The sequence below is a fragment of the Nannobrachium achirus genome (assembly GCF_963921795.1).
Source record: "Nannobrachium achirus genome assembly, chromosome: 8".
Lineage (NCBI taxonomy): Eukaryota > Metazoa > Chordata > Actinopteri > Myctophiformes > Myctophidae > Nannobrachium > Nannobrachium achirus.
Genome location: NC_137817.1, coordinates 61,357,754 through 61,429,842, shown reverse-complemented (window position 1 = coordinate 61,429,842; position 72,089 = coordinate 61,357,754). Strand labels below are relative to the sequence as shown.

Genomic DNA, 72,089 nt, shown 5'->3' with positions numbered 1-72,089 from the left:
TTTACCTACAATGGAGAGCTGTACATATTTGGTGGCCACACATGGAAGCGGGACAAATCTGGTGGCTCCTCCCATAAATACTTCAATGATCTGTGGAAATTGAGTCCAGAGACCTTCTGCTGGAAGAAGGTTAAGGCCAAGGGGAAAGGACCGTCTCTGCCATCTAAGATGTGCTGTTGCATGGTGGGAGATCGTATCATCCTCTTTGGAGGAGTCAACACACCTGATGACCTGTATGTCTTAGACTTGAGTCCTAGCCTGAAGACGTTATGTAAGCTAGCAGTTATTCAGTACGGTCTGGAGCAGTCTGGACTCCCACACAACATCAGGTGGGAACTGACGACCATGAGTATCAACAGCAGCAAAAAAAGAAAGAAAAACAGCGAGCCCCTACTACAAACGAATAAAAGAAAAATGTGACCTGGCAGTAATGACTATACCTTCCACCAACAGCTGTACTGTTCAAGCATCGCCGCCATGGTAACAGCTGCATGCTGATAGAATGCCCATATTTGGAGATGTTTTCTCTAACATTACTCCTGAGACTCCTACATTCAATCCCTCATATACTGTGCACACCTGCCGGGCACAATTTAAACTTTAGGCATTTAGCAGACGCTCTTAATCCAGAGCGACTTACAACACGGCTTACAAATGGACAACTTCTGGACGGATTTTCACAATCCTTTTTTTTTTTTTTTTTTTAAGCGGTGAAAGCCGCTTCCAAGCAGTGGATTTTTGTGTCCCGTGCGTCCAGGATTGAGGATTGGTCATTAAGCTTCACATGACAATTTGGCCCTCCAGATAAAATCATTCATTCATTCAGAATTCATAAAAAATATTGAATTGAAGCACATAGAAGGTATAGAACTAGAACACAGAATGTATAGATCTAGAACACAGATTTCATAGCTCTAGAACACATAGAATAAAAGTTCACCGCTTCACTCAAACCAAGGTTTGATTTTTTTGTGTCGAAGCTGATGAAATACCCGCACATGCACGATTCATAGTCCATGTCCGATCGTGCAGCGATGGAAACTCTAGCGACCACGTTAAAAGGTAAGAGAAGCCAGGCAGTGAAAGACATAGCGAAATATTCGGGTTGCTCGGGTGGTCCAGTCAATGAGTTAAAGGCAATGGCTTCCTGCACAGTGATTGGTTGTGCCTCCAAATGCCAGGGATACAGCAAGTGTCCAAAAATAACAACGTTCACGCAGCAACGCTCCTTCCTAAATACTAAACCCCAACATTGAGGATTTAGGATCCTCTAAATCATCATTGACAAAACAGAGCCATTAGTCTTAGTCAGCAACATGAACACTGCATTTTATATACCACACCACAAGAACCAATCACTGCCCTGTTCTGGAGGACTGACCAATCACTGCTCTGTTCTGGAGGACTGGCCAATCACTGCTCTGTTCTGGAGGACTGACCAATCACTGCCCTGTTCTGGAGGACTGGCCAATCACTGCTCTGTTCTGGAGGACTGGCCAATCAGACTGTTCTGGAGGGACTGACCAATCACTGCTCTGTTCTGGAGGACTGACCAATCACTGCTCTGTTCTGGAGGACTGGCCAATCACTGCTCTGTTCTGGAGGACTGACCAATCACTGCTCTGTTCTGGAGGACTGGCCAATCACTGCTCTGTTCTGGAGGACTGACCAATCACTGCTCTGTTCTGGAGGACTGACCAATCACTGCTCTGTTCTGGAGGACTGACCAATCAGACTGTTCTGGAGGACTGACAGAAAGGAGAAAGTGACCACAGAGAGACGTGTTGTCCATATATGGACATGTTGTGTCAGTCTCAATACGGAGATCCCTGATGTCATCAATGTTAAGCCCATATCTAGGAACGCCAATATATGGACAAATGGTGGTAGTCTTGTGTGGTCTATGACGTCACATATTGAGTTGATTTACTTTTTTCCATTCATTATTTTCTCATTGAAGTCAATGGAGAAAAACTAATCACAAATACATAATAATGTATGAATTATAAACTATAAAACTAATCACAAATACATAATAATGTGTGAATTATAAATTAATAAAACGTATCTCTTGACAAAATGCACCCTGAAGCGTCCCGATGAAGCCGGTGGATTTGAGACATGGCCCAAGTGCAAGACAACAAAACTGTGGGAGCAAAATAAACGTATAGACGGATGGATGGAAGGAAATACAGTCCTAGTACTACGGTGTGGTTGTACAGTCAGGACAAAAGGAATAGCATATGCACATCCCCAAAACGTGTATACGGTGCTGGATCCAGGAAACAATGAATGAATAAAAAGATAATGTCCGCACACGATATAATGCTCTCCCGTCTTTTATTTTTTTTATTTTCAACCAACTTGGTTGAAAAGAAAAAAGAGGTTAGTTAACTCTAACCTCTAACCTAAGGTTAGTTAACTCTAACCTTCCCAATTACCGTCCAGCTCTGCAGGGGCGTCACAAGGGGGGGCGACCAATCAGGGTAGAGTATGGCCATGGTTATGTTATGATGTTTAGTTATGATGGTCAAAATAAAAGTTTTGAGAAGCACAGTCGCTCTGAATTAAGAACGTCTGCTAAATGCCTAGATTGTAAACTACTGAACTCATAAAATGCCACAGTCTTGTAGTAAATCAGTATCATATCCTGAAGCTGGAGACGTAGGCCTACCGATATTCAGTGATTGGGTCTAATGATCAAAACGAGAACATTATAATGGTGTAAAAAATCTCTAAAAAACTAAACATTTTCACGCTGTAAGGCCAGTAAGGCACAAGATGACCCCCAGCCACTTTCATTATCACTGAATACACCTTTAAGGATTTGAAATATTCAAAGACTTTCAAAAACAAAAATACTATTTTTTTTCAATAGTTAAAGCACAAAATAATGCGTAATGATGCGTTCCCAGTCTAAATGGGTTAAACCCCCTCCTCCCCCTATGAAGAACATTCTTGGGGGGCCCGCAGTGAATCCTTGTACCCAGGGCCCAAGATTTGGTGCGACACCCCTGCAGCTCTGTGAGCAGTAGCTAGAAGATGAAGCACGTTGCCCTCATCTCCTCTGTACATCCAGCCTCAACAACTCTACCACTGACTGCAGCTCACTGTGTAAAGGCTATTAAATAAAAATGCATTATATAGAGGCCAGGGGGACATTGTTCATTTCACCACTGTACTGTGTGTCTTTGTAATGGAGCTATAGACAAGGCTTGGATGACCACGATGGTGGATGTATTGCTATATAATGTAGAGCGATATAGTTATTTAACCGTAAATATGTGTGATGTATATCACAACCTTGAACCGTCTGTCTGCCATCGTTCTAATCGGTGGATTGCACCATTATTACGGGCAGTTTGATGGAGAAGAACACACAGCGGGGAAAGGCATTACAGACTACCGTGTGAGTGTAATTTAAATTTGTCATGTGGTAATTTTCCTGTGCAGTGAAGAGTAGAGGAAGAACAATGGGAATGAGAACGGGTCACGGGCGTCATTTAGCAAAGATCATTTGAATAAATTATACTCTCGTTCGTTATGAATAGCTTTTAACTAAACACTTATTATAGCCACTTGCATTTACTTTATTCTAATTATGGTGACATTTAGATATTTTTGTGTACTCTCGATGTCTGTTATCTGTCGTCCCCCACGTTTTGTTCAGTGTCTGTCAATCAGTCTGTCCGTCACGCCACACTTTTCCCCTACTCATATCTCCGCCACCGTTGCCCCGATCCATGCCAAACTTTGCACACACACTCCTTGGCTGCCAAACCACAACCTCATTTCTCACATGGCCCTCTTCTAGCACCACCATGAGGCCGATTCTTGCAAGACTTTTTTGGACACTGCTCCTACATATTTTGCCCTAAAATCACGCAAAGCGATACATAGTATCTCTACAGTCATGTCATCAACCAACATCAACATGCATCTGTCCTATCTAGCGCCACCATCAGGCCGACTTTTGCAAAACACATTTTTTGGACACTGCTCCTACAGATTTTGACCTAAAATCACGCAAAGCGGCGCACAGTATCTCTAAAGTCATGTCATCAACATGGATCTGTCCCATTTCCCATATTCCCTCCTGATTGGCTAGAATGGCTACCATTGCCTTCTAAAGTTTGTGTATGCGACCTGACGGTCGCTTAACTCCCGATTAGCAACAATTCAAGGCAACAATTAGGAAACAGTCATTAATCAGGCCAATTAAGGAATGAGTCCTCGTGCCGTGTGAAATCAAGAGAACATAGTAACTGATGTAAATGTTTTCATACAAGCCCACCACCCTACCCTGCTTCATGCAAGCTGGCTGCTTGAGAACAAACACTCCAACACAGTGTGAAGAACACACCATGCACACGGCCAGTCAATTATACACTTCAGAGACTGCAGCAATCAGAAAGAGCTGCTCGCAATGGAGCAGAGCATGACATAATATCGTTGCTGTTCAGACTTTGTTTAAAATGAATGCCCCCACTTCATCAAAAGCTAATTTTGAAACATAAATGTTTGGGTTTTGGACATTTCCACATGGCAGAGACGATAATGTTTGTGTTACCTTGATACCGTTGCCTACAGTACACTATTAGTCTAGTAATTCTAGGAAAAAAATCCACTCAGGTTGGAAAAAATTGTGTTATTTAGTTTCTCAACTGATTCTGACAGGAAATTAGGTCTACTAGCCAGGATAAAAAATCTACCATAATCTGCTCACTGCAAATACCCACAGTGGCCAAATCAAGTTGGGCTCCCATCGACTTTCTATACAGGAGGAAAATACCCAGAAAAAAAAATCTGCTTTAAGTAGGATGTGAGGGGTCTAACTAGGGGTTTGTCATGATGCTGAATCCATTGCAAGCATTTGTTTTGCACAAAAAACATTCATTGGGCTAAAAATGGCCCCAGAAAATGATGGTTTAGTGATGAAAAGTGATGAGTCATCACTTTTCATCAGTTTTGTGGGCGATACCAAAAAAAAAAAAAATTAAAAAACGCCACTTTGCCTCTGACTCACCTCAGGCTCTGACTCACGTCAGCCCACCTTTGTGTGTGTGCTGTGTGTGTGCCGTGCTTGTGCGCGTGTAGTAGTCACAGTTCTCTAGTCTTGCCAGGAGCGCTTGAGGCTCAGCGGGTAGTCTTGGAAAAGGGGATAGGTTAAATTGAACACGGTATGTTGACCTGCTGGCTCTCCACATCGTCCAATCGGAGCGGAGAGAATCCCTGCAGAGAGAAATAAGTGAGTGAAAAAAAATAGAGAGGGGGAGGGAGAGAGAGAGAGAGAGAGAGAGAGAGAGAGAGAGAGAGAGAGAGAGAGAGAGAGAGAGAGAGAGAGAGAGAGAGAGAGAGAGCGAGAGGGGCAGGGGATAGAGGGAGTTTATTAATGTATTATTCATGTAGATGTCATTAGATACATGTCATTTCATGCCTTTACTGTGATATACGCTGAACATGACAGCATCAGATTGAATTGCATATTATTATTATTTTTATATCATGTAGCCTACAGTATAGTGTTTATACACATTCCAACTGGACACGTCTAGTTTTTGTTATCTCACTCTTCTGCCGATGACTGACACTATAAAGCTGCAGCAGTTGTATTACGTTCCAGTGTTTCTCTGTGACATGCCTATACAGGGACGTGCTGGGCCCCTGATTCAGCCCGGGAAAAAGAGTTGGAGAGGACCTCATTGTGCCCTATAGAGAGAGATCTCTCTCTATTACTCAAAGATTTGTGACAAAGTGACAAGCCAGTGGGCCAATTACTGTACATGAGTTATTTCGTCGTTATCGGATGGGAACCTTTTATGTCCAAAACCTTTTGTTTTGTATTTATCATTTAAAAAAATATTTAAACGAGTGAAAACATCCGATCTACAAGCACACAACGCCTCGCACCGTGAGGAGTTGTGTGCGTTGTGTGCCAGCACGTCCCTGGTGGGCCTAGGTTTCTGCCGGTGGGCAGGGTTGTTGCACCAAACCTGAGCCCTGGGTACAAGGATTCACTGTGGGGCCCCCCATGAATGTTCTTCATAGGGGGAGGTTTAACCCATTTAGACTGGGAATTTAGTCTGGAGCTCGTATATCTGCTATTTTTTTTAAATCGTGAATATTTGTGAAAGTCTTCATATTTCAAAGCCTTCTAAGTTTTTTTGAAAAAAACTATTTTTCTAAGTCAGTGGTGCTCGAACTTTTTCATGTGAAGGACCCCCAACATTATATGTATTTGGCAACGGACCCCCATCTGAAAATATTTAGTTCCAGGGACCCCCCCAGAAGCGAAATTTGAGTTACAAATGTTCATTTAAAAAATACATTCAAAGATTTGCACACATTTTCACGACTTTTAAAATATAGCAGATCTACAAGCTTGCAGCGTGGCACTCGGTGCCACGCTGTGAGCATTTTCAGGAAGGTGCTCCTCGGATGCAAAGTCTTCAACGTTTTTCAGGCCAAGGACCCCTTAGCTGAGAGAGAGATGAGGCAGGGACCCCCTCTACATATTGTATAAAATTGTGCATAGATAGTTTTCTATCATAGTCTTGTTTGACAGCACTTTCATCAGTGTTGGATTGATGTTAAAGGTGATACACCATGCATTTTAAAAGTATTTATGTCATATTGTTTATGTCCCAAAAACGTTTTTCAAAAGGTTTGAGGCTAAATTACCACTCCTGAATAGAGAGCCTCTCTCATTTTTGAATGGCTCTCAGAGCATTTTCAGCTGCAGTACCACCTTTGGCCTGAACTGCGCCACCCCCCCAAAATCTTTTTTTCAAAAAAAAGATTGTTTCTTCAAAAACGGCCGTCGATGACGTCAGCGACGGCAGCAAATCTGGACAGCCTGTTTTGAGAACCCGTGGGAGGCTTTTAACCTCCGCCTTCCCAAAACCAGAGAAAGACACAACGGTCAGAAATGGGACTTTGTGAGGATAGTGGGACCCCAAAAAAGGTTTTAAAATAGGAAAAGTGAAATTTCATGGTGTATCACCTTTAATGTGCATTTCTTAGACATTTAAACCATGAATACTTAGTAAAGCTGAGCTTTCACTCTGTTCTTATAGTCTCTACGCCACACCTTTTGCCAAAAATAGTCGCTGCTGCGAGGCGTTGTGAGCTTGTAGATCTGCTATTTTTGGCTACAGTTCTCGTCAAAATAGGGATGCAGAGGATCGAGTGGTTAATGTTTAAAAAAAATCACACCCAGTTTGAAGTGAGCGGTGCTATTTATGAGTTAATTTCATTAAGCGTCCCACAAAGCTTGGCCAACAATGGGATGTGGTGGTGGGACATGTGCACAAAAAGACACATGGGGCGGGACATATACATGTAGGAGCAGTTAGCACCGCTTTAAGTATATCCTAACATGCAATGATTTGGTGTCCCCCCTGTTGAAGACCACTGGCCCTGACGTAAAGTGTGTAGACAGCAGACAGCAGCGCTGTCGCTAAAAAACACACAACCACCAGGTTGTATTTACTGACAGACGAGATCTAGGAATTTTGTAATCTCCCAAGACAGCACCACTGCCTTTAAACACGTAGTGTTGTTGTTAGCGGGAATTAACGCAGAAACAGAGAATCTCTCTCTCGACACCACGCTTTGAGAGTGTACATTTCAAGTTGTCATACAGTTTGAGTGGCTGGTGATAAAACTATAACTGGTGTTGATACTTTTACTCAAGTTTAAAAAAGTATCACACCCAATGTGAAGTCAGCGGTGGTCGTGCTTGCATAACGTCTTAAGACTAGGATATAGGTCTAGGATGTAATTGGTGATGTAATACAGGCTACACACACACACATTGCTATGGCAAAACGCTGAGGAGAAAGTGGCTACAGACACACGCACAGTGGTCGAGGATGTAATTGGTGATGTAATCCGGGAGAGTGTTTTCTGCTGGTGTTTCAGTCCGAGTGTATCAAAGGGTGCGTTCAGAAATGCGCACCGGGTGTGTGCTAGTGTAGTGAGTGCCTAAACCCAACCATAATCCTAACCCTAACCTCAGTAAAACTATGCCTAAACTCAACCCTAACCCTAACCTTAACCTCAGTAAAACTATGCCTAAACCTAACCCTAACCCCTAACCCTAACCACACCTGGTGCGCATTTCCGAACGCACCTTTTGATACACTCGGACTGAAACACCAGCAGAAAACACTCTCCCGATGTAATACAGGCTACACACACACACATTGCTATGGCAAAACGCTGAGGAAAAAGTGGCTACAGACACACGCACAGCCACTCTATGGAGCGGTTTACCACCGCTCAAAAAGAGAAATTAGTACTTCTTCCATCGCTGCCGTGATCCTCTCTCCACCACTCTGAGCCACTTGAAGCTAGAAAATTAGCAGGGTAGAAGATGTGTTCTGTGGGGGAGCTTAAGGATTGACCCTAACTCATTATTTTTCGCGAAGGTCTCTAACCTTTCTATTGGACAACTCTCAGGTATTAAAGATGGAGATTGAGGAAGACAGATAAGGTCACGCCAGGTGGGCCAGGGAGGAAAACACTGGCTGGGGGCTGTCTGGTTTCCCATTGGCTGGGGGCCGTCTGGTTTCCCATTGGCTGGGGAACCGCAGACAGTTTGACAGAAGGAGAGAAAGAGATGATGAAAAGCAGGTGTGTGTGTGTGTGTGTGTGTGTGTGTGTGTGTGTGTGTGTGTGTGTGTGTGTGTGTGTGTGTGTGTGTGTGTGTGTGTGTGTGTGTGTGTGTGTATGAAAAGTCTAAAATAGGTGTGTGCGTGTGTCTTGGCTGGGCTGGGTAGGATGGACATCTCCTGAAGGTTAATAGGGGTGTCACAACCCATTCCCTCTCCAATGGTTCTGTCATGGAGTCTGTGACAGCCAGACCTAACGCTGTCTGTCTGTCTGTCTGTCTGTCTGTCTGTCACTGTGGCCAATGCAGGGGTGTCGCACCAAATTCTGGGCCCTGGGTACAAGGATTCACTGCGGGCCCCCCATGAATGTTCTTCGTAGAGGGAGGAGGGGGTTTAACCCATTTAGACTGGGAACACATTATTACGCATTGTTTTGTGCTTTAACTATTGAAAAATAGCAGATATACAAGCTTCGCTGCCGCGCTGTGAGATTGTAGATCTTTTGAAAAATTGTGAACATTTATGGAAGACTTTGAATATTTCAAATCCTTCTAAAGTTTTTTTTTGGAAAACCTATGTTTCCCATCTCAAAATATTTAGTTCCAGGGACCCCCCCAGAAGCAAAATTTGAGTTACAAATGTTCACTTAAAAAATACATATATTCAAAGATTTGCACACATTTTCACGAATTTTCAAAAATAGCAGATCTACAAGCTAGTGCCGCCCTGTGAGCTTGTATATATCTGCTAAAGTATAAAATAATGAAGGCCCCTCCACCTTGGGCCCTAGTAACTCAGTCCCACTATGGGTTGGAGAGAATTGTGCGTAGAGCGGGGAGGGCTGGGTTGATGTCACAAGGGGGTTAAAAGGTAGCAGAGAGTGAGAGAGAGAGAGGAGGTAGTGGCAGGGGTGTCGCACCAAATCCTGGGCCCTGGGTACAAGGATTCACTGCGGGCCCCCCATGAATGTTCTTCATAGGGCGAGGGGGTTTAACCCATTTAGACTGGGAACGCATTATTACACATTATTTTGTGCTTTAACTATTGAAAAATTGCAGATATACAAGCTCGCAAGCTTGTAGATCTGCTATTTTTTTTAAATCTGGAACATCTTTGAATATTTCAAATCCTTCAAAGGTTTTTTGAAAAACCCACGTTTCTATGTCAGTGGTGCTCAAACTTTTTCATGTTTTATGTATTTGGCCATTGACCCCCCCATCTCAAAATATCCTGTTCCAGGGACCCCCCAGAAGTAAAATCTGAGTTACAAATGTTTGCTTAAAAAATACATATATTCAAAGATTTGCATACATTTTCACAACTTTTTTTTTCACGAGAAAATCTACATATATGCTCACAGCGTGGCACAGAGTGCCGCACTGTGAGCTTGTAGATTTGCTCGTATATCTGCTATTTTTCAATAGCTAAAGTATAAAATAATGAAGGCCCCTCCACCTTGGGCCCTAGTAACTCAGTCCCACTTTTCCCCTCCTTGTGACGCCCCTGGGTATAGTGGACAAGAAAGAGGTGGATGCTACAGAGGAGGAGAAGCTGTGGACAGAAAGGGAGAAACACAGTCAGATGACAGACAATCACACCGGGCAACAGGACAGGAGGAGGAGTGAAATAATTCCCCTGAGAGCCTGACCTTCCACAGAGAAGAACACCAAATCCCAGGACTTAACCTCGCTCAGCTCCTCTACTGCGGTACATCAAAGACCAAAGAACAAACACACAGTGCCATGTAAGGAGGTGAGAGGAGTCACATGGTATCACTCCACTGCTAGCCTCATTTCAGACTCAGCTCACGCTTTAGTCTGAAACTGTGCCCTATTCTGAGAGATTTACGGGGGAGGGACTTTTTGACTTTCTGCCGCGCACAAGCGATCGCGACGCACAGTCGCGGCATGTGTGTGTGATTGTGTGTGTGTCTCTGTCTGTGGCTGTGCCAGTGACTGCTTCCACACAGAACTGTGACCAGAAACATGTAATCAACATTAACAGCTTGGTGAAATCAGCGCGCGTGTGTGTGTGTGTGTGTGCCTGCCTCAGCCTGCCTGTGTGTGTGTGTGTGTGTGTGTGTGTGAACTTCGTTTGAATCGTTTCAACTGCTGCGCGGATTGGATATTCGTTAGACCCACCCCCACCCCCCGCGCTCATTGGATCAGCCGCAGTTTTGTGGGGCGGGGTCTATGGTCTGGAACCAGGCATTTGCATTTCTTTCACCATAGTAAAAACTGCATTTGTGGTCTGGAGAAGGCACTTTTTACAGACAGATACAAGGGCAGTGGCTCAAGCCCCCTTTGATGTCTATGTGTGCATGTGCCTGCACATGGAACACTGGAATCTTTCCACAAAATATTATAAAACGCTCCCTAGTGGACTTGATAAAAGCCTGGCTCAATAAGCAGGATCAATAAGGTGCTCATTATCAATAAAAAAGTAACGAGCTCCATCCCTAGTTACCATGGCGATACAGTGTTAGGATTTCTTTCTTTCTAATCCTCCACTCCGTTAGGCCTAATCCTCTTTATATCCTGTTTTTAAATGATATATTCTGGAAGTCATTAAAGGTCGGCTTTGGCTGAAGCTTTGTCCACATATGGAGATGACTGGTGTCATACAGTACATGAATGATGTCATAGACTGGTCACATGGAAGCCACAGCGCCTTGTTTAGTTCAGTGGTTCACACAACATGTGGATCAGGACCACTAGGGGGGTCGCAAAATTATTTTGGGGGGTCCCCAGATGATTAACTTAATGTGCAACGTTGTTTTCTCACTCAACAGCAAACAAACCAACATAAAGTTTAAGTGTATAGAGGGTATATGCAGATTTCTAAAGTGACAATTTAGGGACTTTTTAATACCTCTAAAATGACAAATTAAACATTGGCCAAATTGTCAAATATTAGAGGCAGAAACTTTGAAAATAGACGATCTACATGCTCACAACGCCTTGCAATGTGAGGCGTTGTGAGCATGGAAAAGTTTGAGAACCACTGGTTTAGTTGACTCAATGTTTTCTGTTTTTCCATCTTTTGGTGAGCTGGTTGGCAGTGAGCACACTCATGTTGTATGGTCTCGCTGAAAGGCGAGACCATGTTATACCAACGTTATAGGTCAAGTTTATTAAACAAAAAAATAACAAAAAGAAAAAAGAAAGAAGACCGACAGCACAAAGGCAGGGCCCTTAGCCAATGAGGAGCAGCATTCTTCTAGGTGACACCACAATGCGACCTGATATAATAACAACAACACGTGGGCTCGAGACCAGTATGTTATATTATGTTATACGAAAACTTTATTGACCAAGGTTATTCTCCTCAAAATAATTACCGACAGGAGCAGCCAAAAGGTAGATCTTTGTGCCCATACACTAGGGGTCGGCAACCCAAAATGTTGAAAGAGCCATATTGGACCAAAAAAAAATAATAATAATCTGCCTGGAGCCGCAAAAAATTATAAAAGGCTTATATATCGTCGTTGTCGGGTGGAAACCTTGTATGTCCAAAACTTCGTTTTGTATTTATCATTTAAAAAATGAACAAAACTAGTGAAAACAGCCGATCTACAAGCACACAACGCCTCGCACCGCGAGGCGTTGTGTGCTTGTAGATCTGCTGTTTTCACTACTTTTGTGCGTGAGTCATGTATGATGAAGCAGGGCTTTACTTTGTGAAAAAAAAAAAAAAAACATACAAATTTGAAACTTGGAGATACAAGGTTTCTGCCCGAAAGTGACGATAAAAAATCGTTAAAACAAAAAATACATTTTTTTCCCCTATCTTTTTCCATTTTCATACATTTTTGAAAAAGCTCCAGGAAGCCACTAGGGTGTCGCTAAAGAGCCGCATGCGGCTCTAGAGCCGCGGGTTGCTGACCCCCGGGCATACACGATGTTCCATGCGAGCCCACACTGTTTCGTAGGAACAGTATTTCTAGTTTATTCTGTTGTTGTTGGTTGTCATGGCTGCCAGTTCCCACCTGACGTCGTGTGGGAGTTCAGACTTCTCCAGACCGTACTGAATAACCGCCAGCTTACACAGCGTCTTAAGACTAGGACTCAAGTCTAAGATGTACAGCTCACCAGCGGTAGTTTTATGTCCTTTGTGTCCTCCAAAGAGGATGACACGATCTCCCATCATGAAACAGCACATACCATACATTGGACATGGTGCTTTTCCCTTGGGCTCAACCTTCTTCCAGGAGAAGGTCTCTGGACTAAACTTCCACAGATCATTGAAGGTCTTGTTACAGTCGAGGCCACCACATATGTACAGCTCTCCATTGTAGGCAAAGGCTGAATGAAACCAGCGTTCTTCTGGAAGAATCTGTGCAGAAGGCGTGTTCAGCCAGCAGTTGGTCTCTGTATCAAACACTCTGATGGTGTTGTAGGCACTTCCCCATGTGCCCCCAAATACAAACACCTTTGTCCCGATGATGGTGGCAGAGTGACTGTCTGAAACAGGTGGAGGAGTTCTTCTGGTGTTAATTACAGACCAGACCATTGTGCTGGTGTCCAACTTGTACATGTCATTAGTCCACCCAGTCAGGTGGACCCTTCCTCCATAGATAAACATGACCTTCTCCAACACACAGGCTGAGTGGCAGCTCCTCTCCTCTGGAACAGTCCCAGAAACCCTGGGTTTGAACCATCTGTGGGCGTCGACATCAAATGCATAAAGCACATTGTTGTACTCCCCTACCCATTGCCCTCCCCAGATGTAAACTGTATCTTCTACCAACACAGCTGTGTGTCCCCAGCACCTGGAGGGAACCTCAGGGTGACGTTCTCCTTTTCCAGGTGTCACTGGAGGCAACTTGTTCCAGCATAAAGACACCGTGTTGAAGACATGGACATCCATCTGACTCATGTCGTTGTAGTTCTCTCCATCACACCAGCCTCCAAAGGAATACAGTTTGTTCCTCACGGCTACAGAAGCATGATAGACTCGCTTTGGTCCTCCTGCGTTGTAAACGGTCCAACTCAACATCACAATGTATCTCTGTCTGTCTGTCCGTCTCTTTCTCTGTCTGACTGTTTCCGTTTCTCCCGATGTCTACAGTAATCTTCAACAGCCGCCTCATCTTATATCTTCTGGTGTGACATCACGCACCCAACACCAACTGTTACCGTGCATGCCTTAACGACACTCAAATGTTTTAAGCCCCAGGGGGGTCCAGGAGAAAAATCTGCCTAAAATGTATGCCCAAATTGGAACAGTTGTGGACACAAAACTACCATGATTGTGGCTACTACGACTCACCAAATGTCAGCTAACCTCTTCAAATTCACAAATGCAGTGTAAAACATCACATTTATCTTACCAAATTGTCCTGCTGTGATCATTTACCTAGGAAAAGATGATTGAAAAAGACCTCCGCTGGTATCCATTTAATTCCAATAAACGTACAAGCGTCAAATGTCATTGTCCAGATCCAGAAAGTAATTTAATTGAAACCAGTGAACCAGTCAGTGCTCTAGACTCTAGTCACAGACACACACAGAGTTATAATAAGGACACACAGCCATAACAAGTTCCAGACCCTGAATTGCTAGCCACACCCCTTTAAAATGTTGTTTTGGCGATTCAGGGGTCTAGAATTGCTCTCATTGAAGAGGCTTTCCTTGTTCGAAAATCCGTACGGCGAATCAGCGTTGTGAATCAGCGTCTTGTGATCAGCGTGGGTGGGGATTTCCCACAACTCATGTGCAATTCCCCGCCGTCGGACGGGACCGCACACATCGCGTCGCGGTAAAATGCGGTAAAATGCGATCGTATTGATCTCGCTATGAAACATCAGTAGCAGACATGTTATGTTGTGTTTGATTACTAATTCGTTGTGCTCCTATTCCTGCTGTTTCTTTGGTTAGCAAGTAGCACTAGCAAGCAACAGGCTAGCCACTAGCCAGCCACACATAACAACACTGCGTCATCTGCTTTGCTACTGTTGTGTTGGTCAGACGGTGAACCAATCGCAGAAGACTGCCTCTTTGGCAACGCCCATCCCAGAAATCGCCCTGGGTGGTAGCAAATTCAGACTGAATAATGGAGTGAAACGAAATGTCAATTCAGGCTGAGTGTCAGGCTAGGTTCCTTTAGGAGGAGGGTCTAAATTCTCCCCTTTGCAAATCCCGCCCCATTCTGCCCTGTTACTATGGTGGTACAGATGACCCTGGGCAGATTGTTTTTATAGTGGCAGTGAATGGGGGGAGAGGGTATTTTCATTGCCTCATTATTGCAATTTAAAGTACCAAAGGAAAAACATCTAGGTGATATTAATAAAAAGGGAAGACAAAGGTACAGTAGTTACATTGCAAAACAGGGGGTTTCCCCGAAAATATATGTTTTAATTTGTTTAATCCCAGTGGGACAGAATCACCATTGCAGATTATTTTATAGTGGAAGTTTTTATAGTGGAAGTTTTTCATAGCCTCATTACAGCTATATAAAGTACCCAAAAAAACACATCTACGTGATATTAATAAAAAGGGAAGAAAAAGGTACAGTAATTACATAGCAAAACAGTAGTTTTCCCCCGAAAATATATGTTTTAATTAGTTTAATCCTCTGGATCAGAGAGAGAATAGAAATAGAAAGAGAAAGCGCAGTGCATCTTGGGTAGGAAGATGACAGCCAGATTATAGTTCTCCTCACATAATAGGCTGGCTTTCGTAATTCTGCCCATTTAAAATATATGTACCCAATCGTAACTCTTAGTTATATTGATAAGGTCCATGTGAACTAGTTTGTTGAAGCTTATTCATTATATTGAGCGAAATCGCGATCACCTCGCGTGGCCGTACTAGACGCACGCCGTGTCGCGCAGTGCGGACCGTTGTTGAAAGCCTAGAGCAACATTCTCCACTGCACAAACTCCACCCCCGATAGCAAAAAGTGAATGGTTTTTTCTGGTTGGCCAGTCAGGGAGTCTCAGGGACCAATCAGAAGGCTGACAAACGGTGGATTGACTCTCACAAGTCTGCAACTCTGACAGCATACAAATGGAAGCAAATGGACCACAACGGGTCCATTTGGTTCCATTTGTACACCGTCAGAGCTAAGGGGAGACCTTGAGATGTAAAAGTTTGAGAAAAACTGTTAACTGTCAAACCAACAGACTCACTAGCTCTCTGCTACTCAGCTGAAGAGTATAGCCCGGCCTCTTGTTCACTTTGTGATACAAGCACCAAATTTTGCACAAAGTTTCCTCTGGACCTACTTTTTCCTAAAAGCAAGTTAGCCACTCAATTAAAAACAAATAGGGTTGGGGTCCCATTGACTTTCTATACAGTAAAATAATACAACAAAATAAATCTGCTTTAAGTAGCAAGTGAGGGGTCAAACTAGGGGATTCTCATGAGCCTGAATCCAATGCAAGCATTTGTTTTGCACGGGAAAAAAAACATTCTTTGGGCTAGAAAGGTCACCACAAAACTATGATTTAGTGATGAGTCATCACTTTTCACCGTGGTTTTCACGCTTTTGTGGGGGCCTTTCTAGCCCAAGGAATGTTTTTAGTGCAAAACAGATGCTTATAATGGATTCAGCACCATGAAAAAACCCTAGTTTGACCCCTCACATGCTATTTGAAGCAGATTTATTTTGTTGTATTATTTTACTGTATAGAAAGTCAATGGGACCCCAACCCTATTTGTTTTTAATTGAGTGGCTAACTTGCTTTTCTGAACAAGTAGGTCCTAGGCATTGTTCATGCCAAATTTGGTGCTTGTATCACAAAGTGAACGATTCTATCAATAAATTGACTTGTAGCCGCTTGACTGATGCATTTCAGGGTTACCGTTAGGGATGGAGCTCGAAAACACAAGCCTGTTACAAACTCAATAACACATTTATTGAGTACCCGGTATCAATAAGCTTTGGGCTTATCAGGCCTGTTATCGAGCATGGCGGCCCATGATGTCATGCTCACAAAATACCAGAAAACGCTACAATAAAAAGTAACAAGCTAGTTAAAACAGACCGGTCAAATTGACCCAGGAACACTGCGTTAAGGGGTGGTTAAAGGGTTAAAAGACTTCACAGGAGTCAGTGGAGTCAGACTAGCTGATACCGTCGGCAGGGAGGGAGGGTGGCTGTCAGATAAAGACGAAGCAAGACACGACAAATGAAGCAGGGGGGAGAGAGAGAGAGAGAGAGAGAGAGAGAGAGAGAGAGAGAGAGAGAGAGAGAGAGAGAGAGAGTGCAAAAGGAGTCAGTGAATGAGAGCTATGTGGCTGAGGGAAGCACAAAGACGAGACCCATGGGACAGCGTTGCGACTCAAGAGATACAACAATACCCTGACTGTACAGGAGCACCTGTCTACACTCATTTATTACATACAGTGGAATCATAGCTGCCATCATGACCTAGCATAACGCACATAAAAGTGTACAGTCATTTTTTTGAAATACAGTTATGGCCTTTTCATAGGATATCCCATCAATATGTTACCTATTGAACTTCAAGAAAACATACTGTTGATGAAAAATATAGTTTTCACTTCATGAATGCAGGTGCTGCGCTTCATGTACAGAAGATACAAAGCGCTGTTTCTTTTACATTTGTCAATTTCATAACGCTGCCCAAAACATACAGCACATGAGTCAGCACTGTGGACACTGTTTCTTATAGATAAAGGTGTTGTATGTCATATTTTTGGTTAAAAATAAAACAACAACGACACACACCTAGAACATAAAAGGAGATCAACCGCGAGACGTATAGAATGAAAGGATGAGAAAGGATGAGAGAGAGAGAGAAGGAAGTGAGGAAGAAAGAGAAGGGTAGAAATCAAGGGATGAATCAATTCAATTTCAATTCAAATGAGCTTTATTGGCATGAGAAAACATCAGTGGTGTAAAGAAACTAAGTATTTACTTAAGTACTGTACGCTTTTGAGTTATTCATACTTTACTTGAGTATTTCCAATTTCCGATACTTTTACTTCTACTCCACTACATCTCGGATCCAAATAATTTTCACATTTACTCCACTACATTTATTTGAAAACTATGTTGCTAGTTACTTTGCAGATATCAATTATGATATTATACAACATACAACCACTTTAGCCCTATTTTATACCTAGGCTATTTGAACATAGCCGATCTACAAGCTCACAACACGTCGCATCGCGATGCGTTGTGGGCTTGTAGATCTGCTATATTCAAACATTTTGTACTTTTACTTTTGGTACTTTAAGTACATTTTGACGCCAACACTTTCATACTTTTACTCAAGTACATTTTGAATTCTGAACTTTTAATTGTAACAGAGTATTTCTAAATTGCAAGTATTGGTACTTTTAGTTAAGTAAAAAATGTGAGTACTTTTCCCACCACAGGAAAACATATGTTTACATTGCCATAGCAAGTGTCAAAATACAATAAAATAAACAGTTGAAAATGGGGAACATAATCAGCTGGAGTGGGTACAGCATTGTTGCGACCGTAGGTCGCATTTACTACCAAAACCTCCACCGGCTGTTCGTGGGTGAGTGAGTCAGTCAGTCAGTCAGTCCGTCCGTCACACTTTTGCCCTGCTCATATCTCCACAACCGTTGCCCCCATCCATGCCAAATTTTGCACACAAACTCCTTGACTGCCAAACTACAACCTCCAAGGACCCCCGGAGCCCAGGTCCCTGGGGGACCCCCAGATGTAAAAAATGACCAAATGTGCTCACACGTCACACGTCACACTTTTTCCCTGCTTATATCTCCGCACCCGTTGACCCGATCAATGCCAGATTTTACACACACACTCCTTGCCTGCCAAACTACAACCTCCAAGGAGCCCCAAGGACCCCCGGAGCCCCAGGGACCCCCAGGCCGGGAGAGCCGGGGCCGGTACCTATTCGTCCACCAAGGCAACGCGGAGACCCCACCCCTCATTTCTCACATGGCCCTATTCTAGCGCCACCTTCAGGCCGATTTATAAAACACATTTTTGGACACTGCTCCTACAGTTTTTGCCCTAAAATTACGAATATCACTACACAGCATGTCTACACTCATGTCATCAACATGGATCAGGAAGATTTTGGAAAAACACATTTTTGCCCTATTTGTGGAGATAAGCCACCTACGGTCGCTTATCTCCCGATTAGGGAGTCTTACTGGTGTAAACAGAGCTATGTTGCATTGTGTCATCTATATACAGGGTATAAAGCACTGAATCAACTCTCTTTCCGGAAAGAGGACGAATGGGAATGATTCAGGGTCACGGATCAAAGCAACAGAGATGGAGTTGGAAGAGGAAGAGGAGAGAAATTAGAGCAGGGGCGTCAATTGGGTATGGCAGGGGTATGCAGATGCCATACCCTGGGTCCAGGGGGGGAAATAAAAGTTACTTTTAAATATAAATCCATGAATGTCTCTTTGTCAATCTGTGCTGGTTATTATGTTGTTGTACAAATGCAAATTTAACAAAATGGTCACTTTAACAAGGTATTATAATTATATTCTCCACACTTGTATTCTCCACATCTTGACAAAATGGTATATTCCCAGGTTCTGCGCAGGTGTAATGCATTATTGTTAATTGTGGCACGTTTACCAACATGCCAAGTTTAGCTGCACTTGAACAACCGTTCCAGGCTGCCATATCCAGCCCAAACCCGGGAAAAAACAGAAAAAAACGGATTTCTTCGCACGAGGACTCCCATCTTTGCCATACCCTAGCTTTTGCTGAACTGACGCCACTGAATGAGAGAGATGGAGGGAGGATGGGTTGGGCCTAGCCTCGTAAACAACCCCCTTCCGGAAATCACATTTGCATCTGCACTCAAATGCAAATGCGATTTCCGGAATGGGCTGGTTTACGAGGCCAGGTTGGGCGCCCCCCTGACACTGGTTGTCACCTGGACATCAATCAGTGGGCCGGAGCCACAGCCAACCAACCAGAAACTATTGCATCAGCTGAAGGACTTCAGCCTCCCTCTGGTGAAACCTGACTGAAGTCTGAGGTCTGAACTCTCATCTTTGTTTCATAATTTCTTGTGTTCCTATTACAGATGTGCCATTCCAAATCTTCAATATTTAGGCGACTGCTCTTTTCCTGATAATGCATTTTTTTCCATGGAAACCTTTCTCTGTTTTGCCTTTCAATTTTTTATGGAGAACGGAGCGTATTTTTGCAGAAACTTACAAATGGCAACAAACCATTCCCATTGAGAAGCAGAATCCACCTTCATAGGTATATTTAAACTTCGAAATCAGAGAAGGTCATAACAATAGCAAAACTAGCTGATCTACAAGCTCAATTGTCTGCAAATCCCCTGAAAATCTATTGTCTTGCCAATGGCATGGCGCGTGACGTTTTGAAATGGCACATCTGTACACCATTATCATTCATGATTCTAATAAAAACACAGACGTCCACACTAGACTCATCCAAACATACAGGCCTGTTCATATCGCCCAAGCCCAAACAAAAAAGTCAAGCTTGTCTCTCACTCTTTCTTCAGAAATTGAATTAAATGAATTTCAAATGCATCAATGTTGTATCACTTTCATAAACACTACCAATCGCGAGGTAGATATAGCCGACAAGGCACGGTTGATTAAAATGCATGTCAATGCCTGCCTCATGGCAACAGTGGACAGCTTTTTATATGGCTCTAGCAGACACTATAGCAGACACTATAGTGGCTTTATCTTGGGTCACGTGCATTTAACATGAGGTACCAAGGGAAAAGGGGCGGATCCACTGGCTGACCACTGTATATGCATGCACATACGTCATACGTATACACAAATATAATGTGTGTGTGTGTGTGTGTGTGTGTGTGTGTGTATATGTACAGTACAGTATGTGCGTGCACAAAACACACATGCAGTTAGTTTGAGTGCATGGTGCTCATCCTGAAGTATTCAGTTTGAGCATCGAATAACGAGATCCCTGGAGGAATACAGCTGATATATGTATCCTTGTTTATGTTTGTGTCCAAACCGCGCACACACACACACACACACACACACACACACATACACACACACACACACACACACACACACACACACACACACACACACACACACACACACACACACACACACACACACACACACACACACACACACACACACACACGTGCACAAACCAACAAGCACGCACACATACACACACACACACACACACACACACACACACACACACACACACACACACACACACACACACACACACACACACACACACACACACACTCCGCAAGTTCCACAAAATCCCTCATCCACCCAAACACATGCACACACACAGACAAATAACAAATAGCCTACATACATAAAGTACACACAAAGTAAAGTAACAACAACCTGCACGCGCACATGCACAGGCACACAACGCCTTTGTATACAACGGCGTTGTATGCTTGTAGATCGGCTGTTTTCACTACTTTTGTGCGACGGCCTTGTGTGATGAAGCAGGGCTTACTTTGCGAAAGAACGTACACATTTGAAACTTGGAGATACAAGGTTTCCACCCGACAACGACACAAACAGCAGCAATCTTTTACAGTCACGTATAGTATCCAGGCCTGGGATTTCGACATTTTAGGGGCAAGGCCACTTGGCCTTTGGTGTTGTCCATTTTTTGAGGGTGCAAAGGCCAAATGCCAGGGCAGGAAGGCCATCAAATAAAACAAGATCTTAGTCCATTGACAGAATTTGTTGAATCTAAGGGTTAGGGATGATAACCTAATCTGCAGTGAAATAGATAAATGATGGTATTTACAATCCATGCTCAGCCCTGCACCAATCAAAGTCACTGGCTTGGTTTAAAGATGGGGACTCTGGGGAGTTAAGATTTCAGAATCTCAACAAAAGACACTGGTGTCTACATGACAAGAAGGAAGGAGACACCGGAGTCTACTGTCTATACCGTATATTGACTAGAAAGAGACAGAGGAGAAATTGGTACAGTCAGCTGCAAGCACTGCTGCTTCTGTCCCTCACAGTCAACTGGGGCATTAAGGCCACTGTGGCCTCAGGTCATGCCATTGGTTTGAGGGGCAAAAAGCCAAACTAAGGGGGCCTTCATGGCATCTATAACGTATTGAATATAAAGTTTTATTATAGAATTTTGCCTCTGCTTTGACAAATGATGCTCAAAGTAGGCTACTGTCATAGCGAATAAAATAAAATAAATATTTATTTTTAATAGTGTATTTATACTTGTCTAATTGAACACCTGTGTCCCTCTGCAAACTATTTGGGAACCGTTAAATAGACAGACACTTATTGGAGCCTTTCCAATGCAAATGAGACAGTTTAAGGGGTTTCACGCTGATGAAGTGAATTTGGAACGCTACGGAATTTCATTATTGTCACACTGTTTCATATTTTGAAAAGCAGCTGCAGTATTTCAGCCTTGTACAATTTGTTGTTTTGACGGAACTCCATTCCAAATTCCACGTCTGTTTGTTTACAGAACCATCTCTGACAGATATTGATCACATGACTACAGAGATATTGTGCACTGATTAGTATGAGTTTTGGACACAAAACTCTAGGAGCAGTAGCAAAAAGTGTAGTGCCACCATGAGCTCGATTTGTTGGTGTAGAGTTATTCCTTGGCCTACTGGGAGCGTGGATGCACAGTTCATGGCAATCAGTCTAGTGGTCTAAGACAAGTGCCTAGTCTTCTAGAGACATCAAAGTGGCCACACACACTTTTTAGCCCAAGTGTCAACGTTAGATTATGGATCCAGAGAATAAAAATAACCAACGTTTCACAGATGCAACTGTCTTACTGCCTTCTATAGCAGTGGTTCTCAACCTTTTCAGGCCGCGACCCCCCAAAATAATCATATTTTAACTGGGGACCCTGACGAGCACAAGTTGAGGCATTAAGGCTGGGCTTCCGAGGCTACATTTTGTATAACGCTTCTATTGTGAAAATAGCAGATCTACATGCTCACAACACCTTTCTGCCTCTAATATTTGACAATTATGCCAATGTTTAATTTGTCATTTTAGAGGTATTACAAGTCCTTAAATTGTCACTTTAGAAAAGTGCAGATACCCTCTATACACTTATGTTAAAACTTTATGTTGGTTTGTTTACTGTTGAGTGAGAAAATAATGTTGCACATTAGGTTAATCATCTGGGGACCCCCCAAAATAAATGTGGGACCCCTCTGGGGGCACCCTGAAGAAAGCAGTTGCATCTGCAATATGTCGACATATTGCTCAGACCTAGGACAAGTAGAGACCAGGACGACTTAACTGGAACTATAGTTGTGTAGCGTCACGGCCGGGAGGCGAACCCGGGACCCCGATTTGCCAGGTATGTGCGCTGACCAGTCAGCCAAAGTGCCAGGCACGTTGGCGAGAGCCAACGCACATACCGTATAGCCTACAGTTGTACTGACTCTGACCCTCTAAGGACCTTTCCAGGGAGGGTTCTCATGTGCGTCTTGCCGTGTCACCCTATCTATCTATCTTAAAGCGGGTCAAAAAAGTACATAGGGTTTAAGTTAAGTTAGGAAGTAACTTAAAAGAAGACAGTGATTTATCAAACGTGTGCTCCTATAGTCGGGGTTGTTGCAGAGTCGAGTCCCGCAGACAGAAAAAATCTCAGTCACCATTCGTCACACAAATGACACTCCCTTCAGCCCCTGATGGGGCATAGCTATTATTTTCTGCTCCTCAAAATGATCCAGTGCTCTAAATGCAGATGGAGACAGCTTTCTGTGGCAATAATCATTATTGCCACTTTGAAGAAGAAAATAGATCTCTGCTCCCCTATCTGACGGGCAGCGTCAGCACTGCAAATGCAACAGAGGGACTCTTATGACCGAGTAGCATTTCTGTAAATTGCATATTGATTTTCCTGACGATATAATATTGATCAATTACATCCCTCCTTTTATGTGAGGGCTAAAGCGTTTAGACTTCGGCTGGAGTCGTCTTCGTTCTGTAATGAATTGTAGAATTGCGGTGATTCGTTACTCTCTAATAGCAGGAATGTTCATGCAGTGTTACGGGCGTTAAGTCGTTTCTCGCTTCTATCAATTGCCATGGAAACGCACTGAGCTCCACAAACCTCCCTCTGCCTCTTAATTGCAACGTTGTCATCGAACAAGGGCTGGGAACAGAGGAGGAGAGGAGGGGAAGGGGACGTCATCAAATATCACAGATTTCGTAGACTAAAACTATGACGAAAAATGTTTGTCGACTGCGTTTTTTTCACTGACGAAAACGAAATAAAAACTAAATGAGAACTAAGCTGTGATGACAAAAACTAAGACTAAATAATTTGACAATTTCGTCAACAAAATAAAAACTAGACGAAAACGTTAGGGAGGGACTAGTGGAGAAAATAGTCATTTTATGTTTGGTTGCTCTCAGGTTTTGCGTGCTGAAAATAGCAGATCTAGATCTGCTATTTTCTGCAACCAAGTGTAAAATCAGTCATTACAATGCCATCAAGGCCTGCCAAAATACATTTCAGTTGACTAAATCAACTGTAGATTTAGTCGCCTAAAAATGTATGATATTTAGTCGACTAAAATTAGACTAAAACTAAATCTTTTCAGGTGACTACATTATAACTAAAATTGAATGACATTTTATTCAAAAGACTATGACTAAAACTAAATAAAAAATTGCTGTCAAAAACAACATTGACAGAGAGCTGAGCATGTATTTGTTAAATTAAATACTTTAGTAAAGTTTCACTTAGTTCAAGTCCAGTTCACTAGCATGTAACTGGCTTCTTTTCAGGATGGATACCCATCCCCTGTTAACAAAGTCAAAGTCATAACTGGCTGAATAATATTCAGTCAGCCTTGCCTTTGTGCAAAAAATATGATTTCAGTCAAAGCTTCGGAGAAATATTGTGTGGACGTGTGCAACACTGTCAGTTCCAAAACATCATTCTTGCACAGGTCAGTGACTTGACACTTATCATCTTCAATAGTCCATTCGCTCTTTCTTCGCTACAAAAGATGGCCATGAAAATCTGTTTCATAAATCTTAGGGAAGACAATTGGATGTTTTTAACCCATTTAGAACGGGTACACATATTGCGTATTATTATTTTGTGCTTTAACTATTGAAAAACAGCAGATATACAAGCGGTGCCGCGCTGCGAGCTTGTAGATCTGCTATTTTTGAAAAATTGTGAACATTTGAATTTTGACCCAATTCTATAAGTGTCTTTTGAATGAGTCTTTTTGAAAAACCTATGTTTCTATGTCAGCAATCTGGCCAGCCATAGTCAAAGAAAAGGTCCTTTTCACTTCAACTGGAGCTCACTTAGTCTGTTCTTGAGTCAGTGGTTCTCAGACTTTTTCATGTGAAGGACCCCCAAAATTTTATTTATTTGGCCACGGACCTCCATCTCAAAACATTTAATTCCAGGGACCACCCAGAAGCAAAATTTGAGTTACAGACGTTCGCTTTGAAAATACAAATATTCAAAGATTTGCACACATTTTCACGACTTTTTCAAAAATAGCAGATCTACAAGCTCACAGCTTATATATCTGCTATTTTTCACTGGTTAAAGCATTCAATAAGTCTAGGCCTAAATGGGTTAATTCAAAATGGATTTCAAATAATTTAGTGGGTGAATACATCAAAACAATCTGGCCTCATTTCCGTCTCGGCCTGGGAATAAATGACCCATTTTCGAAACCGTTATTCATGGATTTATGTCAGGCCCTCTCACCATAAAAGCTTGTTTGAAGATTTCACCAGTTCAAGAATGATTCTGGGCATATGTTTTTTTCTCCACAAACACTATGAATATTGCACACGTCAGCATATGTTTTGAATCTGAACAAACGCTGTCTTTTCAGGCAAGCAATGAAATCCCCTCTGTGTCTACGGAGGAATAAAAAAAGGCTTAAAAAAAGGTTTTGTAGGAGTCCTAATAAGAGGAAAATCTAATGTTTAAAAAAAATGTTTTTGTAAGGTTTTATAGCTATAATTCATAAATCATGTTCTAATTTACATTTTGGGGATATTTTTCACAATAGTAACATATGTACATGTTCTAGGCATTCTAATGATCACCAAAAACATTATTACAGGCATTTTACTCATGTTTTTGTGAGGAATAGCTTCAGTGAAAAAGTGAGATGGTGTTCGTCCAGACTCTGGACTCCAGAGATCTTGAAGTTGTGTGAATGTCAGCCTCTGTGGGGTGTATTTATTATTTATATGCAAATATCCTGGCCAATGGCATTGTAATACTAAACAATAGGCTCAAATGGTTATGTTTAGGTGAAAAAAGAACAGGAAAACAAATTATTTAAACTATTCTTTTTTTTTTTTTTTTTTTTTATAAAATAAAAATGTGTCCAAAAAGCGAGCGGTTAAATTACAAATGAATGACTTTTCAAATTGAGAAGCTGGCAAGCTGAGGATTTACAAAACAAATATAATGTTGTTGAGAATGAGACACCCAAAGCCTGGAGCTGATTTATTCTGCAATGCTTTAGAGAGACGAGACGCTCCACATATAATGAGTTGAAGAGATGTGTGCAGCAAAGCACAAGTTATGAGGTCAAGACAATATAGGCTCATTAAATCAATAAACTTTCACACAATTTTACAAACAGCAAATATGAAGGCAGCATTTGGGAAGAATCAGAGTAGGTTTTATTGTCACATCACACGACTGAAGTGTGAGTGAGATCTTTTTGTGTGTGTGTGCGTGTGCATGTGCGTGTGCGTGTGTGCTGGCTCTCAACTTTGCAGTTCCGAGAAATAATTAGAATAGGGAAGAGAGAGACAAGAAAGGAACACAGAAGAAGTAAAATACAAATTATAGAAATGCCCAGTGTTGGGTGTAACGGCGTTATAACTAACGGCGTTACGTAGCGCCGTTAGTTTTGGTGGCAACGGAGTAACTTAACGAGTTACTTCAAAAAGTAACGATACCCAACACTGTAAATGCCATTATATTGTCTTGATTTTAATGTATGCTGTGTTTTTCATCTATTCCATTTATTACTTTTATTTTGTGATGTGTTGTACTGCTTTTGTATTGCTGATTCTTCTTCTTCGTCAAGCACTTTGTGACTTTGTTCTTAAAAAGCGCTATACAAATAAAGTGTATTATTTGTGAGATATACTGTACACAATTGGGGTTACGATTTAAAACAGCAAAGTATCGTAGAAATGGTTCTATTGAGGGTGGAAAACACAACCAGCATATGAACATATGCATGCACGGGTACATCACAGATGCATGTGCATGTTTGTGAGCAACTTGTATTCATGCGGTACACGTTGAAAACATCTATGAATTATGAATCATGTCGACTTTCTTAATGAACATCATAACTAATTGCACCACATCAGAAACACCATGTACTGCAGAGTATGAAAAAGCAGGACACCCACAAAGATGACAACAAGAGTGCATTAATTTGATGAATCATGACATCGACACGCCTCAAAATACATATATTGATTAATTACTGTCCGAGAGGTCACTCTACCTGTGCTCATCTGACTACTGAATCAAAAAGGCTATTTTTTGCTCTCTCAGCAGTGCAAGTGATTAGTAGATGGACCTCCATGACACAACTATGCTGTGGGGAGTCCTTTGTGATCCAGGAAAAATACCTTTCCCGTGACCAGGGGTGTCGAACCAAATTCTGGGCCCTGGGTACAAGGATTCACTGCGGGCCCCCCATGAATGTTCTTCATAGCCATTTAGACCGAGAACACATTAATATTACGCATTATTTTGTGCTTTAACTGTTGAAAAATAGCAGATATACAAGCTCACAGTGCGGCACTCGGTGCCGCGCTGTGAGCTTGTATATCTGCTATTTTTCAATAGCTAAAGTATAAAATAGGGCCCCTCCACCCCTTGTGACGCCCCTGATCTCGCAGGGGCGTCAATCACTTCGCAATCGAAATGATTAGTAGATGGACCTCCGTGACACAACTATGCTGCGGGGAGTCCTTTTTAATCCAGGAAGAATACCTTTCCCCGTGACTCAATACCAGGCCCTCAATTGTCTCCAAGACAGGTCATACAAGAGGAATACAGAGGGTGGGGAACGAGTGCATTGGTTTTTCCATCTCCTCTTCTTCATCCTGATCAATCACTCCTCTGCAATCATCCAGACATATGGCTGGGTATCGACCAGGGTGTCTGCCTTTCTCTGCCCACAGCTCCGATAATCACAATACAATACTGGTGATGCGATCCATCAAAATGAAAGCTCCATCAGGTTGATTCACACACAGTGGAGACGTGGACGTACTGTACAGTAATGGCTGTGAACGTCGCATTTATCGCACATGCATGATGCAAGGGATATAAAAAAATATATATATACTAACATACAGTACACAAACGCATGTACACATGCAGCTCACGCTCGCACGCATGCATGCATGCACACATGCACGCGCGCATGCATGCACACACGCATGCACGCTAGGGCTATAATCTAACCCTGTTTTAGGGATTCGAACTTCGGGGGGGGATTTTCCGAACGGACCATCGAACCTTCGATTTTTAATTACTTTAATAAAAACCGAACAATCGGACCATCGAACCATCGAACGTACTGTACCTTTAACCAGCTAAAACAGTGTAGGAAATGTGTTAAATGCGCTTTCATCCATTGAAAACGCATTGATGCGTGACCGCATTAACACTTATATAGGCTAACACTTGGAAAGTCCAATCCAATCGGAGAAAATGTTGCGCTGTTTGTTGACGAACAGGCTCAATGTATAGTGGAGTTGCACGGACGATGATTAGACTTGGTGACTGCGTCAGAAGGCGTTGCATTCGGGCTGAACTGGTCTCGATGTAACAACCCCAGAAATTGCATTATAGATCCTTTAGGGGTTTGCAATCCATCTTTTCTCATGCTTAGGAGAAAGGCTATTTAATCGTTGGGCGCTTGGATGGGTGTTCGCTGTTCGGAGCACAAACAAGTCAGTCTCTGCCCAGCTCAGAGTGCTCTCCCTCTCACTGTCATCAAGCGTTGCTGTCATCAAGCGAGGCCCCAACAGGAGCGGAATTGGAGCTGAGGACGGTCCTTGATCGCTCCAAGCTGTTCTGGCGCATTTTAAAACGACTTATTAACGGTCACCATTAACTGTTAGTGTTTACCGGTAACCTATTTCTTATTCTTTCTTATTGGCTTGGATATCTCTACTACTGTGATATTCTGATAGGCCTATCACATTCTGATAATTATTTCTCGTGTAAAAAAAAAAAGAAAAAAAAAAGAAAACCTGAACCCATTAATTTAGAACTTCGATTGCCAACGAAACTAACGAAACGTTCGAATCCCCGAACGTTCGCTTGCAGCCCCAATGCACGCACACACAGAAAACACAGGGACGGGGGCACGGTGGCGCAGTGGTTAGCGATTCGCCTCACAGCTGGAAGGTCCTGGGTTCGAGGGAGGAACTGGGGGCGTGTTCCTCCCTCCGCCTAATCAGCGCCCACACCCTAGGTGGGGTTGACGATAAGGCCTTTCTGTGTGGAGTTTGCATGTTCTCCCCGTGTCTCCTAGGGTTGATACCCTCACAAAAATATGCAGTAATCCTGGTCTCAATGCCTCCCCCTGGCCAGCCGGGGCGCCTGATGGAGGGGAAAGGAACTGGTTGGAATAACGTGTTCCTTCCACGTGCTACGTCCATCCCAGGGAAATCCCCCCTGTCAGGTGAAAAGAAACAACTTGGACTACCCATGCATTGAAGGAAGCATGAGGTTTGTCCGTTTTCTCCCCAGGCGCGGCAGAGGGAGAGCAGAGCCCAGGATTACATAGGCAATTGGCACTGGGTGAAAATGGGTTACAAAATCGTGGGATAAAAATTATAAAAGAAAAAAAAAAGAACACACAGGGACAGAAGCGGGGTTAAAAGTCACAGTGACGCCGCCACGTTTTGGCCCTCCGGTCCTGGTCCAGCATATAGGGGATCATTACAAAGTGAAAGCGAGGCGGTGGCAAATGCTCCCGGTATTCAAAATTGTTGCCATGTTTCAGTAAATTAGTAATTAACAAGCTCATTAGCGATAAGTCAGGGCTCTAGGAGCCCCTATAGCGTCCGTGTACTTCCGAGGAAGAGGAGCCTCCTGGCATGCGTGTTTCTAACGAGGAAGGCATGCTTGCGCCGTGGGCTTTATAATGTATTCCACCAGTAGTAGTAATGTATGCATGCATATCATATATCGTCATTGTCGGGTGGAAACCTTGTATGTCCAAAACTGTTCATTTTGTATTTATCATTTTAAAAAATGAACTAAACTAGTGAAAACAGCCAATCTACAAGCACACAACGCCTCGCGCCGCGAGGCGTTGTGTGCTTGTAGATCTGCTGTTTTCACTACTTTTGTGCGATGGCCTTGTGTGATGAAGCAGGGCTTCACTTTACGAAAGAACATACAAATTTGAAACTTGGAGATACGAGGTTTCTGCCCAACAGTGACGTTATCTATCAGGCAGAAGCCTTGTATCTCCAAATGTTCATCTGCATAAAATAATCCCCCATTCGGTGGTGCAAAGTAACAAAGTACACTTGCTCGAGTACTGTACAATTTTGAGGCATTTGTACTTTACTTGGGTATTTCCAGTTTTCATTACTTTTACTCCACTACATCTCAGAGGCAAAGAATAACACAAATATTATACTTTTAGGGGTTAGGTTTAGGGAAAGAGGTCACAGGACTTGCATAAAAATGAATGGAAGTCTATGTAATGTCCACACAAGTGATGTAAATATATTGTGTGTGTGTGTGTGTGTGTGTGTGTGTGTGTGTGTGTGTGTGTGTGTGTGTGTGTGTGTGTGTGTGTGTGTGTGTGTGTGTGTGTGTGTGTGTGTGTGTGACTGGGTGTCATTCAAATTTGTTGGTATCTTAATTCTACAGTGTTTTCTGTTATGGGAGCTTATTCTAATTATCTCTGGTAAGCCCATAGTAATACAAAGCATTATACCCACGTACAGATCAGGTGAGGACACTATCCGCTGCAGTCTTTAAATTTGTCCCCGACTTCATCAATGTTTTTGCCAGTAACATTGACAGTAAAGCAAATCTTCTAGACTAATATTGGTTAAATGGCTCCAACAAAAGTAAAACATTACACTTCTCTGTTTTCCTTACACATAACGCCTTTTACCAGCCTTTTTCAGCTGCATGTGTGTGAAAGCCAGGTCTTTCTAATAGAGATAGGGTCTTCAACAGGGGGTCCGGGACCCCCAGGGGGTCCTTAGAGTTACTACAGGGGGGCCGCCAATCCTTGTGTGATAGGATAATTATTTTAAATTAACAACTTGAACCCTCGCATCCCTATTCCGAGGAGATAGCAGATCTATAATAGCTTGTAGATCGGTTATTTTTGGCAAATAGGTTTGGGGTAGAGGTTAAAAAAGAGCAGACCAAGTACATAGTGAAAGGTCAGGTTTACAAAATATCGACGATTTACGTGGTTAAATGTAGGTCTGAAAATACACATTAACATGAATCCAGTCTATGAATCTATCTATGAAATCGATGAAAATCTCCATCACACATTTATACAATATGTAGAGGGGGTCCCTGCTTCATCTCTCTCTCAGCTAAGGGGTCCTTGGCCCCGAAAACGTATAAGACCCCTGTAATAGAGGACACATTCCTATCTGAAATATCGTCGTTGTCGGGTGGAAACCTTGTATGTCCAAGACCGTTCGTTTTGTATTCATCATTTTAAAAATGAACTAAACTAGTGAAAACAGCAGATCTACAAGCACACAACGCCTCGCACCGCAAGGCGTTGTGTGCTTGTAGGTCGGCTGTTTTCACTACTTTTGTGAGACAGCCTTGTATGATGAAGCAGGGCTTTACTTGGTGAAAAAACGTACAAACTTGAAACTTGGAGATACGAGGTTTCTACCCGACAGTGACGATATACTGTCCGGGGACAGTCCAAATAGCACAACATCATGTGCCGGCAGCAATGCTCATCTGACTGATAAAGTGAAAATCTTCTGCAGCAATGCCAGCAAAGTCATTTGCATTTTGTGGGTTGCAAATGAAAAAGTCCATTTGTGTTGTGTATTCTACTACATATTGCTGTGGTACGAATTGAACAAAATTCCATAAATATGCAAAAGGAACTTCACACGTAGAAATCAAATTTGCGTAAAAAATACCACATATTTGACATTGTAGTACACTTTAGCACCATTTGTCGATAGTAAAATGTGTCATGGTACACATGGTTCTGTTTTGTGGTTTACAACTTGTAGTGACCTTCTGTCCATGGTGGTAGATTGAGAGTACCTGCCTTTTTGCACTGACTGGCTTTGATAAACAAAACAAAAAAATGGTTTATTCCATAGCCATTGTTCCTGGTTCCCAGGGGCGTCAATTGGGTATGGCAGGGGTATGCAGCTGCCATACCCTGGGTCCAGGGGGGAAGATAAAAGTTACTTTTAAATATAAATCCATGAATGTCTCTTTGTCTATCTGTGCTGGTTATTATGTTGTTAAATTACAGTAAAATAACTACAAATGCAAAATTTTACAAAATGGTCACTTTTACAAGGTATTATAATTATATTCTCTCCATCTTGACAGAGTGGTATATTCCCAGGTTCTCTCCATCTTGACAGAGTGGTATATTCCCAGGTTCCGCATGTCAGCTGCACAGGTGCAATGCATTATTGTTAATTGTGGCACGTTTACTAACATGCCATGTTTAGCTGCACTTGAACAACCGTTTCAGGCTGCCATATCCAGCCCAAGAAACCATAGAAACCTGTGTAAAAAACTGACAAAAGTCGTTTTTTGTGAAAATAGCCGATCTACATGCTCACAACGCCTCGCAGCGCGAGGCGTTGTGAGCATGTAGATCTGCTATTTTCACAATAGAACCGTGTTATCCAAAATGTAATGCCTCTTTTCCATGAGGACTCCCATCTTTGCCATACCCTAGCTTTTGCTGAACTGACGCCACTGCTGGTTCCATCCATCCATCCATCCATCTTCAACCGCTTATCCGGAGTCGGGTTGTGGGGGTAACAGTTCCAACTGAGACTTCCAGATTTCCTTATCCCGAGCAACTTCTTCCACTCCTTCAGGGAGTATACCGAGGCGTTCCCAAGCCAGTTTGGAGATGTAATCCTTCCACCTGGTCTTTGGTCTGCCACGGGGTCTCCTCCCAGTGGGACGTGCATCGAGGACCTTCCTGGGAAGGCGCTCGGGAGGCATCCGTACTAGATGCCCGAACCACCTAAGCTGACTCCTTTCCAAGTGTAGGAGCAGCGGTTCTACTCCAAGTCTCTCTCGGGTGACTGAACTTAGATCAAATACAATCAAAAATATAGTACAGTACAGTTAAACACCCTGCATAAAAGGAGTATCCCAAATAAGTCCTTTTTACAGTCTTTTTTATGTCGGAAGTAGTTGGTATTAAATTCATAGGATATAACAAACTGCAAGCAAAGAAACAAATTCAAAAATCATCGCAGTTATAAAAAACACTATCAGGGTAGGGGAAACAAGGGGGTGGGCTAAGGTAAGGGGGTGCTCACTTCTCGCCTGTCTATGGGAGAAGTGATAACTACCTCCTTCTCTGGCCTCCTGAAAGGTGAGTTTTCAGGGCAGTTCTGAAGGATGCCAGCGAGCTACATGTTTTAAGGGTGCTTCTTAGGCTCTCCTCCCCTCCATGTCTGTAGACTTGCTGAATGTTGAACTTGTTTGAGCATGAAGACAATCACAGGCCCCTATAGACTCATTTAAACAGTCTGTAATGTATGGTGTTGTCTGTGAGGGTCTCTAACCCTGGATTGCACTGATGGACAATTCATTTGTGCCCAGATGTCCAGAAATAAGTCATTAAAGTGTTAGTTCACCTATTTTTGACATAAAGCTATGTGAAATACTTGCCATTAAAATAGTGGTTACAAATGTATTAATTGATTACCAGAGTCCCGTGGTCAGAGTTCTGGTCAGTTTCTAATGAATATTAAGTAGTTCCAATGGGGTGGGGGCCATTTGGCGTGGCCCAATCATTGAAAATAGATTAATCCACAAAACTAGCGTCATTTGTATTGTTGGCCTATTTCTACCATATAGAGCGAGGTTTCGTTCTGATCAGCTGACTGCAAAGCACCTTGTTTTTGGGAAATACGTTGCAGCGGCGTAGTGATACTGGACACAAAAAATAGTACCATGTGATAGGGGGGTCAAAGTTGAACGAAAGTTGGTCTATTTGGTAGAAATAGGTCAACAATACAAATGATGCTAGTTTTGTGGATTCATCTGTTTTTAATGATTGGGCCATGAGCCTCTGCCAAATCACCGGAACTACTTTATATTCATCTAAAACTGACCAGAACTCTGACCACGGGACTCTGCTAATGAATTAATACATTTGTAACCACTATTTTAATGGCAAGTATTTCACACAGCTTTATGTCAAAAATAGGTGAACTAACACTTTAAACTCATAATGATCTAATCTAAAAAGCTTTTGATATGTCTTCCTGAGAGGGGTGAGGTTGACTACTTACTTAACCGTGTGTTATGTCTGGTCTGTTGACATTTAATCTATTCTGAACTCAAACTCATCCCAATCTTGAAAACTGACTGTGAGTGCAAAAAGAAAAAAAAGCTTAATGTATTCATTTGAAATGAAAAATGTATAATGTGTCCCCAGTATGACTTCCTTCAACTACAAATTAATTTGTTCCTGCACGGGGGGCTGACTGTGAGGGTTTAAAAAGTTTCCAATACTCTGCAAAGGACCAAATAAAATATGCATATACTCACAGCCACTTCAGCAGCACTTTAAAGAAAGTTTCAATCTTTGGAGGAAATGGACACACGTCAGCAGTAAGCTGACGTTGCATAGTGAACAGGGCAGGGATTTTAGGGAGGCCATGAAGGCCATGGCCGTCGTTGCCCCTCAGTTTGGCCTTGTGTCCAGAGGCCACGGTGGCCTTAACTCTCCCGCCGCTTCGAACGTTCACGTTCGCCCCATTTTTTACAGAACCTCGATGCCAATACGGCGCTCGTTCGGTTCGTTCGTCTGATGACTGTAAGCTGATGAGGCGTCGCGCGGCCGTCTACTGTAAACACATTTTCCGCGGTGATGGTGTAAAAAATCCATTATGCGTTAACATCAACGGAGAACAATTCACTTCCTTGTTGATTTTCTCTGGCTCTGAGGCTCTGTGGCCAGTGACTGGTCTTCTTCTTCTTCAACACATAACAGGCAAATTCACATTCATTCTCGCATGACGCCGCCCTCTGCTGCCTGGCAGACCAAAGTGCACTATTGCACAACCAAAAAAAATAAAAAAAAATAAATAAATGTCTGTCTGTCTATCTACTATAACGTCGCAAAGGTAAGCCGCTTTTTGATGGCGCCAGACCCAATAAATAAATAAATAATCTGGCAGTAGGAGAGTTAAAGGGATATTTCACTTTTAAAAAAACATTTGGTCATTTTATCATCTAATCAGGCTTTTATGAACACCCTGAACAGTTTTTAATTTGCTTGATTCAATATTTAGATATTTGATGTAAATGTTATCAGGAGGCTTGGTCCAGAGCCTCTCCCCATACACACCCATTGTAACTTCAAACTCTTAAAAATGGAGTGATAGATTCATTAAAAACACCCTAATTTTTTGGGGTGACTCATAATACCCTCCTAATACGTGAGCAGGCCGTGTTTTTTCGATAACTTTTTTCAATTATATTTAATAATTCCTTGGTAAAATGGGAAAAATGTAATTACAAAAATGAATTATTAAAAATAAATGAAAAAAGTTATCGGAGAAACACGGCCTGCTCACGTATTGGGGGGTATTATGAGTCACTAGAAAAAATTATGGGTGTTTTTAATGAATCTATCATGGTTAAAATGGAGTTTGAAGTTACAATGGGTGTGTATGGGGAGAGACCCTGGGCCTGGAGGGCCTGATAACATTTACATCAAATATCTAAATATTGAATCAAGCAAATTAAAATCTGTTCAGGGTGTTCATAAAAGCCTGATTAGACGATAAACTTACCAAAAGCTTTTTTGAAAGTGAAATTTCCCTTTAATGGCCCAGCCCAGCTGACTGTACTACTTTCTCCTCTTTCTCTGTATTGCCAACTTGTAGGCACCAGTGAATTTCTCATCTGGTTGAGTCCCATCTTTAAACCTATCCAGTATCTTTGATTTGTGTAGGGCTGAGCATCAGATTGTTATACCCACTACAGATATTCTACATATTAAATGTAAACCTTAAATTCAATTCATTATTTCAATGGGCTAAAATGTTGACTTGAGTCTACCCAATGATAATATTGAAGTCCCCGATGTGGATGTTCAAGTCCCAGAAATTGATGTAATTGAAAAACATTCCTTGGGCTAAAAACGGACCCCATACAACTATGGTTTAGTGATGAGTCATCACTTTTCAAAGTTTTGTGGCGGCCGTTTCTCGGAAAGGAATGTTTTTCGTGCAAAACAAATGCTTGCATTGGATTCAAAATCGCGAAAAACACCTAGTTTGACCCCTCATATGCTACTTAAAGCATATTTATTTTTTGTGTTATTTTACTCTATAGTAAAGTCTATGAGAGCAACTTTGATTGGCTCCCACAAGTTTTCCCAAGACAAATCTGCGATGCCCCTATAGCCAAAAATGTTCCATATGGCATGTTCTAACTGTGTGCCAAATTTCATGCTTCTTTCATAAAGTGCACGATTTTTGCCTGAAACGCTCGGACTAAAAGAAATGGACAACCCCAAAGGCTAAGTGGCCTTGCCCCTAAAATGATGAAATTCCAGGCCTGATAGTGAAACACACACAAACTGTCCTGTATTGCCGTGGAAATATAAACATCACACCTAGTGTGAAGTGAGAGGTGCTCAGTATATGTATGAGTTAATTTCATTAACCCTTAAGTTCTGTTCAGATTCACTACACCTTCGTTCTGTTCGGGTCATTTTGACCCGGGGGATATTTGGTTTAAAAAAAACAACACTAATATAAATTTTAACTTAACAAATCATCATGATACATTGACTTTGACTCAATACCAAACAATTCATATGATATATATGGTAAATGTTTGCATTTCTGCTTTGCTATATCACATTAAACACTGAACGAGCTAGGCGTTTTTACTGATTTAGCTGGAATTCATGTAAAAAACAACTTTATTTAATACTGGGCAATATTGCTCATGCTTATAGGAAAAAATGAAAATCAGACAGGGGGGCTTCGGAAGGGGGGTGTTAGAGGTGGGGGGGGCTGTGTGTCTGTGTTTTGGCACAATACTGTGTATTTCTGTGCATAATTATGTGCTTCCGGGTCAAAATGACCCGAACAGCACTTAAGGTTCAAAAAATATGAGGGGGGTGTAGCATGGGTGTAGTGCAAAAATATTTTTTTTACACGTTCATCTCAGAAGAATCTTTAAGGCCAGTGAGTTTCAGGTGGAAAAAAATGTAACTTCTACCTTTTTTTTTCAAATGAAAATGTAAAACGGGTCAAAATGACCCGAACAGAACTTAAGGGTTAAGCGTCCCGCAAAGCGTACAACAAACTTTGAGCGCTTTGTGCCAAGATGTATAGGGCAGGCTTCAGATGTTGGAGCTTAGCTAATAGCTACAGTATCATCGTCCAGGAGCACCACCGCTCAGCGCTCAATAACAGAAAACACAGAAAGGCACTTTCGAACTTTTGAAAAATGTGTTCTCTAAAGGCACTTTCTGAAATTAACTGGAAGTCAGTGCAAGGACAGCGAGTACAGTAGGTAATATTTTAATTATGATACCATAATTAAACAACACAAAACCTAAAGTAGGACCGAAAAATTAACTTTCACGCAGATTTTTAATTACTAGCCTCAGTACTCATGAGCTTGTACGTCTAATTAACATCACAACGATGTTATCTCCATCGCACAGGGTAACCTAAAGTGTGCAATTAATTTCTGAAGCAGGTAATTATTTACAGAAAGTTTTCTAAAAACGTGATGTTGACAAGTTTGTCGTTGTTTCGGCATACAGTCACATGCAGATGCTTGGCCGTGTGTTTTCTCTGTTAAAGGGATATTTCACTTTAAAAAAAAAAACCTTTTGGTCATTTTATCTTGTAATCAGGCTTTTGGGAACACCCAGGACAGTTTTTGAATTGTTTGATTCAGTATTTAGATATTTGATATTCATTTCCCCCCATTTGCCCCCTTCTTATACAAACCTATTCGGAGGGTGTCATGAGTCATCGGAGAAAAAAAGGACAGTGTTTTTGTAGAATCTATCATGGTTAAAATGGAGTTTTGAAGTTATAATGGGTTAGTATAGGAAGGGGTAAATGGGGGCACATGGAGGGAAATGTATATCAAATATCTAAATACTGAATCAAGCAATTCAAAAACTGTCCAGGGTTTTCCCAAAAGCCTGATTAGACATTTTTTTTTATTTTTTATATCTCAGTTAAAATAAAAGTTTCCCTCAATCAAGCAAGCCATGGTGGATCCAATAGATTATCACCCGTTTCAAAACTGCACACAGGCACCCGGCAGGACATTGAGTGAAGCAAACTAATCATTCCCCAAAATTGCTGAGACAATGGTAGCGCATTAGTGGTGTTTGGACGGAACCGTTTGGAACGCGTTCCTCACATTACATACCAAACATTCCAAGAACCAGATAACATTTGTCTAGCTAACATTACACATCAGCTAGACAGATCATTTTGTCTGTTACCATGGAGCTGTGCATGTTATCAAAGTTCGGCAGAGGGTTAGGGTTTAATGGATCCGTTGAACGTATTATTTTGTCACTACTCACACGCTGCTTTTAATACTTTCATTTAAAAAAAAGAAAAGAAAAAAGAAAATAACAGCTCCTCAAGCTCACCATGCTTTGCATCAAGTAGATCATTACAAAGACATAATAAAGGTGAAAGGACATAGAAGAGGTGAAAAAAGAGATGTCTCTTCGGTCTAGTGGTTAAGATATTGGACTTTCACGTGGGAGACCTGGAAGCCGGGTGGGGAGATTCGGATCACCTCCGTTACATTGGTGCCGTGACCCGGATTTGGGCTTCCCCGTAGGAGGAGGTCAAAGGGGGGTGAGTGTGACGGAGAGAGTCGCAGCCCCAGCCTTGAAGCCTCAAAAGTCTAGTATCTCCCCCAGACTAAATATATGTCTCTTTGGTCTAGTGGTTAAGATATTGGACTTTCACGTGGGAGACCCGGGTTTGAATCAGGGTGGGGAGGTTCGGATCACCCCCGTTACACTGAGGTGTGTGTTTGTGTGATTTGAGCTTGTCTGGCAAGCTTATTTTTACAGATACAAATTCTTGGCCAGGAACTCCCTTTATGACCCCTGGTTGTAATTCTTGTAATGCCAATGCCAGTGGAACAGCAACGCTTATTACTGAGCAGCAAGAAAGGCGTTTTGAAATGGCTATGAAGCTACATGTGTTTTGTGTGTGATTGTGACTTGGTACACTGTGTGTGTGTGGTTTTGTGAAACTGTGTGTTGGTGGGCGGCCGGCCTTATGGGCAAGCACTCATGTACACGAGTTACTTTGCTTGAGTGTGCCTCACAATGTCTGTGCGTGCGTTCAGGGGTGTCGCACCACATTCTGGGCCCTGGGTACAAGGATTTACTGCGGGCCCCCTATGAATGTTCTTAATAGGGAGAGGGGTTTAACCCATTTAGACTGGGAACGCATTATTACGCATTACTTTGTGCTTTAGTTATTGAAAAATAGCAGATATACAGTACAAGCTACAAGCTTGTAGATCTGCTATTTTAGAAACATCTTGAAATATTTGAATATTTGAAATCCTTCTAAGGTGCACACATTTTCACAACTTTTCAAAATTGCAGATCTATAAGCTTGCAGCGCGTCACTTGGTGCCGCGCTGTGAGCTTGTATATCTGCTATTTTTCAATAGCGAAAGTATAAAATAATTAAGGCCCCTCCACCTTGGGCCCTAGTAACTCAGTCCCACTTTCACCCCCTTGTGACGCCCCTGCGTGCGTGCATTCATGTGTGTGGGTGTGTGTGCGTGTGTGTGTGCGTGCATGTGAGTGAGCTATAGCCAGACAATGTTGGCAGCCTTTCAGAGCAGACAGATGGGCTGCATGACAATGAACGCATGTGACAAGAAGCATAATGTGTGTGCGTGTGTGTGTGTATGTGCGTGCGTGCATGTGTGCGGCATGCGTGCATGCGCTCGCGCGCAGAGAAATGAAACATGAAGAACAAAACAAACAAGCAGCGGAGGACGAGGGGTGGAAAGTGACGGCGGATAATATGTCAACCAGTCATGTGGGAAACACTGCGTGTGTGTGTGTGTGTGTGTGTGTGTGTGTGTGTGTGTGTGTGTGTGTGTGTGCGTGTGCGTGTGCGTGTGTGTGCTCGTGCTCATGTGTTCACATGCGTGGTTGCCAGTGCGTGTGTACATAAGTGCCTCCATCAAGGTTCAGAATGATGCAGCCAACGTGTCCTGGCAGGCTGCTGCGCATTAGGACCAATCCCGCACTCGTCTAACCTTCAAATGACATCAGGCGTCCCGTCGACATGCGATTGGAGCTGCGGCCACCGAGCCAGCGAGATTTATTCAATCCTGACACACAGGCTGGGATCACGGGATACAAATCACTCAGAGAGAAGCCATGGAACCAACACCACGTGAGAGAGTGAGAACCATTTACAATTTAGGCTTTTAGCACAAGCTCTTAAGCAAGATAATACATCAATACAATAAGCAAGGTAATCAATACATCAACACCAATACATCAAATGCATAGAATTATCAATCTAGAAATGACGTAGGTAGACCAAGCACCTAACCGGTAAAAGACTTTATATAAAACCTAAGAATGCTAATAGCTTTGATGTATGGTCATTGAGAGTGCTACGGTAAGTGCTAAGGGCCATGGTGGAGTCTGAAGAGGTGAGTATTCAGGCCACGACGGAAGTCTGCTGTGATAGGAGAAGGATGTCAAATGGAACACAACCACCTTAAATACTATCGATCATGGTGTACACGTCCTTGCACTGTCTGCATCGAGTAATCTCCATACATGAAAACTGTTCCGCCCCTTCAAATTGTACATGTTTATTTTGATTGTATTATATTGATTGATTGTATTGTACTGTGTACACTTCTGCCTTGGCAATGTAAACGTATGTTTTCTCATGCCAATAAAGCCTTTTGAATTGAATTGAGTCTGTGTGACAGGGAGTTTATTCCACAGAGAACGTAGGTGTTTGTCCAATGAGGACAGTGTGTTTGTGTATACTACGATGTGTGTTTGCATCTTTGTGAACAGGTGTGCTGTATTCCATAGTGCGCTTTGTCTACGTGTTCTCTCTTCTGTGTAATAATTAACCACTTGAACCCGATATACTTTAGTTGACCCGACGGGATCCCTCAGGGCTCAATACTTGGTCCCCCTTTACACAAAATCTCTTCGCAGAATATATATACCCGATCTACAGGCTCACAATGCTCGTAGATCTGTTCATGCATCAGCATTACATCATAGATCAGGACATACTATATACCTGATGTAGTATGTAGGCCAGGGGTCTTCAACAGGGGGTCCGGGACCCCCAGGGGGTCCTCAGAGGTACTACAGGGGGTCCTCCAAATCTTGTGTGATAGAAACTTTTTATCTCTCTTTTTTTATATTAAACACTAGCGTCCATTCTTAGAATATTCATAGAATTCTTAGCCAAAATGAGCAGATCTACAAGCTCATATCGGCTATTTTCGTCAAAGAGCTTTGGTGTAGAGGGGGAAAAAGAGCAAACTAAGTACAGAGTGGAAGGTCAAGTTTATTAAGTATTGACGGTTCAAGTAAATATCTGAAAACACAAATTAACATGAATCCAAAATACACTGATGAGTGTGCTGTCAAACGATGAAACTATATGGAATCTATGAAAATGTGGGGGTCCCTGCTTCATCTCTCTCTCAACTAAGGGATCCTTGGCCTGAAAACGTTGAAGACCCCTGATGTAGGCTACAGCATTTGTAAAAAAAAAAAAAGACTGTGTAAGACAACCTCTGTGAGATTCTTTGGCTCATGGACGTCATTTGAGACGTCTCACAGCCTGTGAACAACTTGGCTCATACCTCCTGAAATGTCTAGCAGCTCACAGCGCGTCATTATGTCTCACAGCTCTCACAGTGAGACAATGTATTGTATTGAGTATAAATGTTCAGAGCCATGAGCCATGAGTCATAGCTTGTCTTACAATACAGCCTATAGGCCTAAGAATCCTCTACACAATGTAGAACCACTTATGTGGAGTCTACACATACCGGTAAGTGGTTCTCATTCTTTTCAGGCCGCGACTGAAACTGAACTCATATCAAATATTCTTACTACAGATTTTTGCCATTTGGCCTGTTTTGGGTGAGATATTTAACTGATATTGATAGGTCATGAAACAGAACATTTCTGATACATATCCTGAGTTCCATGGAAGTGCCATATCTGGTCAACTATGAACCAAATATACAGCATGAAGACAATATGTTGTACTATGATACAGGCATAATAAAAATGTTGTCATGTATATGTTCCGTAAATTACCTTAGGTCATAGCTGGAAATATCTGTGATAGGATATAAATTATGATACATAATTGTATGGTTTGTGTACGAGGCTCATATGACCATATAAGGATATATTATGAACTGAACTTACAGTATAGGAGACCATATTTTGGTCGGATACTGTAAGCTCAGGCTAATAGATTACAGGTCATAGTAACTTTGGTTGCCATGATATAATCATGTTTTGGTTTATACTGTATGTCACTAGTGGAAAATTACCAACACTACGTGTCACTGTCTTCCTTGTTATGATCTGGGAACCAATCAATGAGTCCCACGACTTATACTGTTATAACTGTACTCTTTATATACTTGTTAACTTCCATCTTGGAAGAGAGAGAGATTTAGAAAGCTACCACTATGGTATGCTCACTGTCTGTCTTCCTTGTCTGCTCTCTTCAAATACAGCAATCTAAGATACAGTCCTTTGCCTCGTCTCTCTTATTTTGGATATGGATTTTATCCATATTCCATACATTTATTTAACATGAATTAATTATTTACATTTCAATGGTCCTTCTCGACTGGAAAAGCTGCGGTGCGTTTGACCAGCCAGGGAGGACTTGAGGACCGGTACTGTACGGTCCTTCTCTCACCAGGGCTGGCCAAAACCCTCCGACACGCTTTAAAAGAGCCAGGAAATCTCTATAATTACTGTATTTTCAGACAAAGGTTTTTATTTGGACAACAGTGTTATCTGATTTTGGATTAATGTGGACCCGCGTGGACATCCATCAGCACCGAACCGTGTGACGAAGGGTTGGATACTCCACCGATGCTCCCCGTGTGCGGTGCTTTGGGATCTCCACGCCTGGCAAATTCCTAAGTTGATTAAGATAAGTACATATTTACTTAGTCCCCGTAACGTGTCGTGTCTTTGAATTTTGAATTAACGATGTTAATGTAATGATAATTAAGATGATTTTGAATTATGTTTTCTCCCCATCAGCCTGAATTTAACGAGTACTTCTAGTCAGTTGTGGTTATAGCTTGTTTGTCTGGACCCTATGAAGGGTCAGTACTTGTCTATTACTGTTATGTTCACTGTACCGATAATACTGGGTTTATTTGGGTCTCTCACTTTCATGGCTTGGCGCCAGGCCATTGGAAAGTGAGAAACAATATTTTATCTTTGACTATGTTACTGACCAGTTCTGTTTTCTGCAATGAATAATATTTTTAAGACGTTTTAAAATATCTCTGAGAAATTAAAGTTAAGATTTAAGACTAAGAATAACTAACTCAAATTATGATGTCTAAATTAATTTAAACTATTGTAACGTTAAGTTTTAAAACCTCCCGGAGGCTTCTGGGTGTATCTGAGAATGGATTCTGTGAGAATGAATTTACTGTACTGTATGTGTGTGTGTGCGTGAATGTCTCTTTAACCCCTTATCTCTTTTCACTCTGTCTCTCCTCGTCCTCCTCCCGTCTGTGGACGTGCAAGTGAGCGTGAATGTGAGTGTGTGTGTGCACTTCTGAGTGCAGCGTATGTATGACTGTGTGCATCTGCCAAGGTCAGATTGTTTTTGTGTCTGATATCATGTTTTGGGAACATGTCTCGGTTTAGACCTCCTTTCTCCTAGTTTTCGTCAACATTAAATTGTTTTCTGTCTAAAGTATTTTGTTGATGTTCTATCCTGTCTTGTTATGAATACATTTTAGAAAAACTTCATTACCCATAAATCTCCTGTTCCCTGGTTACCATAACAACCTTTAGACCCCATTGCTGAGAAGGACACAAGGTCGCTTCTCGCCCTTAAGGCGTATTACTAAGCACTTACAGTGCAACTGTATCCCTTCCTCACTGCTACTGTATGTGTACAGTGTATGTTTAAGTATGTTTGAGTTTAAGGTTTAAATTATATTTTTAATATATTTTATTTTTATTTTTAATTGATTTAATTTGGTTTTTCATTGATTTAAGATTTATTTGAAACTTAATTTGAAATATTTCTGTTTACATGGGCTGAGACTGGACGGAGAGAGGAATGCAGAGTGTGGGGAAGGAGAATCGGGTCACCGGAAAACCACCACGACTGAGGCGGGGTGCAGACGAACCACCAGACCTGAGGCCAGGACAGTGGGTACCATTCCACCGCAGAGGCACGAGTCATATTGTGCCTGGTCGGTGAGTTTCTGTTGCACTGTTGAAGTTATGCCATGTAGTACAAACACTACCTGAAGAATTGATTGTTTTGAAAACAGTAAACTGGCCAGGTTCTCTGCTACCTAGGAACTACCTGAAAGAAGACGACCCAGAAGAACCCACAGCTTCTGCATGTCCTCCCCGACGTCTCTCCATGCCCCACCGTCATCGCATCCGATCAGTGGACTTATGGACTTTTTAATTCATCTTTTATTTGTTTTCATTCTTTATTCTTTATTTTTATTTGTTTATTCAATTTTAATTATGTCTTCATTCATCTGTAAAAAACGATGAAACATTTTTATTGGTGTCATTTTTCTTTAACTTTAAGGATTTATTACAGTTCCCTTTAAAAAAAAATATTACAGTCCTTTTTGAAAATTTGAATTTCTAAATATTATTAAAGTCTTCATATTATTATTATTATTATTACCCCTATCGTTATTTGCGTACACGACAACCAGTGCTATTGCTGGTGTACGGCACCAAATTTCCATGGCCCACCATATGGATCCTGTGGGCGTGAAAAATAAGGGGGTGGGCTTTGCATGTTCTCTGGGACCCCATCTACGTATGGACGCCACTTGATCGCCCATCAGCCGTCTGGATGATCTTTTATTCCTTTTTATGTGTTCCTTATTATAACTGCTAGGAATCTTGCAGTTCAAGCACATTTCCACAGTGTGGCAGGCTATTTTCAAAGCTATTGGAACAGCCCACCGTGTACAGACAGAATCACAATCTATTGCCCGTGTACAGTGCATGATCCAAACTTGTGAGGGGCATAAAATCTGTAATAAATTGCTCCAAACATATTGTAAAAATCTAAAACTTCTGTCCATCCATATTCAAAGTAAGCCGCATGTAGGCAGTTGTCCTTCACGTATTCATATATATTTAATGTATTTATTCCATAAATATTTTTTGGGTGAGGGGGGCTCAACCCAATACAGCAGATCTACAAGCACCTCGCAGATCTACAAGCACCTGCCAGGGACACAGTTTGGTTGGCCTGTATAAGCCTTGTATGGGGTTATATTTAGGACAAAACAAATTCGTATTCGTACTTTGCCTTTTTTTTACTCGTAAACATTTTTACCAAAAAAACTATACGTAAACAAATTAATTGGAAAAAAATATCCGTAAAAAAAAAAAAAGTATGAATGTTTTTGGGGAAGCTGCAGTGATTATAATGCCAAAACAAAAAAACAAGACAAAATACGAATATTTTCTTACTGATTTACGAGTTGTTTTGTTGGTTTACTTCATCACGAATGCTTTCATCATCTCACGCACACGAATGAAACGCTCACGCACACGAATGAACCGGCCAATAATCACGTGATCGGCAGAGAGCCAATGGGGGTGCGGCCTTTCCACTAGCCAATCATAATTCTCCATTCTTGGCAGCAGTTGCCATGTCTGGTAAAAGTGAGTAATCTGTTGTTTATGTTCCTCACATAATATACCTATATCCACACGATATTTGTTTTTAAACTATTGACTAAATTGACTAATCAATCATTTTTATACATTAAATAAAATAGAAATGCATATATTATTAATACACACGATAAAAGCACTGATAAAGGTCACTTACAGATGCTGCAAATCAAAACTAGACAATTAACCTGATCCGGCCCTGACCTTTTTACTGTAAATACAATATTTATTGTTTCTTATTTTTTTCTTATGATTGATGATACAATGGGCACAATAGCCTAATGTATTTTATTATTCTGACATTTAATGTACATAGCATCCATGAAATGTGAAATGGATGATTACAAAAACAGACCCTTTGGCCAAAACAAACTAGTTACTATGATGAACAGTGTTTCATAACAGATTACAGTACAACTTTGACTGTACAACCTGGATTAATGAACATTTTGCTAATAAAGAATGTAATCAATTCCTAATGTAATTTATTTACTTACCAGCAGACCCTCTGATGTTATAACCAAGCTAAATAAGTGTTCATGTACAATAGGTTATTTCACATTGATGTTAGCAGACAGTGATGACCAAGATCAACTTTAGGCTGGAAGGAAAACATGCTACAATAGTCAAATACAACTGCACAGAATTATATTTTATTAGACAGTGGCTCCACAGTGTGTGGCAACCAAGTTAATCAAACAGATTTTCCTGCTGAGTCCCCGTTTCAATGATGTGTTCAATTGCTGAATCTTATTTGTTAGCTTCTTTCTACATGAAAACTAATTATAATAGAACTTGCAGAATTAATTGTACAAAATTATCGGTGTGATTGTTTAGAGATGTAAAGGATGTTTGGAGGAGGGTTTCAGTATTTCTAATGTAGGTGTTGTAACAGTAATACAGTGCCTGGAAAGGGCATTACATAGAACTGAAAATGGAAGGACCATAGGTTAAGTGTCTGTTCAGCTCTACAACGCTCTTCAACCTACTAAGGCTAGACTCATTGGCTAAGTTGACTCCTAGACAATGTCAAATCTCACAGACCTCAACAATGAAGATAGATGTCCCTACTGTGGTGTAAAATTTCAACATCTCAAAAGTGCATTCTGCTGTAATTATATTAGAAATGGGCAAATAAATAAGAATACAAATAAGCAAATACATAAACATTGCACTGCCCTAAACTATTTTTAAACAGTAACAGAGCACACATGAAACACATTAACCACTGTGTGCTGGATTCCAGGTAGTGAAGACTGTATGAGGGAGAAGGACACTTTGAGCAGAACACTTGTCGACATAACACCTGTCCAGGCAGGGAGGAACATGAACCCAGTGGGAATTAGGAACTTTGGTAACGATGCCACCCCAGAGCAAGAATATCATACAAGGTTTCATAATTTTAGATTGTAATTAGGGAAAAGCAAAGATGGGAGAGTTAAATGTTTTCATTTAGTTCTATTGTTTTAGCGATTTTAAATACTTTATTTCAGTGCATGTGTGCAAGTGCCTAAATGTGTCCTTTTAGACACAATAAGCTGGCAATTTATTTTATTACAATTTACAGTGACACTACTAGCCCCCATAAGTAACATCTGCCCATGAAAGATTGTGGTGCCTCTTTTTGAATGGACTTATTGTATCTAAAAATACATATTTAGCCATTGTACACATGTCCCCAAGCACTGAAAGCAATGTAATCAAAATCGCTAAAATTATAGAAGAAAATTAACACATTTTAACACTCATCTTGTCTTTTCTCTAATTACAATCTAAATATGAAATCTTGTAAAGGTGTCCATTCAGTCAAGTTTGCGATTCTATGTGGTGATGTCAGACGGAGAGAGAGAAAAACAGAGAAACCATCACTCCTCGTGCTCATAGCGGAGGGCGTTGTAGAAGCCATGGAAATCACTGGGCAACACCTGCTTCATTTCTTGCAGATGTTTGAAGTTCATCGCTTTAATGGTGCGGCGGCAAGTGTAGAGTGGGGACACTGTGGTGATGTTGCTCTTCCTCCTCAGTGATGGGGACTCGTAGGGCTTCCAGGCGTCTGAGTGGTCGATCTTGTACTCCATACTGCCATCAACGTTGTACCTAGGATGAATACAAGGACAGTGACAGGGGGGAAAAGTCAGGTTTTAATAATCATTAAATAATGTTTGTTTTGGTTTCCGCAGCTATGTCATTATTATGTATTCAAATACCCGATTGCTCGGAGGTCATGCACGGTGGGATCCCCAGTGACCTTTCCCGGGCGGATGGCTTTGCAGAGGTTCACCTGGCTGAAGTTTTTGAAGAAAGTGTGGTCTACATACTTCACTTGGTATGGCCTGGGATTGGTACGGGCTTCCCGGATGGCAACGACATACTCAGCTGGAATGCAGATGTCTCTGTTCCTCAGTCTTCTCTCAATCACACTGTGCACAGGATGTACTCATCATAAGAGGGATGTTCTTCGAGGAAGTGCACGATGCACGAAGCAAACTCGTTGGCAGAGAGACCAGCTTCACCCTCGTGCCATAAGTAATTTGATGCATCATGTGAAGTCATGTCATACATGGTAAAGTTATGGACACAGAGCTTGGTCTTGAAATAGAGGGATGAGGCCTGTAGCTTGGGGCAGAGCAGGAGCCCCTGAAGATCCATGCATGTCACCAAGGTCTTCTCACCTGCCTCGTCTTTGTCCTTCTGCTTCATGGCTCGTGCAGTGTCCTTTTTGTTGCAGTGCTCCTTCCATGTGGCAGCCTCAATGTTCCCAGCCTTGAACGCACAGCAGGTATCGCACTGGTCTTTCTTCGGGTGAAAAAGAGAGTAATTCAAGTCCTTAAACATTCTGGTGAACACTTGCCTTGACAGCGCCTGGATGCCATGGTCTGCACTGGAACGGATATACTCTGCATGGAGGTGATTGATGGACTTGAACACAGGCTCCAGGTACATCTTAGTAGCCTGATCTCAGACTCAGCTCACGCTTTAGTCTGAAACTGTGCTCTATTCTAAGCAATTTACAGGGAGGGACTTTTTTGCGAGCGTGCGCGCGCGAGTGATCGCGATGCACGGTGATCGAGACGCACGGTGGACGCGACGCACGGTCGCGGACTGTGTGTGTGTGATTGTGTGTGTGTGTCTCTGTCTGTGCCAGTGACAGAACTGCAACCAGAAACATGTAATCAACATAAACAGCTTGGTGAACTCAGCGTGTGTGTGTGTGTGTGCCTTCCTCAGCCTGCCTGTGTGTGAACTTCGTTTGAATCGTTTCAACTGCTGCGCGCATTGGATATTCGTTAGACCCACCCCCCACCCCCCGCGCTCATTGGAGCAGCCGAAAATAAAAAGTGATTCCTGTACTCAGCTCCAGACCAGAGAAAGAGTCCAATCTGAGAGTGGGCGGGGTCTCTGGTCTGGAAGCAGGCTAACATCTTAGAGGACGAGGACCGGCAGTAGTGCTTATCTTCCTCAGTAGGGCTTTTCCCTCTTCTTCCTACCCACTTCAAAAAAGACCACTGCTTCAAGCCTAGGGTTGACAGGAACATGCATTGGCACACTCTGAGTCTCCTGCCATCTACGACAAGGTGACAGAAAATGGATGCCGACCTCCTGGATTTCTCTGCTCCTGTCCTCCGTCGCTTTACACTGCTCACCTCTACCAATGATGCAACATAAATCTTCCTCTCACGCCAGTCTAATTTCTCCCAGAAGTACTTGAAGATCTCTTCTCGCTTCGACTCTTCCACTTCTCTGCAGTGCAGTTTACTGGACCTGTGGCAGGCTGCAGACTGACATGACACACCCATTTTTCTTCCCTCCTTTAACACTGACTCTCGATTCTTCCTCCCGAGATATGACTGGCCTATCATTCTACGCCTCTTCTGGATGTTGTTCTTCCAGCCCTCTGGATTTTTCCTCTTCCTACAGAGACCAGCATCAACACCTGAGGAGTCTTCTTCCACCTCAAGTCCTATATTGTGTCACAAAAAGAGAGAAAATTTGTCATTCAGACCATTAGTGTGCGAGTCTCTCTGTGTGTATCTGTGCAGCCCCTTGCGTGCACATCTGTGTGGGTATGTACATGTGTACTGTATGGATGTGTAGTTGAAAGAAAAGAGTTAAATAGCAAACATGCACCATGCAAGATACTACATTACACACATTAATAATGACAACACCTTCATTTCCAGATTCCGATTCACCAGGAGAATCACCATGTTGGTCACGTGTCAGGTGTCCAGTTTCGATCAAGCGGATCTGGGAAAGAAGAGGAACAAACAGAATGCACACGTTGACATAATTCAGTGTTGCTAGGACTTTGCATTCTTTGCTCTGGCTGACTTAAGCCTGGTTGTACACAAACCTTCTTCGTCCCCACTTGTGTCGTCATCCTCAACTCCTTCAGAATCTTCATCCTCCACATTTGAGTCCGGCTCAACTCTGTCTGCACCTAAAGAACAGAAAAGAAATATGAGATGTTCTCACATTAAGTGTGAGGCGCTTTCTGGTCATGTACAGTATGATTCTGATTCTGGCACTGTTACAGATGTTGTCCAAAAATCATGCAGATCGGTACACAGTATCTCTGTAGCTGTTAAATGGAACGGGTATTTCTTACATTGATGCTCCTACATATTAGCATGCAAGCACCAGTTAAAGTTACTTTCCATCCCTCATATACACATATGCACATCCCATAACCCACACACTGCACATCATTTCGGAGCTCATATCTTTGAACGGGTAAGGGCTAGTAATTCATAACACACCACATACCTTCACTCCCAGATTGAATCAAAACAGCTGACCCAGCACTGGCAGCATCAACTTGGTCACAATCATGTGCATCTTGGAAAGTCAAAGATACAGATTATCATTAGAACACTGAATACAGCAGCTAATTATTGTAATTCATGATTAAAACACTTTGATTTCCAAATTAAACACACAAGTTGCACAACAGCCAGAATCACTACACACATCATTAAACTGAGCTGACTTATTCCTATTTTTCTTTCTATTTTTTTTTATCCCACAAACCTTCTTCGCTGCTTTCACTGCTCTCTAGTACAGTCTCTGCCTCGTCATGTCTGCCCCTGACATACTTGACGCTAACCAAAGCACACAGCTCCTCCATAGAATACATCATCCTGAAATGTTATACTGGAAATAAAAGGAGAATACAGGGTTAAAATCAAGGGTAACACAATGGTGTAAAGTAATTAAGTACATTTTCTTAAGTACTGTACTTGAGTACAATATTGAGGTATTTGTACTTTACTAGAGTATTATCAATTTCCAATACTTTTAATCCACTATATCTCAGATCCAAATATTTTACTTTTACTCCACTACAAGCTGAATTATTTCCAATTTCCAATACTTGTACTCCTCTATATCACAGATCAAAATTATTGTACTTTAATACACAACAAGCTGAGTGCCTTTGGAGTACTTTTACTCCAATGCAAGCTCACAGTGCGACACATTGTGAGCATGTAGATCTGCCATTTTCAAAATATTTGAAATGGGACATTCTGCATAGAGTACTTTTACTTTTGGCACTTTAAGTACATTTTGATGCCAACACTTTAGCCATTTTATCAAGTACATTTTGAATTCCAGACTTTTACTTGTAACAGAGTATTTCTACATTACATTATTGATATTTGTACTTAAAGTAAAAACATTTGAGTACTTTTACCACACGTAACGGTACGTTTTTGTCCAGATGGAACCAAATGGACCCTTTATGGACCCGTTAAGGGTCCATTTGGTTCCATGGACACTCCATAGAAATTGTTGTGCTGGCAGCTTAATGTAATGGTACGTTTGTGTCCAGATGGAACCAAATGGACCGTAAAGGGTCCATTTGGTTCCATGGACACTCCATAGAAGTTGTTGTGCTGGCAGCTTAATGTAAGGTATAAGGTAAAGGTAAATGGAAAACCACATGGCAAATGATTTGATCGATAACGCCAGTTGCGGTGGGTTGACGGAGGCGAACCATGTTTGAAGCAAAATCAGTGTACGACGCTGCTTGTTCAGAGAACAAACAGACAACACAAACATCAGAGAACAATACTTTCCTTGAATAATAACAATTCACACGACGCCAAGCACAATCGTGAACATAAGAATTGACTTGTATTATCCCACATTCCCACTGACCCCCATTTAGGCCAGTGACCCCATAAGAGAACATTTTTACGGCTCTAGCAGTGATTCCCAACCATTTTAATTTCAAGGACCCCCAGTTTGACATCCATTAGGCTACTGACCCCCATTTAATACCATTTGTATCTCTGAGACCCCAACTTATATTGTAAAATCATACGTTAGCATAACTCAGAGTGTACACATGGAACCAAATGATTTGTACAGTTACATACCCCTAAGGGTCCATTTGGTTCCTAACTATAATTTAGCTGGGGACCCCCTGGAACTCCCTGGGGGTCCCCGGACCCCACTTAGAGAACCAACAGTCTATAGCTGATGATGTAGCCTATTATAGACGGAGCTAAGATGCTAATGAGGCTAGCGTTAATATTAAACTTTCTTTACATACAAGACCCCGGCCCAAACACTAAAATACACTACTGCTAAGCACAATTAACAAACGTTTTATTAGATAGATTGCTGTATTCTATGATAATAATAGCGTTTATCTTACCTCTCTCTGTCTGCTCTGCTGTGTGAAGACTAGCATACATATCTTGTTTCCCTTTATAAATAAAAACCGATGACAACACTAACAAAAAAAATGAACGGTAAAAAGATGAAGCATCCAAATAAAACGTATTTTGAGAAGTGATAAAAGTAGAAAAAGGTGAAAAGAAAGCATTTTTATCTAACGGAGAAAATTAACAGCACGACGCAGTCTGTGGATGAACCGGAAGTACAGAGACCGCCCCTCCCCCCTCTAACTATTGGGCAATCAAGATCTATACTAAAAGTATTAAAAAGAAAAGTACAAGACAGCTACAGTTCAGTGATACAAGGTCAACTAAAAAGAGAAATAAAAAAGATTTTGGGGTGTTTTTTTACACTGGGGTAGCCTATCTATCAATTCCTACAACATTAAATGACAGAATAATAAAAAACATTAGGCTATTGTGCACATTGTATCATCAATCATAAGAAAAAAATAAGAAACAATAAATATTGTATTTACAGTAAAAAGGTCAGGGCCGGAGGTAAGGTTAATTGTCTAGTTTTGATTTGCAGCATCTGTAAGTGACCTTTATCAGTGCTTTTATCGTGTGTATTAATAATATATGCATTTCTATTTTATTTAATGTATAAAAATGATTGATTAGTCAATTTAGTCAATAGTTTAAAAACAAATATCGTGTGGATATAGGTTTTATATAGGGCATATTATGTTAGGAACATAAACAACAGATTACTCACTTTTACCAGACATGGCAACCGCTGCCAACAATGGAGAATTATGATTGGCTAGTGGAAAGGCCGCACCCCCATTGGCTCTCTGCCGATCACGTGATTATTGGCCGTTTCAGATTCGTGTGCGTGAGATGATGAAAGCATTCGTGATGAAGTAACCAACAAAACAACTCGTAAATCAGTAAGAAAATATTCGTATTTTGTCTTGTTTTTTTGTTTTGGCATTATAATCACTGCAGCTTCCCCAAAAACATTCATACTTTTTTTTTTTTTACGGATATTTTTTTCCAATTAATTTGTTTACGTATAGTTTTTTTGGTAAAAATGTTTACGAGTAAAAAAAAAAGGCAAAGTACGAATACGAATTTGTTTTGTCCTAAATATAACCCCATAGCCTTGCTGTCAACACACTACTACACCAACCATCACCTGCCTACCAATCAGGTCACCAAGCCAGGTGTGGTCAATTAGTGCCTGTCTTTTGATCAGTGCCTCCTGCCAAGTGGCCTCAGTCTTTCTTTGGAGTTCACTAGGAGAGAAGCATGTTTGAGCTCAGAGCAAAGTGTGTTTGTTTTCCATTTGGACTTACTGTGTTTTGTTGGTGTGTTTGCAACCAAGACCAAAGGAATAGCATATGCTCATCGCCTAACTTACAGGGCAGTACTGTAGTATAGCCTAGGCATGTTCATGACTAAAAACTAGGGCCCGTGTACACAGTGGATAATCCCATCAACGAGGAGCTACAGGACTGGCGGGAGCCTTGAGCAGCCAGGTGGGGACCCCGGGTTTCCAGGGGGTCCCTGGCTGGTTCCCAAAGTGTGGTTTGGGGACCCCCAGGGTTTCCATGGCTGGTTCACAACAGCCTAGTACATTTCATGGCTGGTTCCCAAAGTGTGGTTCGGGGACCTCTGGGGGGCCCTACAGGGTTTCAAAGGGGTCCTTGGCTGGTTCCCAAAGTGTGGTTCGGGGACCTCTCTGGGTCCCTGAGGGGTTTCTGGGGCCTTGGCCTCGGACTGCAGAGTCCGGGGACTACCGATCAGGGACCACCTCCGCTCCTGTCCGACTTTGGGGCCTCGGCCTGGGACTGCAGAGTAGCCAGGGACCCCCTGGAGTTCCGGGGACCCCCGGGGACCACCGCCAAAAAGCTAAAAAATGACCAAATGATCCCCCCAAAGGGGCTGCTCACAGGGAATTCCCGGGGACCACGACTCCTGGTGCTCCGGAACGACGCACCAGGTCGCGCCCCTAGTGGAGGACCCCCCGCCACTGCAGCGCAAATAAAATGCTGTAACTCGATCTAGGAACGACCGGGAGAGCTGGGGCCGGTACCCACGCGTCCGCCTCGGTGGCCCGGAGACGGCCGTTCATAGACCACCTAGGGTCTGCCACCTAGTGGCAGACCCCTGCAACTGCAGTCCGCTAAAAAGGCTTTAACTCGGCCCCGGAGCGACCGGGAGAGACGGGGACGGCACCCAGGGGGTCCCCAACAGCAGGGCCACCGCCTGGGCCCCGAGGGACCCCTGGAGCTCCAGGGACCCCCAGGGACCCCAGCGCCACCGGGAAAAGAAATATGGAAAATACTCAATTAGCCGATCTACAAGCTATTGCTCCGGATCCAGCCTACTGTAGGCTAGTGAAGCCATCTAAACTCTCCACTTCCCTAATCTATTCTCCCACTGTGCTGGACTTGGATGTGCTGGGCTGTGCTGGACTATATCAGGCTCTGGTGGGCTGTTTTTGGCTCTGGTGGGCTGGGCTGGGCTCTGGTAGGCTATACAGGGCAGTACTGTAGTATAGCCTAGGCATGTTCTGGTGTAGATGGACACTAATATGGGTATAAGTAACTCAGAGTGTACTAATGGAACCAAATGGACCCTACTAATGGAACCAAATGGACCCTAATATGGGTATATGTAACTCAGAGTGTACTAATGGAACCAAATGGAGCGGCCCTGCCATGAACTAGAAACACCACATAGTGTTGTCTTGTATGCCTGTTTACATCTGCCCACATCATAATAGTATGTTGGTCCGTCTTTAGAACACAGGGTTCCCAGTTCGATCCCGGGCTCCCCCTGAGTTAATGTCGAAGAGTCCTTGAGCAAGACTCTGAACCCCTAACTGCTCCTGATGAGCAGGTTGGTGCCAAGCATGGTTTCCTCTGCCATCGCTGTATGAATGTGTGTGTGTGTGAATGGGTGAATGTAATGAATGTGTGTGTGAATGGGTGAATGTAGTGCACAATCTATGTAAAGTGCCTTGGATAAAAGTGCTATATAAATGCACCATTTACCATTTATGGGATAGGTCAGGGGTCTTCAATAGGGGGTCCGGCACCCCTAGGGGGTCCTCAGAGCTACTGCAGGGGGCCCTGATGTAACAGAATGTGTGATAGGAACGTCTTTAGTTCTGTTGTAACAGAATCTTTGTGTGACGGGAACGGTGTACATTACACCCCTATTCTGAGGGAAATAGCAGATCTACAAGCTTGAGCTTGCAGTCCGGCTATTTTAGGCAAAGAGGTTTGATGTAGAATTAAAACATAAGTGGAGACCAAGTACAGCCTTGTTAAGTTAACCTTTTATGCCCATACATGGAGATCCCTGTCTGAACCAGCCACACAGATATGGGCCATGTCTTGGCCATCTGGCCAGTGATATAGTATATATCAATGACATCAGGGATCTTCATACATGGGCATAAAAGGGATTCTGGGAATACCCATATATGGACTTTTACATAGGTGATGTCACCTATGATATCACCTGTGATGTCACAGTGATGTGTCTGGTGTAGTGCTGTGCACCCTGGTCTGGCCTATTCAAGCCAGGTCCAGCCTGTAATGGCCTGGTGGAGACATCTAACTACCCCCCTTCCCTGGTCTATACTCCTACTTGGCAGGACTGGGCTGGACTTAGGTGTGCTGGAGCTCTATTGGGCTCCTGTGGGCTGTATTGGGCTCTGGTGGGCTGTGCTGTGCTTTGCTGGGCTCTGTTAGGCTGTATGGGGCAGTACTGTACTATAGCTTAGAAATATTCATGTAAAACTATTGGCTGTGGCGTGCACACAAAATCATGTGGTAACTCAATATGGTTATTGTGAGGCTGAAGATGCTTTCCATCATAGTGACATGCAGAAAAAAACTGTCCATATAGTATGGTTTACATAGAAGTCATGCCTTAGTGTACACGGCCAATAATTTTACATGAACATGCCTAGGCTATACTACAGTACTGCCCTGTATAGCCTACCAGAGCCCAGCGCAGCCCACCAGAGCCCAAAACAGCCCACCAGAGCCCAAAACAGCCCACCAGAGCCTGATAGAGTCCAGTCCAGCACAGCCCAGCACATCCAAGTCCAGCACAGTGGGAGAATAGATTAGGGAAGTGGAGAGGTTGGATGGCTTCACTAGCCTACAGTAGGCTGGATCCGGCTTGAATAGGCCAGACCAGGGTGCACAGGACTGCACCAGACTCCACCAGGCTGCTCCATACTCCAGCCAGCTCTGTAGATCCTGTGTACACGGCACTCCTAACTCGAACGGTCAAGGGAAAGGGTAGTTTTAGGCGTCAAAACGGGCCCTTTGTCCTTAAAATGAATAAAAAAATCTAAAAAATATGTTTTGTTTTAGGCCGGACACACTTTTCATATTTGAAGCATGCCTGATCCGATGGAATGGGTTTCGTGTCTCTCCGACACTTTGAACCCTTTACGATTGCGAAAAAGACACCGAAACCCGGATTTCTGTCCTTAAAATCAATAAAAAAATCTAAAAAAACCTGTTTGTTTCACGCAGGAAACACTTTTCATATTTGAAGGATGCCTGATCCAATGGAATGGGTTTTGTGTCTCTCCGACAATTTGAACCCTTTACGATTGCGAAAAAGACACGAAATTTGCACGCCACCAACACGATTACACATTCTTTCGGATAAAATACACTTATTCTGACTTACTTTTTGACGCTGAATCCAACAAACCCGGTCTCGTGTCTCTACGACACTCCTAACTCGAAAGGTCAAGGAAAAAGCCACTGTGATAATAACAATAGTTAAGCCGTACACGATAGGGAGTTCCAATAGAAAAATATATGCCTCGTGTACAATATAGGCTCGAAGTACACGCGAGCGTACACGCCCCCATAGTTATAATGGGGCGTGTACGCTTGCAACAGGGTGTCGTGTACGGCACCTGTGCCGACTACAATTTCCCAATGGAGGGCAGCAGAGAGCCATTTGTTGAGATCTAATAGGCCCATCCACATGTTTTACAGATCTAATTGGCCCATCCACATGATTTGTAGATCTAATTCCATCAGCAGTTCCATACCATGATTTGTAGCTCTAAATCCATCACCTGTCACATCCACATGATTTGTAGATCTAATTCTAAAACCAGTCACATCCACATGATTTGTAGATCTAATTCTAAAACCAGTCACATCCACATGATTTGTAGATCTAAACCATACCACAATTTGTAGCTCTAAATCTATCACCTGTCACATCCACATGATTTGTAGATCTAATTCTAAAACTAGTCGCATCCCCATGATTTGTATATCTAATTCCATCGGCAGTTCCATACCATAATTTGTAGCTCTAAATCCATCACCTGTCACATCCACATGATTTGTAGCTCTAAATCCATCACCTGTCACATCCACATGATTTGTAGATCTAATTCTAAAACCAGTCACATCCACATGATTTGTAGATCTAATTCTAAAACCAGTCACATCCACATGATTTGTAGATCTAATCCATACCAAAATTTGTAGCTCTAAATCTATCACCTGTCAAATCCACATGATTTGTAGATCTAATTCTAAAACTAGTCGCATCCCCATGATTTGTAGATCTAATTCCATCGGCAGTTCCATACCATAATTTGTAGCTCTAAATCCATCACCTGTCACATCCACATGATTTGCAGATCTAATTCTAAAACCAGTCACATCCACATGATTTGTAGATCTAATTCTAAAACCATTCACATCCCCATGATTTGTAGATCTAATTCCCACCAGAGCCCATTATTATAGCCTTCCAGAGCCCAGCACAGCCCACCAGAGCCCAAAACAGCCCACCAGAGCCTGATAGAGTCCAGCACAGCCCAGCACATCCAAGTCCAGCACAGTGGGAGAATAGATTAGGGAAGTGGAGAGCTTAGATGGCTTCACTAGCCTACAGTAGGCTGGATCCGGCTGTTATAGGCCAGACCAGGGTGCACAGGACTGCACCAGACTCCAGCAGTCTCCACCGCCAGTCCTGTAGCTCCTCGTTGATGGGATTATCCACTGTGTACACGGGCCCTAGTTTCTACATGCCTTAGTGTACACGGCCAATAGTTTTACATGAACATGTCTAGGCTATACTACAGTACTGCCCTGTATAGCCTACCAGAGCCCAGCACAGACCACCAGAGCCCAAAACAGCCCACCAGAGCCTTTGTGACAGGTGATAGATTTAGAGCTACAAGTTATGGTATGGAACTGCCGATGGAATTAGATCTACAAATCATGGGGATGCGACTAGTTTTAGAATTAGATCTACAAATCATGTGGATGTGAAAGGTGATAGATTTAGAGCTACAAATTATGGTATGGATTAGATCTACAAATCATGGGGATTGGAATGGTTTTAGAATTAGATCTACAAATCATGTGGATGTGACTGGTTTGAGAATTAGATCTACAAATCATGTGGATGTGACAAGTGATGGATTTAGGGCTACAAATTATGGTATGGAACTGCCGTTGGATTTAGATATACAAATCATGTGGATGCGAATGGTTTTAGAATTAGATCTACAAATCATGTGGATGTGACAGGTGATAGATTTAGAGCTACAAATTATGGTATGGAACTGCCGATGGAAATAGATCTACAAATCATGGGGATGCGACTAGTTTTAGAATTAGATCTACAAATCATGTGGATGTGACAGGTGATAGATTTAGAGCTACAAATTATGGTATGGATTAGATCTACAAATCATATGGATGTGAATGGTTTTAGAATTAGATCTACAAATCATGTGGATGTGACTGGTTTTAGAATTAGATCTACAAATCATGTGGATGTGACTGGTTTGAGAATTAGATCTACAAATCATGTGGATGTGACAAGTGATGGATTTAGGGCTACAAATTATGGTATGGAACTGCCGTTGGATTTAGATCTACAAATCATGTGGATGCGAATGGTTTTAGAATTAGATCTACAAATCATGTGGATATGACAGGTGATAGATTTAGAGCTACAAATTATGGTATGGAACTGCCGATGGAATTAGATCTACAAATCATGGGGATGCGACTAGTTTTAGAATTAGATCTACAAATCATGTGGATGTGACAGGTGATAGATTTAGAGCTACAATTTATGGTATGGATTAGATCTACAAATCATATGGATGTGAATGGTTTTAGAATTAGATCTACAAATCATGTGGATGTGACTGGTTTTAGAATTAGATCTACAAATCATGTGGATGTGACAGGTGATGGATTTAGAGCTACAAATTATGGTATGGAACTGCCGATGGAATTAGATCTTCAAATCATGGGGATGTGAATGGTTTTAGAATTAGATCTACAAATCATGTGGATGTGACTGGTTTTAGAATTAGATCTGCAAATCATGTGGATGTGACAGGTGATGGATTTAGAGCTACAAATTATGGTATGGAACTGCCGATGGAATTAGATCTACAAATCATGGGGATGCGACTAGTTTTAGAATTAGATCTACAAATCATGTGGATGTGACAGGTGATAGATTTAGAGCTACAAATTGTGGTATGGTTTAGATCTACAAATCATGTGGATGTGACTGGTTTTAGAATTAGATCTACAAATCATGTGGATGTGACTGGTTTTAGAATTAGATCTACAAATCATGTGGATGTGACAGGTGATGGATTTAGAGCTACAAATCATGTGGATGTGACAGGTGATGGATTTAGAGCTACAAATTATGGTATGGAACTGCCGATGGAATTAGATCTACAAATCATGGGGATGCGACTAGTTTTAGAATTAGATCTACAAATCATGTGGATGTGACAGGTGATAGATTTAGAGCTACAAATTGTGGTATGGTTTAGATCTACAAATCATGTGGATGTGACTGGTTTTAGAATTAGATCTACAAATCATGTGGATGTGACTGGTTTTAGAATTAGATCTACAAATCATGTGGATGTGACAGGTGATGGATTTAGAGCTACAAATCATGGTATGGAACTGCTGATGGAATTAGATCTACAAATCATGTGGATGGGCCAATTAGATCTGTAAAACATGTGGATGGGCCTATTAGATCTCAACAAATGGCTCTCTGCTGCCCTCCATTGGGAAATTGTAGTCGGCACAGGTGCCGTACACGACACCCTGTTGCAAGCGTACACGCCCCATTATAACTATGGGGGCGTGTACGCTCGCGTGTACTTCGAGCCTATATTGTACACGAGGCTTATATTTTTCTATTGGAACTCCCTATCGTGTACGGCTTAACTATTGTTACCCTGATAAAATGTTTAATGTGGAGGTCATATGAACCTCATACAAAAATAAAAGGGTAGATTGATAGGATATAAATGATGATACATAATTGTATGGTTTGTGTACGAGGCTCATATGACCATATAAGGATATATTATGAACTGAACTTACAGTATAGGAGACCATATTTTGGTCGGATACTGTAAGCTCAGGCTAATAGATTACAGGTCATAGTAACTTTGGTTGCCATGATATAATCATGTTTTGGTTTATACTGTATGTCACTAGTGGAAAATTACCAACACTACATGTCACTGTCTTCCTTGTTATGATCTGGGAACCAATCAATGAGTCCCACGACTTATACTGTTATAACTGTACTCTTTATATACATGTTAACTTCCATCTTGGAAGAGAGAGAGATTTAGAAAGCTACCACTATGGTACGCTCACTGTTTGTCTTCCTTTTCTGACTCTCTTCAAATACAGCAATCTAAGATATACGTCCTTTGGCTCGTCTCTTCTTATTTTACTTATGGATTTATAGATCCATATATTTATTTAACATTAATATTAATTTAGATAACAATCTGATCACAATATTTTTCTAGAATACTTGATGTGTCAGATAGTGAGTTCATATATGACCTCAAGTCATATCTTTACAGTGGATCTGCTAGAGAATACTGACCATTTCTGAGACATAGAGCTCTCAATTAAAGTCCAGGAATGTCTGGCATTAGAATAAACTGGTATTAAGTGGACTTAACAAGGACATAGGAAAACTAAAAGGTCCCAGAGTAATATTTGTGTGCCAAATAAAGACAACAGAAGACTGTTCGGTGGAATCTGCCACCTACTAATTCCACTATGCCACATTAACTGAAGCCAATACTTGTTTATTTTGGTGATTCATTAGCGCGCATTATAGGCCTGTCCTTGGAAAGTCAGTGTATAGAGTTAATGGAGCTAGAAGCACATGGCATGTCTCTGCGACACTAGAGAAGATAAGAAGAAACTTGGCATCTCTTCCCCTGTGGTGGCATCCTTTGGAGATCATTAGCTCTAATGATGGACAATGGATGGTCTATTCTCTCCCTTGATAGAAGGTTTGGCATTGGAGGTAGTTAAATCACACACACACACACACACACACACACACACACACACACACACACACACACACACACACACACACACACACACACACACACACACACACACACACAGAGAGAGAGAGAGAGAGAGAGAGAGAGAGAGAGAGAGATAGACTCATTGTTAAGAAGGTCCCGTTTAACAAGTTTTCAAATGTATAAAAATCTTTTGAAAATAGCAGATCTACAAGCTCACCATGCGTTGTACTGTATGTTGTACCAAGCTTTGTGTCAAGATGTAAGCCACGCTTCAGATCCCCGGAACATTTTTAGGGCCCGGAGGCCCCGGACAAAGGACAACAGGTGATGAAATATCAAAGAGCGTTCATTGCTTCAGTATGATAACCCTTTCTGAGAAGTAGCTTAATCGATGTTATCACCCGCTAGAGTCGGTGTCCCATTAACTTTACATTACGGGGAAAATAAATGTAAAAAAATAATCAGCTTTATGTAGCATATGAGGGGTCAAACTAGGGTTTTTTCATGATTCTGAATCCATTGCATGCATCTGTTTTGCACAAAAAAACATTCCTTGGGCTAAAACGGCCCCCTCAAATGTGTGAAAAGTGTGACTCATTACTTTTCATCCCTTTTTCAAACCCCTAAACCGTCGTTTTTAGCGCAAGGAATGTTTTTCGTGCAAAACAGATGCTTGCAATGGATTCAGAATCATGAAAAACCCCTAGTTTGACCCCTCATATATGCCCCTCATATATGCCTATATTTACCTTTTTTTCCCTGCAATGTAAAGTTAATGGGACACTGACTCTAGCGGGTGATAACATCAATTAAGCTACTTCTCAGAAAGGGTTATCATACCAAAATATAAACTAGACACTAGAGACATGTACGAAGAAGAAAATCCAAAAATGTTACGGTCACCTTGGGTGGTACCAAAATTTTTATTATCCCCTGTACTAAATTGAGGAGGGCAAGATTAGGAGGGAGGGTGCAAGGGGAGTGAAGGTGGAGATAAGAGGAGATGGTGTGGAAAGAGATCAAAGTAACGGATAAGAGATCAGACCAGAAATAAACCTATTTTGATCCGCAGCCTGAGAGGTTTGGGAACCCTTGATCTACACTACAGGACTGTCAGTATGAGGAGCAACTGTGACTCAAGCTGTGTGAGACAACATGAATATGGCAGTCCCTTCTTAATGAGTCATAAATCAGGTTGATATGAATCCTCCCCGTAGCACCATTAGAGCAAAGTGTTTCCAACCTCATTCATTTCCATTAGGGAGCTGCCAGGAGGGAATTGAAGGATTCACCACAGCACTGCATTTTCTGTCTTCAAGCTGCCATCCTTGGCACAGTAGGGGAGAACGGGGTACGAGAAACTACTTTTCGCTTATGTTGCCCTGGAAGCAAGAAACAATTAGATGGCTGTAAAATCTAAATATCTAGACATAATTTCAGGAGGTCTTCTATCATTTGGAATTTTAAGTAAGCATCTATGACAAAGAGCCATAAAAACGTATTAACAGTTCTACTGCCAGATTTATTATGTATTTATTGGGGCTGGCGCTAGCAAAAAGCAGCTTACCTTTGCGATGTTATAGAAAAAGATCTATTCATTATTTCCAAACGATTTATTTTTATTTTTATTTATTATATGTGTACTTTAGCCAAGCTGGCGGCAGAGGGCAGCCTTATGCAAAGAATGGATGTGAGTTGGGCCGCTCCGCTTGCCGTCGTTCAGAGCATAGAAATGCATAATCTAGATCAGGTCCACAGAGAACAACCAGGAAGTGAATTCATTGATGTTTACGTGTGGACGGAGATTTGAGAGCAGAATTACGGGAGATGTTTTTATTGTACACACCCGCACGACCCCTCATCAGCTTACAGTCATCAGACAAGGTAAAGGAACGAGCGTTCGTATTGGCAACGAGCTGGGGTCAAAATTGGGGCGAACGGGAACGTCCGAAACGGTAAAAGAGTTAAAAAAAAGTGGTCATGTGGCTCAACTTGCCCCAGGTTAGGGGGCAAGTGTAAATAAAGTTTGTCATTCAGAACTCTTTAATATTTGCAATTATTAATATAATATTAAAAACTTCTACTATATTAGTGAAGCTTGTGAAGCTTTGAAATGGCACATCTGTATTAATCTAATTCTAAATGAAAGATCATTCAGCATAATTTGAGTAGCAAAGACCTAATAAAAATATATGAATTGTGACTCATTAGGATTAGGATAATTGGCTCAATTTAGGGGAGACATAATGAGGAATGGAGGAGGGGAAGAAAAGGGAAGATGGGGACAAAGAGTGAAGTCAGTGACTTTGTGTAACTCTATCCCCATTTAACACAGAGTAAAGTCAGTGACTTTGTATAACTCTATCCCCATTTAACACGGGGAGATCAAAATGACATCTTGATAAGACCAGACACGTTTTTATCTGACGATGACTCTCCACAGATCAATTAATTTACTGTACAGTATGTGCTGTATTAGTATGCAGCTCCGAAACCCAGACTTTTAATTTCATTAAATCAAAGTCACACTGAGAAGCTGTTGAGAAGGACGGGATGAACTTTTCACTTCGTTTCATTAACATCCATGCAAAAAAAAAAATCTTTGCGTGCGTGAGTGCGCATCTGTAGTTCACACACATCGCTGAGGACAGACAGAGGTATAACGGGTGCAATGGGTTCAACAGCTACAATAGAGCATCGCAGCGAAAGTGGTTTACTGGTCCCACTAAAAAAATCTCCCATTAATTTTCCCCATAGACTTTTACAACAATATTTATAACAATTATGTTAAGCCTAGAACCAAGCCATCCAGGATTGCAGTGAATCATGACATACAACCTTTGATCCTATGTGAAAATATATTTTAATATTAAATTATTTGATATACTACATTTAATAAATACCCTTTGTTTAGCGATTTTCAAAATGTTCTTTTCATAGAAACAATGTATGGTCATGATTCACTGCAATCCTGGATGGCTTGGTTCTAGGCTTAACATAATTGTTATAGCCTAAATATTTTCGTGAAAGTCATTCACCGCCTGCTGAAAACGGTGATCTAAACAAGGCTTTGTGTCATCCTTGTTGGTCTGTTGCATGGTCATAGTGCACGTGGGTTTAGACCAGGGGTCTTCAACAGGGGGTCCGGGACCTCAGTTACTACAGGGGGTCCTCCAAATATTCCAATCCTATTTATATTAACAACTTGAACTCTAGTGTCCATATTCTGAGAACTGTAGCCAAAAATCGACAAGCTCACAACGCCTCGCACTGCGAGGCGTTGTGAGTTTGTAGATCAGCAATTTTCGGCAAAGAGGTTTGGTGTAGAGGGGAAAAAAGAGCGAAAGGTCAAGTTTATTAAGTATTGTTCAAGTGGTTAAATATCTGAAAACACAAATTGACATGAATCCAAAATACACTGATGATTGTGCTGTCAAACAATGAAACTATATGGAATCTATGAAAAGGTTGTGGGGGTCCCTGCTTCATCTCTCTCTAAGCTAAGGGCCCCTTGGCCTGAAAACATTGAAGACCCCTGGTTTAGACCGTCTCACACTGGCCTTCCTATTCCACCCCATTCCATGGCTTTGTACAAGCGTGCACAGCAGCGGGAGCCTGACTGGCAGAGATTACATTCAGAAGACTATAAAACTCCTGACCCAAACCCCTACGAATGCCAAAGCCTCATGGAACAGAGACCGACCTCTGCCTGATGAATGTTGAGTGTTATGACAAGAAGGGCTGATTACGTTCTGGAATATGCAGGGCACTCTTATCACCACAAGGACTTTCTCCAATTGACCATGAAATCAAATCTGAGAGACTGTTGAGTGTGTTGGCGTACAGCTCTAATACGTTTGGCAAACGGCACACTCCTCGCGAGAGAGGAGACTGCCAACATTATCACCACCATGTGCCACTCGCAGGATGGATGCCTCTCGACGAGCAGCAAAGAGATAGAAGGAAGAAAGACGATTCGAATGTTGATGGAGCGATGGAGCGATTGAGAGAGACACAGAGAAAAAAAATGGTATCCCACTTTGATCTCCCAATTCACTCTGAACCTGCTGGGTTGCTATAGTGACTGCACTGGTGCTCTGATTGCTTGATTACGCTGAGAGAGAACGAGAGAAGGGTATGTGGTTGGGGGGAGGGGGGGGGAGCAATATTGGTATGGCATAGCAGGGACGTGCAGGGAATGTTAGAGAGGCCGGGGCTGACATTTCTAAAAGGGCCTTTTGCAGGGGGTGTCAATTGGGTATGGCAGGGGTATGCAGCTGCCATACCCTGGGTCCAGGGGGGAAAATAAAAGTTACTTTTAAATATAAATCCATGAATATCTCCTTGTCTATCTGCGCTGGTTATTGTGTTGTTAAATTACAGTAAAATAACTACAAATGCAAAATTTAACAAAATGGTCAGTTGAACAATTCTCCCCACTTGTATTCTCCCCATCTTGACAAAATGGTATATTCCCAGGTTCCGCAGGTCAGCTGCACAGGTGGAATGCATTATTGTTAATTCTGGGGTGTTTACTAACATGCCAAGTTTAGCTGCACTTGAACAACCGTTCCAGGCGGCCATATCCAACCCAAGTAACTGTAGAAACCCAAGGGAAAAAAACAGACAAAACCCGATGAGGACTCCCATCTTTGCTGAACTGACGCCGACGCGTTGGGAGCTTGAGAGAGGGAGTTTGGACAAGGCGATTCTCTTGAATGCTGCCTTCAGGTATAGAGCAGTGAAGTCTGACGTAATTTACCCATCCTACCTGGTTCACGTTTGCTTTCCTCCCATTCTGAATTCCCATAGACATTTTTTTCATATCGCGTCATATAAGAACTGTGTTCCAAACATAAACAAATGATCTCAGCGGTTTGACGGATATGAAGAATCAACTGATCGTCGAGAAATGTGAATGTTACTGTCGCCGAATTAGTTACATTTTCGCTAGAAACAGGCTTTATCAAATATGAGTGAATGACTATCATAAACCATACAGAGCCACTATCGTGCAAACTGTTTATTGTTGATTTTTGGCCCAAAATGCTTATATGAGACGATCTTAAGATGACCCAATGTTATTCTCCATAGAGAAATTACTTCCATGAACCGGGGGATGAGTGAGTCACTGCTCTATGGCATGGAAAGAGGGGCATTTGCATTTCTTTCACCAAAGTAAAAACTGCATTCATGGTCTAGAGCATACATGGGCAACTGGCGGCCCGGGGGCCACATGCGGCCCCAACCTTCACTTAATGCGGCCCTCAGGTTGATATTAGAGTACTGATATATTATTGATTTCAGCTGTTACAATTCCAAACATGGAAAAATTAACTGCTTCAATTACTTCAGTTTATATCAGTAGCTAAATGACTAGTATTACAATGTTATTATTATATTTGTTATGTCCAATGTATTTGTATTTAAGTTCATAAATTAACATAAGAACATAAATGCATTTGAAATTAAAACAAAAAGAAGTTACTTTTCAGGATTCCAATTCAAAAATAGAAAAAATTGCAGATCTACAAGCTTGTAGATCGGCTACAAGCTTGTAGATCGGCTATTCTTTCTATGTATATGCATTGTGGCCCTCTGGAGTGTGTGTGAAAATGTAGTGGCCCTCTCCATCATCAAAGTTGCCCACCCCTGGTCTAGAGAGAGGGCACTTTTTTACAGATGGATAAAAGGGCAGGGGGCGCAAGCCCCCTTTGATGTCTATGTGTGCACGAGCCTGAGGGATAGGATGTGAGAGAGAGAGAGAGAGGGTAGGGGAACATGATTGATTTTGGAAAGGGGAAGGGAGGGAGAAGCCGTGAAAGAGAGAGAGAGAGACGGAGAGAGAGAGGGTACACAAAGTGATCCGTCTTCATCTTCTCCCTCTCTCTCTGTGTAGACTCTCTGGTTACCTGCAGTGTCACCTCCATCCATCGTCTCCTCGGAAATAATGAGCTATGTGTTAATTACAACTTGGCCATATGCTGCTGCTGCTGCTGCTACCGAGCTCCTTCACTCCCCCTGCTCCTACAGTCACAGGGATGTCGCACCAAACTCTAGGCCCTGGGTACAAGGATTCACTCACATTTTGGGCTTTAACTATTGAAAAATAGCAGATATACAAGCTCACAGCGCGGCACCGAGTGCCGCGCTGCGAACTTGTAGATCTGCTATTTTTTTGAAATTTTGTGAAAATATGCGCAAGTCTTTGAATATTTCAAATCCTTCCAAGGTTTTTTGAAAAACCTGTGTTTCTATGTCAGCGGTGCTCAACCTTTTTCATGCGAAGGACCCCCAAAATGATATGTATTTGGCCACGGACCCACGGACCCCCATCTCAAAATGTTTAGTTCCAAGGACCCGCCAAAATTTGAGATACAAATGTTCGCTTAAAAAAATACATATATTCAAAGATTTGCACACATTTTTCATGACTTTTCAAAATTAAGGGCCCTCCACCTTGGGCCCTGGTAACTCAGTCCCACTCCCCCCCCCCCCCCCCCCCCCCCCCCCCCCCTTTGTGAGTCACAAGTTGTGACGCCCCTGCCAACAGTCACCTCTCCAGATTCTCCCTGTGTTCATTATGAACTCCATACGTCTCCAAACAAATGGAACGTTCTTTTATTAGTCAATGCTCTCCCAGGCTTCGTTGCGCTCAGGGACTTTGATTACTGGACGTTTAAGTTCGCTATTAACGGAGAGACGGCGATCAGTCAACATAGACACAATACTACAATAGTTTTCCATCCCGTGACCATCCAAATGTCTTTCCCCCATCCTTCTTGGGATTGCGGAGAGGCCGGGGCATCCATCTGCGTTTTTGAGCGGTGGTAAACCTCTCCTATAAGTGGCTGTGCGTGTGTCTGTAGCCACTTTTCCTTAGCGTTTTGCCATAGCAATGTGTTTTCCTCAGCGTTTTGCCATAGCAATATGTGTGTGTGCGTAGCCATATTACATCATATTATATCATATTACAAAATCCTAGACCTATCTGTAGCCACTTTTCCTCAGCGTTTTGCCATAGCCATGTGTTTTCCTCAGCGTTTTGCCATAGCAATATGTGTGTGCGTAGCCATATTACATCATATTACATCACCAATTATCTGTAGCCACTATCTGTAGCCACTTTTCCTCAGCGTTTTGCCATAGCAATGTTTTTTCCTCAGTGTTTTGCCATAGCAATATGTGTGTGTGTGTGTAGCCATATTACATCACCAATTACATCCTAGACTTATATCCTAGTCTTTTTCCTCAGCGTTTTGCCATAGCAATGCGCTATGCAAGCACGACCACCGCTCACTTCACATTGGTTGTGATTTTTCTTTTCTTTGTTGTGACTCGACACTGGTCACTTTTGCACAGACTTTTGGACACTTATTTTGGCTCTGCACTTTTTTCCTAGGCTAAGCATTATTATTATTGTCTTGGTGCAGACACTTATGTATAGGCCTACTGTATAGGCCTATATGTGTATATTCGTTGGCACTGCGTTGATAAGTAGTTCCTAATGTTTGAATGAATAGACCATTGTAAGTTCTTTGAGTTTGCAATGTGCTTAGAAAAGAGAGATAGATCTATCTATCTGTCTATCTATCTATCTATCTATCTATCTATCTATCTATCTACCTATCTATCTGTCTATCTGTCTATCTATCTATCTATCTATCTATCTACGGAAATAGCACCCTTATTTTCCCCTGACGATGTGACGGTTTATGACATATCAGTCGGCCTGGTTCTGTGTCTGTTTAGATTAAAACAAAACATCCCTCAAAGTTTGCGTTGTTGGTAAAGAATGGAAACTTATAGAGTTCATTTAATTCAGTTTGGGTTAGAGTTCGAATGTATTAAAAGTCACAAGAAATATTAATTAATGTTGAAACACGTCTCAGACTAATCCAATGAACTGTGTGGGTTTGTTTTTTACAGATGATGAATAACATAAACAAGATGATTTAATGTTCTCCTACTGTACATACAGTATCGTTTAATATAATGTTTGTCAACATAGGGATGGGTATCGTCTGCGTTACTTTTAATGGTATCGATCGCATGACGTCGATACTATCGGGTATCGGTTCCCGTATAAATGAACGATACCTCGTTTCGATACTCTGGAATGTACCCCTGGGCTGGCCGGTCGCATCTGTAACAGTTGGGCTACAGAGAGTCCCCACTCTTTCCGTGTTGAAGTTAAACTTAAATAAAAAGTATCGAAAATGGTATCGAAAAGGGTATCGTATCGATTCCCAGGTATCGAAAAATGTATCGTATCGATTCAAAGGTGAACGATACCCATCCCTAGTCAGACATGGATTCAATTCTTTAGATTTTTTATTTCAGACATTATTTTTTCTGCTCCAGTGCTGTGCAGCTCTGTTCTTTAAACACTGAGCCCAAGGCCAAAAACACTTCATAACTTCACTGCTCTTCATTTGCTTGCACTTCAAGTCCAAGAGTGCAAATGGGTTATGGCCACGACGCAGTCGATATTTCATAATTCATGCCCTGTGCATATTATTCACCCTGTTTATGCAGTGTGAGAAGGATGCACCCATACAACATGCCATAGAATACAAATTTGTAATTTCAGAGTAAATAACACAAGAATCCCAAAGGTTACTGGCAGATATAAAGGTTGGAAAGAAGCCAGAGATTTTGTAACCGCAATGACAACAGAGTCAGTGATGAGTTCCATGTATTGTTTTAGTATTGTGAATTTCAGACAAAAATACTTGCCAAAGTAACCGATCCATCTATGTGGAAACTGATTTTATTACTACAAACCGACAAGGCAGAACCATTGTTACATTGTTACAGAACCATTGTTACGGTTATGACACCTTGTTCAGTACCTTCCACAAGCTTTCCTAAAGAATGTCTTGCCCCTGTTCAAATAATGTACTGTATGTCATGCCCGCTTTTCTGCTACGTCTGTTTGAATATTACAGTAATGTTTGTTATGTATTGTATATATTTATGTATATAATCTGTGCATACCATGTGATCATGGTCGCGAGTTAAATACATGATGATGATGATGATGATGATGATGATGATGATGACAAATCTCTATGTGCCAAAACACACATGCTTGAGGACCTAAATGAAATGAGAAGCAGGAAATAAAATCCATGTTACTTTCATCGTTGACCATCATTGGTTTTGTCTATTCATCTGTCCGTGTTTATTTAATGTACTTTGTGTCACCTTAAAAGTAGACACTACAGAACATGAACACAAGCAGTCAGTGTATAGTGCAACTTAACGTCACATTAGGATTTGTGCAGCATACAGAACCATTGTTACGGTTATGACACCTTGTTCAGTACCTTCCACAAGCTATGTCCAACCAGGGAAACTTACCCCTTTCTGGTGAAAAGAAGCAGCTTGGACTCCTCATGCATTGAGGGAAGCATGAGGTCAGCCCGTTAGACAATTGACGCTGGGTGAAAAAGATGTGTTACAAGTGCCAGGGACGTGCTGGGCCCCTGATTCAGCCCGGGAAAAAGAGTTGGAGAGGCCCCTCATTGCGCGCTATAGAGAGAGATCTCTCTCTATAGCGCTGCTGCTACTCAAAGATTTGTCATTTCAGATCATGACAAGTGACAAGCCAGTGGGCCAATTACATGAGTTATATTTCGTCGTAGTCGGGTGGAAACCTTGTATGTCTAAAACCGTTTGTGTTGTATTTATCATTTTAAAAATGATTTAAAATAGTGAAAACAGCGAATCTACAAGCACACGCCTCGCACCGCGAGGCGTTGTCTGCTTGTAGATTTGCTGTTTTCAAGTGGAACCCGTTCGGGAGTTGTCCCGCTTTTCCCATTGGCCAGCACGTCCCTGACAAGTGCTCCCCTCCTGTTGCTTCACACCTAAAAACATTAAACCATGAAAACACCATATGCCTGTATTTAGGCCTTTAAGTCACCAATACCCCTCTCTCTGTGAAGTGCCCCAGTCTTCACCTTTCTTTCTTTACTGTGCATGCATGCAAAGTCACTAGTTAAATATGTAATCTCATAGGATAACCTGTAGCCTAATGAGTGGCGCAGTTCTTTTTTTTTTTTTAAGGTCTGTTTTGCTTTTATGCCTATAGGACAGTAGATTGACAGGAAATGGGGGGAGAGATGGGAAGTGACACGCGGCAAAGGTCGTCCGGATCGGAAATCGAACCGGCCCTGCCGCCAGGCATCAATGCTTCTGTGTCAATGCCTAAGTGGTATGCGCCTGGACCAGTAGGCCAGCGGGCCCCCTAAGAGTGG

The 72,089-nt window shown here is 42.0% G+C and overlaps 1 protein-coding gene across 2 annotated transcripts; it reads right to left on the bottom strand.

Annotated features, from left to right (window-relative positions):
• Nucleotides 1-46,623: 46,623 nt before the first annotated feature.
• Nucleotides 46,624-50,950, bottom strand: LOC308290304 (uncharacterized protein). 2 transcript variants are annotated; one of them, XM_080732089.1, is made up of 6 exons: nt 50,818-50,950; nt 50,554-50,625; nt 50,141-50,227; nt 49,956-50,034; nt 49,431-49,747; nt 46,624-47,883 (listed from the first exon to the last, which is right to left on the bottom strand). In XM_080732089.1, exons 3-6 carry the CDS (start codon nt 50,198-50,200, stop codon nt 47,872-47,874), a joined length of 468 nt encoding a protein of 155 aa, XP_080588215.1. In that variant the 5' UTR covers nt 50,201-50,227; nt 50,554-50,625; nt 50,818-50,950; the 3' UTR covers nt 46,624-47,871. The 2 variants fall into 2 exon arrangements, with proteins under 2 accessions (XP_080588215.1, XP_080588216.1); XM_080732090.1 differs by lacking the exon at nt 46,624-47,883 and having other exon boundaries at nt 49,373-49,747.
• Between the last annotated feature and the right edge of the window lie 21,139 nt (nt 50,951-72,089).

Bases quoted from the DNA above. Each gene is read 5' to 3' on its own strand.
- LOC308290304 (XM_080732089.1), bottom strand. From the start codon at position 50,200: ATGTGGAGGATGAAGATTCTGAAGGAGTTGAGGATGACGACACAAGTG. The intron at 50,035-50,140 runs GTTTGTGTACAA...CTTCTTTCCCAG, and splicing joins CACAAGTGGGGACGAAGAAG to ATCCGCTTGATCGAAACTGG. The intron at 49,748-49,955 runs GTGTTGTCATTA...GACACAATATAG, and splicing joins ATCGGAATCTGGAAATGAAG to GACTTGAGGTGGAAGAAGAC.